Here is a 52,985-nt window from a genome sequence, read left to right as displayed (position 1 = left end):
TTTGACTCAATGGCAGTGAGTTTGGTTTGGTCTCGCTCCCTTAAATGCTGACAGCTTCAGCAGCCCACAGAGGCAATTCGACTCTGTGCTCTAGGGGCGCTGAGAGCCCGCATGGACTTCGTGACCTTGAGTGAATATTTAGTTTGGACTGCTTACCAGCTATGTGACTCCAGGCTAGGAGCTTCCCGTCTTTGAGCCTCAGTTTCCTCACCTACCTCATGGGAAGCGATGAAGGTTAAATAACCCATGGAAGGTGCATCCTCAGTAGATAGTAGATATTAAAAATTAATGAGCTTTTTATTGTTAATTTGGGGGCGTTACACAGTCTGAAGACGGTGTTTCTCTCCAGCTCTTGTCCCAAGTTCCGCACTCATTCTGCTATGGACACCGCGTCAACATGGCAATGGAGGCATGTTCTATGGTGTTCCCTTGACATGTGCTCAGCAGTCTGGGAAAGAAAAAGAAATCTGAAGGGCCTGCAGAGGGTGGTGTAAAGTTCGCCCAATGAAATTCTCTCACAATAGCCTTTACTACCTTCAAAATGAGCAGCATTGTCCTGATGGGGAAAATAAAATAATTTTTTTTTTTCCCTCCACACAACTTTCCCAGCCTGTTTCTCACCAAGGGCACTTTTCCGTTTCTTAAAACGTCTTCCTGTAAGGAGTCCATGCACTGACTGCCTCTCCTGTGTCCTTCATGAAAACCTATCGAGGTTACCCTTTGAGAATCCAAAAACAACCACCACCTTCAAGTTCTCAGCTTGCGATTCAGTTTAACCCTGCCTTGAACTTAACTGGCCCAGTAGATCCCCTCCAACGTTCCTGTTCTGATGGGATGTTTTCTTTGGGTTTTTTGTTTTTGTTTTTGTTTTTTGAGGGAGCACACACCCTAATGACACTGATACAAATGTATCACTGAGAACTTGTCTGCAGGTACCCATCTGTCACAGTTACAGGGCGTGTGCAAACCCAGGTTGTTCTGCATAAACCCGCGTGCATGCACTGGGACCCCACCAGTAATGCTTGGTGAGCAGCCTTTGTTTTGGGGTGAATTGGGGTGCAAGGAACATACAACAGCATCGAGTAGCTTGGGCAGAACCTTTTGCCATACATAAGACCTTTATTACATTTTGCATCTTTTCCATTTTGAGCAAGGGGAACATATTTTTCAAAACCAAACGCAAGTTTGGGGGAAATAGCCCAACCTTGAAGGAAGAAAGAAAAAAAAAAAAAAAAGAACTTTCTTCTAAAAAACTCAGGGAGGGTGGGGAACAAAATGAGATGGGAAAGCAAATGTCTTCCACTTAAAATGAGGGGTGGGCAAAGGAGGGTTACCTCTCCCACTACTCCCTCTGCAGTCTCCTCTTCCAGAAAAGGGCGGGGGGGGGGGGTACTAGGCTGCATTGAGGGGAAAGGCCTGGAGGAGACAGATCGGAGATTGGGGAGGGAGAGAAAAAGAGCTGAGACCAAACAGACAGGCAGTCAGTCAACACCCACCACTCCCTCCTTAAAAATATCTTAGGGCAATCTCTGTGTTTTGGGGTCAGCTTCCATCTCAGGAAGACACCTGAATTCCTAACAGCTTTGTAATGAGGACATACCTCTCGTGGCACTGTGACTTAGGCACCCCTCAAGGTTGGTGGTTCAAACTCACCAGCCATTCTGCAAGAGAAAGATGAGGCTCCCAAAAAGATCTACAGTCTCAGCAAACCAATAGACAGCGGGTTTGAGTTTGTGGGTTGTACTGACAGGAGCCAAGGACATGCTGGTCCTAGAGGGAGAGAAGAGTTTCCCCACACCAGGGTGTCCCAAACCAAAGGACCTCTAATCCATTTGCCCATACTTGTGCCCAGTCCTCAAGTGCAGCCACAGATGGGGTTGAAGCTAGGGAAAGGCAGGTATGGCCCATGGCCCTGGCATCACTTGAGGGAGGGGCCACGAATGAACAGTTTCTATTGGCCGTTAGGAAAAATCGTTCAGCAATTGAAAATTAGTTGCTATGAGCAGTGGTTTTTGTAGCTATGCCTCTGGGCACAGAACCTGCCCTTGTGTCAGCCTCAGATTCATGTGTCCCCATCGCTGCAGTCACCCAACCTAGGAGGTGCCCACGCTATGCTGAGCCTTCGTGAACTACTAATACTAATAGTGATAGGTAGGAAGATTAGGGACAGAGCGGGTCGTCTCCACAGAGTGTCTACGCTAAATAAAACTTAGCTGGCAAAGCCACAACAAAGGGGTTGGGAAAAAAATCAGGCACACCTATGAAATTAGACACCTATGGGAACAATCCAAAGCTGGGCATTCCCCAAACAAGGTCACCCCAAACAGGTGAAGGTCAACCTGGGCATAACGCTGGGCACCAGCAGCATTACATCACACATGTGCCTGAACTCAGCCACTAAGATGGGCCAATACCCTCAACCGCACTGCCCCCCCCAAAAAAAGTGGGGCTAGGGCTTGCACTCTTATTTTTATCGCGGGATTCCTCTTTTGGTCCTGTGGATTCTTCACGGCCATTTTTCCATGTGGTTTTCTGAGCTTCCCTGACGTGGCCATTTTCAGTCGGGAACTCTCCCACGGCCCCGCCACACAGCCTTGCGCACTTTGCAGGGAGAGCGTGAACTTTCTGAGCCTCTAATACCTGAAGCTTCCCTTGCCCTAATCAAAGCCACTTGGATTACAAAAGTCCTTCTGCCACATGAGTTCTTTCAGATGTTGAGAAGCGAGAACCGACGTCAACCAACCCAGAAACCTAACACTATTACTAAAACTCTTAAAGAAAAAATAATTTTTTTAATCCACTACCATCAAGTCTGTTCTGACTCACAGTAACCCTGCGACGGGGTAGAACTACATCTGTGGGATTCTGAGACTGTAACTCTTTTCAGGGGTAGAAAGCCTCCTCTTTCTCTCAAAGAGCAGCTTGTGGTTTCGAACTGCAGACCTTGCGATTAGCAGCCCAATGTGTAACCACTACTGGCCCCATGGGTCCTAAGAGTAGCCACTATTATTAAGCAATCAATCACTGTGTGCGTAGCACCATTCCAATTGTTCACTGGACCACATCCTCAATGCTCACATCAACCCCCTGGAGAGAGACCCTGAGGAAATCTAGGCCCAAGGAGAAGGGACTGGCCCAAGGTCATACAGTAGTGAGGACCCTTCCCAAGTCTTGTGCTCAACTAAAGCCACCACCCCAACCCCAGCCTGGCTGGACCCTCTTCCAGTGGCCTGCAGAAAGGGGCCACACCCCTGCCCCTTCGCAGGCCTCAAGATCTGCATTGGGCCCGAAGACCTCTTTGAACGAGTTAAAGAGCAAACAGATACCACTTTGAGATGAAGTGTGCCTGGCCCACACCATGGTGTTGCCAATCCTTTCATCGTATGCATGGGAAAGCTGGGTCGTGCATAAGGAAGACCCAAGCACTGATGTCTTTGAATTTGGGTCAGTGAAGAATATTGACTCTACCAGGGACCCTAGAAGAATGACCGAATTTGTCTTGGAAGAGGTACAGCCAGGATGCTCCTTAGATGCGAGGATGAGATGTCTCGTCTCATGTACTTTGGACATATTATCAGGAGACACCTGTCCCTGGAGACGGGCGCCCTGCTTGGTAACGCAGAGCATGAGCAAACCAGAGGATGGCGCTCAATGAAGCATGGGCTCAAACGTGGCAGCCAAGGTGAGGATGGTGCCATCCTGGGAGTGTCTCCTACCAGGAATGGGAACCCAATTGCACCTCACTGCAACCACTGATGTGCTTTTCAAAACCCAGTACCACCTCCCCCACCCACCGGCTGTTGTAAACCAATTTTGTTTGGATAGTTAACAACCATCTACCCACTTCAGTCTGGGTTCCTTCATTGCTTCCAAGACCCAGGCGACCTCTACTTTGTCATTTTAAGGCTGGCCAGGTGAGAGGAGCAGGCCATCTGCATGTGACAGCAGATCCCGCCTGCCTCTGGGCTGGGCTTTGGGATGGGCCCAGCTCTTTGCCCAGCTGGCTGTCCTTGGGACCTGCCCTGGGGCTGGGGGAAGGGACCCAGCTGGAGCACTGGCATTTAAGGTCTCCCTGGCTTGTTAAGCAGGTGCCCTCCCTTGCTGAGAGCGAGGCCTAGGAGAGAGCAGAGAAAGCACGTTCTACACACAGGGAAGCCATGTGACACCATCCTGGGTGAGGAGAGGGATCCCAGGGTCCTGAGGTGTGGAGTTGGGGGTGGGGGTAGGAGTGGGGGTGGGAGGAGCAGGTGACTCCCTTTCCACTTGACTGGTTCTCTGTCTCCGTGTGAAAGTGTCCTTCTGAGGATCTTGGGCTCTGAACTGCGTGTGGTTACCAGTAAGGACAGGACATTACGGTCCTGCCTGGGGCAGAGGCCTACAGCCACCTGCTTGTCTTTGGGAATGAATCTGAGTCTGTCTTGGTGTGTGTTCCGAAGTGTGGGTGTGTGTGGGTGTGTGTGCACGCACATGGGAGGGAGGAAGCTGGCTCAAGATGAACGTGTGTTGAGGACTGTGGGTGTGTGAAAGTCTGTTAGTGAGTGGCTTGCTAGAGGTGTGCTCCCAGAGGACGTGTCCCTGTGTGCCAGGCACGGGTTTGCCAGGCGTGACCTTAGGGGCAGGTGGGGATGGGAGATGGGGTGCGTTCCTTCCTCCTGGACTCTTGTGTGATTAAGACACAGGAAGGGAGAAAGTTAGATGGGGTCTGTGTGCTTTTATGCCTGGGTCTCCCGTCTCAACAGCTCCACCATCCTCCCCGCGTCTCATAGGAAAATTCCAGAAGTAGTCTCTGGAGTTAAGAGAAGCAGGCTTTGGAATCCTGCCTCTCACACTGGTCTGCTGTCCGGCCTTGCCCAACTGATTCAGAGGGTCGTTCCATCATCTGTGAAATGGGTTATGAACAGCAACCGCCCGGGGGAAGCCAGCGAGAAACCTGCAGGCACTGAAAAGCCGCCCGGCTGACACAGCACACCCGTCCTGTCTGACAGTGGGGCTTGGTGACTCCCTGGACTCCCCTCCTGAGTAAATCACGGTCTCAGACACCCTCGGGGGCAGTTCTCCCCTGTCCTAGAGGTGGCTGTGAGCTGGACCCGCTGGCGGTGAGTTTGGGTTTTCTCTGCTGCGGATCTTTGCCCAAACTCCCTCCTTCTTGTCTTGTCCAATCCGGCCAAACGGAGGCTGATGCCTTTGTTTGGGGTTTGTTTGTTTTTAAGCCTAAGACCATCCTGAGCCCCCTACCCGCCCCGCCCCTGATTTGCTTAGCAACTGATCGGTCCTCACCAGGACATACTTCATGTGAACAAGGGGCTTAGTGGGAGAGGAAGGCGGGGAGCAGGGAGGGGCGGGGGCGGGTTTAGCCAGGGAGTCTGGAAAGTGCTGCCACTTGGCATGTGCACAGGGAAAATCCCCCAGTGACAGGCCGCTGCCGCGATGGGAAAGTGGCAATTTAGAAAGGAAAAGGAAGAAAAAGTTCCTTTTCAAACGGTGTCTCTAAGGCCCACCGGATGGGGATGTCCTAAACTCAGCAGTTAAGCAGAGTGGAAGTCCCATGATCTGTTTTGGTTGCTGTTGCTGGTCCCTAAAGGGGCCCCTCAGGATTCCACAAGGATCCCTTCCCAGCCACTGTGTGGTCCCGGTCTGAGAACACAGCGCCCCTGGCCCCTAGGCACACGCCCACCCACCACCCACCCAGGCGCGGGCTTCCCAGGATTCACATGGTAATGAAGACATCCATCTTCTCCCAGACACACACTGGGCCCTCCCGACCCTCCCAGGACCTGCACAATGGCCCCCAGAGCTCATGTCCCACCACCTGTTGGATTTTCCCATGGAGGGAAGGAGAGAGAAGAGCCCCTCCTCCCAGCACCCTCAACCCCCCTTGCATCCCGGTCCTGGGAGCCAGACAGCTAGTGCACCCAGCCCCTCAGACTCCTGGTCAATCCTCAGCCCCTCTGTCCATGCCCTCCATCCCTTCATCTGCACCGCCCAGGTGATGGTACCTGTGACAGTGAGTGGCTGGGAGAATTCCCATGGGAAGGCCACAGCTGTGGGCTCAGTAAAAAAAAATGCTCAGGACCTGGCTGGCACCGGACCAGGCAGAGGGGCGCACATCGGCCCCTTGTCCAGGACTCCTTACCACAACCGTTAGGAGTGACACTGTGAGGGCCAACCGCAGGACACTGGGATCAGCTGTCTGCCCAAAGCATCACACACAGCCCCAAACAGGGAGCCTAGCCTTTGACCCCTGTTGTCCCACAAGGGCCTTCTTATCATGATTCTAACCCCTGGATTGGGTAAGGAAGCTAGGAACAGAATGGAAAAGGTTCCACACCTCTGTCTGCCCGGGGCTTGGTTGGAGCCTTGTACACAGGAAGGGTTTCCTACCTAGACTGAATAACTGAAACAACTCAGAATGAACTACTGAATGAGCGTCCATTACATTACGCACATGCCTTTATTCCTCCAGTTGCCAAGTTTGCTTCGTTCGCCATTGATTGCAGACTCCTAAGGTCTAGCATGCACCCAGCTCAGTGTAATGGGAGGTTTCACCACCACCACCTCCACCTCCACCACATTACTTGCTCTTAGCTGATTATTGCTGGGGTATTGCCATTTGGTTTATACATCCCCTACTCAGGAGCCACCATGCCCATAAACTAAATGATTCCCCGAACACATCCAGAAAGATGCCTTGTGATACGAGACAGTACAGGAATGGGAGGGGAGGCCATTCACTACAGACCTTTCCTTTGTGTTCTTCTTCGGTACCGCAGGTTGATTTCCGAGACTCTAACTGTTTACAGGAGTCGAAAGTCCCCTCTTTCTCCCTCAGAGCTGTTCATGGTTTCAAACTGCCGACCTTGCAGACGGCAGCCCAATGTGGAACCCCCAGCACCCCCCAGGGCTCTGACATATTCAAAAGCATCAATTCCTCTTCAGACGTCCTTATTCAATGTCCAGCTTTGGCTTCAAGGTGACATCTTTGTTTCTTAACATTTAAAAGAGGCCTTTTGCGCCAGACCTGCCTAACTGTGTTAGTCTGGGTACTTTAGAGAAACAAATCCACAGAAACTCATGTATAAGAAAGCGTTTTATATAAAGGCTAAGTGCACATCAAGAAAACATCCCAACCCAGTGCTGTCCAACCCCACAAGTCCAACATTAGCCCATATGTCCGACACCAATCCACAAAGTCCTCCTCCATCTCACAAAACACACACAATGATGCCGACTGCAGAAGGGAAGCCGAATCAGTGAGCATGTAAGCATCTCAGCACTGGCAGGAGTCTCCACATGGCTACTCCAGCACTCAGGGTTGCATCAGGGTAGGTCCATGTGGCTTCTCCTCGGCGATGTCTTGGAGGAAGTGTGCCTTGCCAGCTGAAGCAGGGAACTGGCTAAGGCAGCTGCACCCTCGTCCGACCATCAGAAAGCAAGAGACTCAAGAACTAGAAAGACAAGGCTCACGGAGCCATTTATCTCTCCGTCCTTCAATTAACCCCACATGTGTTTATGGGCCAGGTTGGCACAATAAACTTTAACTATATCACTAACGCTGTATGCCCTGGATTATATGAAAAAGAACTCATTCTGTATCAGGATTGGAGCAAGACTTATTAACTACCTGCAATATGCAGATGACACAACCTTGCTTGCTGAAAGTGAGGAGGACATGAATCACTTGCTGATGAAGATCAAGGACCGCTGCCTTCAGTATGGATCACAGCTCAATATAAAGAAAGCCCAAATCCTCACAACTGGCTCTGTAGGTAAGAGATAAACGGAGAAAAGATTGAAGTTGGCCAGCATTTTTTCTTGTTTGGATCCCCAATCAATGCTCATGGAAACAGCAGTCAAGAGATCAAAAGATGCGTTGCATCAGGGAAATCTGCTATCCAAGTCCTCTTCAAAGCGTTGTTGAAAGGCAAGGGTGTTACTTTGAGGACTAGGGCCCGTGACCCAAGCCAGGATACTTTCCATTGCCTCATCTGCACATGAAAGTCGGACATTGAAGAAGGCAGACCAAAGAAGAATGGATGCGCTTGAATTACAGTGTTAGTGAAGAATATTGAAAGTACCAAGGACTGCCAAGGCTAAAAAAAAACAGATCTGTCTTGGAAGAAGTACAACTAAAAATTCCTTGGAGGCAAGGGTGGCAAGGCTCCGCCTCCTGTTCTTTGGACATGTTGTCAGGAGAGACCAGTCCCTAGAGAAGGACATTCTGCTTTGGCAATGACAAAGAGGAAGGTCTTCCCCCAGCTGGAGTGACACCGTGGCTGCATGGCTGCCAGACTCAAACACAAGAGCAACGGTGAGGATGGCACAGGCAGAGCAGTGTCTCGTTCTGTGGTGCCCAGGGTCGCTATGAGTCAGTGAGCACCTCCTGGGAGCAGGAGAGGACTGCTATGCTGAGTTTCCAAAACTGGAACTGGTTACATGAGTAGAGAGCTGTTTCCCCAGCAGCAGCTGATGGTGTTGAACTGCCGACCTTGTGGGTCAAAGCCCAGTGTAGAACCACTACACTACCAGGTATCCCCAGCAACATACAACCTTTGATTTCTTGATGGCTGCTTCCATGTGTGTGGATGATGAATGAAAGCAAGATGAAACCCTTGAGTCAAGCCTCCCTGTTTCTCATGATGGTGTCTGGCAGCCCAGTTGAAAGGATTCTGCCTTTCTATCCGTTGAGCTGAAATTCATAATCCTTGATCTTCATTATCAAAGGCTCGTCCAGGTGTGAAGACTTTTGTGTTTGTTTACATCGAGGTATTATAAGACACTCTAAAGTCTTTGATCTTCAGCCGTAAAGGTCTCCAAGTCTTCTTCACTTTCAGCAAGCAAGGCTGTGTCATCTGCATATTGCAGGTTGTCAATAAGTTTTTCTATAGCCCAACTTATGGGATCTGCTCAGCGTACATGCGGTGAAAGAAAACAATTTGGAGACATACCTTTCCCGACTTTAAGCCACACGGTATCCCCTTCTTCGGACTGCCTCTTGGTCTAGGTACAGATTCTGCATCAACGGAATTAAAGGTTCTGGAATTCCCATTCTTCTCCCTGTTATCCATCGTTTGTTATGATTCACACCGTCCTATGCCTTTGGATCGTCAATAAAGCAGGCGCCCTCTGCTTTCAGCCCCAAGCTTTCTGATGTCACAGCAATGACCTCCCTCCGTCCCTGTCTTCTTCTCAATCCCTCCCCTCCCCCCCACCCCCCACCCCCTGCCATGATGTGCTGCCGCAACTGTGTTTCCATTCTCTTCAGCACGGTCTTCCTTGCATGGGACATTAGTGACACTGCTCAATAGTTCCTACATCCCATTGGATCGCCTTTTTGTAGACTAGGCACATATGACCGGGCTTCAAAACATTGGTGGAAAAATAGAATTAAAAGATAATGGACAGGGTGACCCTGAGGGTTACCGAGGACGCCAAGATGCTGACCAGTTTCCTGGACCCAAGCTACTGGGAGAAGTGGAAAACCGGATGCCCACAGCGGGCCTGTGGGGCAGGTGTTGTGAATTCTGTAGGGCTGGTGTGCCCTACATCAACACCATATTCAAGAAGGACCACCAAGGCTTCTGATTTGTGTCTGGTGGTGCTGGTTCTTCCCATCTCAGCCCCTGCTGCGTCTGAATCAGCCAATTACAGATCGGTAGATGCTGCTACCTAGATGAGGGTGGACACAGGAAACCCCCAGGCAACGGAATACGTTGCTCCTAAGAATGGTCCTGATGTATCCATAGCCTTAGTATTAAGGCACACTGTGAAATGGCCAACTCCCCCCACCACCACCACAAAAAAAAAATAGTTAATGGAATTTTTCCACGCATTTTTCGAAGCCCCTTCTTAGGTGGATCTCTTTAAGTTGGTGGGACAGGTAAGCTACCTTTCAAATTTCTTGGCATAAGCGAGTGAGGGCTCCCAGGATGGGGTCTGTTGGTTGAGTAATCTCTCTGGGTATTCCATCTGTGCCTGTAGCCTTGGCTTCAGTTCTAGATCATATGCTAACTCTTGACACTGCTGAATATCAGCTAATTCTTAGTAAGGTCACTCAGCGATTCTCTTCAATCTTTCGACTCTTCCTGCATCACATAATTAAAAAAAAAATTTTGCCCATGAAATCCTTTAATATTGCAACTCAGAGTGTTAACTTTTCCCCCTTAGTTCTTTTAGTTTGAGGGATGCCTTTTTGGTCTCCTAGCTCCATGTCTTTGTGCAAGTCATGATAACGCCTTGGCCTTCATGAACTGCATCCAACGTCTTCCCTTCAGCTTGTTGACATAATTTCTTTCTTTTGCTTTAGCAACTCTATGTCCTAGAGCAAGTTTCAGAGTGTCTTCCAACATCCAATTTGTTCTTTTCTTTCTTTGTTGTTCTCGATGAACTTTGGCTTTCTTCATGTATGACGTTGTTGGTAGTCTCACAAGTCCTCTGTTCTTTGGTCATTAGTGTTGAATGCATCAAGTCTATACTTGGGCTGGTCTCTAAATTCAGGTGGCATATACTCAAGGCCATACTTTGAATCTTCTGAATTTACCCTAATTTTCCTCAGCTTCAGCTTGAACTTGCCCATGAGCAGTTGATGATCTGTCCTGTATTTGACCTCTGATCTTATTCTGAATAATGGTATCGAGTTTCTCCACCATCTCTTCCCACAGATATAGTCGGTTGAACTCTTGTGGTTTCTATCCACGTGTTTAGGCACGATTTTTGTTATTGAAAAAGGTATTTATAGGTTGTTGGTCTGGCGGATTTCCATCATATGACCTCCAGAATCATTTCCATCACTGACATCATATCTCCCTATCTACCCTTCTTGTTCCCAATTTTCCCATTCCAATCACCATAATCATCAATGCATCTTGGGTGAATAATTGATCAATTTCAGACTGCAGAGGTTGTAAAAAAAATCTCTACGTTATCCATCTTTAGTGTGATTTGTGTGTGACTTTGGATAATAAATTAACTCATCTTCATCTTCCTTATAGGTATATGGATATTATCCTGACCATGTTGTACCTCAGAATAGATCTTGAAATGTTCTTGTGGACAATGAAGGTGACATCATTCTTCTTTGTCATTCACCATAGTAGATCATATGATTGTCAGATGCACAGTGACCAACCCCACTCTATTTTAGCTCATGAATGCCCAGGATATTAATGGTCAAACGTTCCATTTCATTTTTTTTACAGTTTCCAGTTGTGGTAATTACATAATTTCATGTCAACTTGATAAATCAGTGTAGGGCTGAAGTCTAGCCTGTCAATCATGTCACGCAGCCTGATGATGTCACCTGTGGGTGTGGCTGTCTCATGAGGATTCTGGGAACTTCCTTCTCTCCCTCCCTAGAGGCTGGACACACACACACACACTCTCTCTCTGCTTTGCCTTCCTGTTGACAAGCCACATGGAGCCACACTGATGGCAGCCAGAGCCCTGGAGATGCGTCCACCACCATTGGATCCACAAGACTTTGCACCCACCGGCCTGTGATCTTCCTGCATTTTGCATCATTGCATGTGACTGCGTGAGTCTGAAGAGTGATTCACAGACTAGTATCGGACTTAAAGGTTAATATCAGAATTATGGACTTGATCTGGACTGGGTTGGGATGTTTTCTCAATATCCAATTGCTCTTTGATGTAAAGCTCTCTCTTACACCAGTGTCTCTAAATTTGTTTCTCTGGTCAATCTGGTCTAACACAACAATTTTCCTTGATTCATACTCGGTACATTCTATGTTTCGATGTGTGTGGATGTTTCCAGCCATTTCTTCGCACTTGGAGCCATGCCTTATCAGCAAAAGACGGTCTCGAGGGCTGTACCCAAGCACATCAGTAAAGGCAACTCTTTCTTGAGGAAGCAGCTCTTCCTCGGTTGGTTTCTGAACACCTTCTAATTTGAGGGACTCATCTTCCAGCACCAGATGGACCAAAAAAACCCCAAAACAAAAAGCTCACTGCCATCACATCACTTCTAATTTATAGTGACTGTATCAGGACAGGACAGAAACCCCGTGGTTTTCTGAGACTGTAACTCTTTCCTGTTGTAGAAAGCCTTGTCTTTCTCCTGCAGAGTGGCTGTTAGTTTTAGACCACTGACCTTGCAGTTAGCAACTCAACTCATAACCCAAGGCACCACCAGGCTCCTTAGCTTAGACAATGGTCTGCTAATAGCCACGAGGTTTGCACCAGCCGATGCTTTCCGAAGCAGATCGCCATGTCCTTCTGCCCAACCTGTCTCAGTCTACAAACTCTGCTGAAACATGTCCATCAGGGTGACCCTGCCACGGCTACCTGGAATATTGGTGTCAAAGCTTTCAACATCACAGCAACGTGCAAGTCACCACAAAACAACCAATTAGCAAGCTGGTGACCTCTGGACAGAGGGGACATTTACCAATTACACAAAATAACAGGAAGTCAAATCACTGCCTCCCAAGTAGCATCATGGAAATCATTGGCTCCTCCACCCTTGCTGCTCGCCAGAGCAGATGCTCCCTCTCCTGCCCCTTTGCCCACACCCAGGCCTACTTTCTGCATGCGCACATTCAAATGTGCATTCACAAGTGCAGGAGGTGATGAAGAGTGATTTGTATCTTGTCTGAGGCTGTTCTGTATTTCCAAATGCTCCATAATGAATTTGTGTTACCATTTCAATCAACTTCAATACAAGAAACACCACCTTATTAAAAGACAATACAGACAGCCATACAACAAAAAGGGGAAGGTCCACCTTCAATCTGCGCCCCTCCAAGTAGTCCTACACCCCAATCCTAGAATTAACCCCTTCTAGGGGCTCTCTAGGGAGCCCTGGTGGCATAGCGGTTACGCACTGGGCCGCTAACCCCAAGGCCAGCAGTTTGAAACCGACAGTCGCCCTGCAGGAGATGGATGAGACTTTGCACTACCATCGAGAGTTAGTCTCGAAAACCCAACGGGGTAGTTCCACCCTGTCCTATGGGGTCACTATGAGTGAGGATGGCCGTGAGTGAGGGTCTTTGTGCATTGTACATGTAAATTTGAGGTGACCCTTGAAAACAGTGAAAGAAGCCAGTCATCAAAGACCACACAATGTATGACACCGTTTAGATGAAATTTCCAGAACAAGCAAATCTACATGGACAGAGGGTGTCAGACCAATGGCTTCCCAGTGCTCGTGTGAAAACGAGGGCAGCGGCTGATGGTCTGGGGCTGCAGGTGGAAGTGATGAAAATGTCCAAAAGTGGACTGTGACAACCCTCCGTAGGAGGTCATGATGGGAAGCAAAATGCGTCCACCAGCAGTCACCCAGGTCCTCTAGCCCAGCGGTTCTCAATCTGGGGGTCACGACCCCTTTGGAGGTCGAACAACCCTTTCACAGGGGTCACCGGATTCATAACAGTAGTAAAATGACAGTGATGAAGTAGCAACGAAAATAATATTCTGGGTGGGAGTCACCGCCACATGAGGACCTGTATGAAAGCGTTGCGGCACAAGGAAGGTTGAGAACCGCTGGTCTAGCCACATATGCTACGAAGACGCTTCCCCGGGAGAACTGACAACCCGGAGCCCCGTACATCGGAAGCGACAAGAGCTGGAGGAATGCCATCTCACTGTTGCGCAACGTCACAGCACCAGGCTTGCGGATCCATCCGGTCCACTAAATGCTGTAGAAATAGTAAAAACCGTAGCTTGGAAACACAGCTTTCAAGAAGAAACTGAACTTATCCAACATGGAGGTCCAAAATAATCACTGACAGTAGCTACTGTGTGTTATCAGACAAAAGGATTATCTTCCCAGTCAAGGACTTCCAAAATGACAAGTGAGAAATTTCACATTATGCAACTTTAATGGAGTATTATGTAAAAAAAGAAAGAACATTTAGATAGACATTCACCTAGACCAGTGGTTCTCAACCTTCCTAAGGCCGCGACCCTTTCATACAGTTCCTCATGTGGTGGTGACCCCCCAACCATAAAACTATTTTCATTGCTACTTCATCACTGTCATTTTGCTACTGTTATGAATCGGGCAACCCCTGTGAAAGGGTCATTCGATCCCCAAAAGGGTCACGACCCACAGGTTGAGAACCACTGACCTATACTAATTTAGGTCTCTGGGTCAGCTTCTCCACAAGCTCACCTAATTGTTTCTATACTTTATACTTGTTCAAGAATATACTTTTAAATGTTAGCCTACCAATTTACTCTGGATTAGCAAGGATCACCGGTATTGAACTATTGAAAGAACACAATGCCTGGTAAACTTCTTCAGAGGTTTCCTGTAATTTCACTTTTCTTCTGGTTTCTGTTCGAGAAGGAGAGAATTTAATCAAGCAGAATTGCTGCTCTTGGAAGTGATTTTTCTGAAATTAGATAAATATCCGTGAGATAAGGACTCCATTTGGGGTTTTCATTCACAGAGTCTCTAGGACACAGCTGGCTTAATAAGCCCATACCACTCTAAAGCATAAAAACAAAGACCAGGTGGGAGTGGGGGACTCTTTGATACTGGGCACTGAGATTACAAAAGATTATTCTTTGTAACTGGTGTGTGTGGGGGGGGGGGTATGCCAATGGGTATAAAATGGAAAATAAACTAAGAGACCAAAATGAATACAGCATAGGAACAAACGTTTGACTAGACATTACAGGTTGTTGTTGTTTCTATTTTGAAGGCTGTTTTAAAGATCCTCTTTTACAAAATAATAATTTATAAATTATCAAGGGTTCAGGGGGGGCAGGAGGGAGTGCAGAGGGAGGGGAAAAATAAGGAGCTGATACCAAGGGCTCAAGTAGAAAGCAGGTGTTTTGAGAATGATGATGGCAACATGTGTACAGGTGTGCTTGACACAATTGATGTATGGATGGATGGTGATAAGAGTTGTATGAGTCCCTAATAAAATAATAATAATTTTAAAAATCCTCTTTGGTTTGTTTTACCAGTTGGATGTGATCGTGTATGCAAACCTTGGTGCCCATAAACTTTCTCAGAAAGCCTCAGAACATCAACTTGAGTGCCTAACTTACGAAGTTTGTGAAAAACATTAAGATCTTCTTGAACCCAGAGTATGTGTTGTGAAAGTAAAGCCTTTAGAAATAAGAATAAAGCTTTAAACTTCAATTGATAGTGGTGATGGTTGCCCAGTTCTGCGAGTACAGTAAAAACCCAGTGGATTGTACATTTCAAATGGATGGCATGTCTAAGTCAAGTCTATCTCCACAATGGTTTTTTTTTAGACTAAACTTTTTTTTTCTCCACAGAATTCTTCAAGAAAAAAAAAGTCAATTCTAGAAATGCTTCTGTCTCCCATTCCCCAGCCAAATAACAGGAGCTCAAAGGATTCTGTCCTCCTTCCAGGAGTCTCAGGCCCGCCATACGTCCAGGTGAGTGTGGGCCACTCATGGTTGCCAGCCGGACATCTCCCAAGTCCACAATCTCAGCATGGCAGGCGTGTCCAGGGAGGTAGCACTCCCCTTTCATTTTTTGGGGGGAGGGGTGTCCAGAGCCCTCCTAGTCCTCATCTAATGAAATTTCCCTGTTTACTAGACAATATATACTCATAGTACAAGATTCAGAAGGTGATAAAGGCTCCTTTCTTCCCATTGTGACCAGTTTCCTGGGCAGATATAAGCATCGTGTGTACAGTATCTGTTTTATCTTCTCCCTCTTTCGAACACAGAAGGTGGTCGACGCCACCTGTACCTCTGTGATTTCTTCCACACGCCGTGGGGATCTTAGCAAGGGTCCATGATTGACACTTGGATCCAGGTAGCTTCCTCAGGAGCTTTTTACAGCGGCTGAGTATTTCCTTCCTCATGTGGCTCCAACTCACTGTCACTCCAGCCCACTCCTTCTCAGTGCACGTCTGCAGACAGTAGACCTGGCCCTGGGAATTTCCGGGCCGGAACTCTTGATGGGAACAGGAAAATCTACTCTTTCACTCACAGAACAGTGGGTTCAAACTTCTGATCTTGGGGTACTGGGCAGCTCACTACCCCACCAGGGCTTCCTCCTCCCTCCCTCTTGTGGATATAATGTTTTATCAACCCCGCACCACCCCCTCTCCGCCCAGTAATGGATCCAGGTTGCTTCTCAGGGGCTGCTGGTCCATTGCATGCATCACCTCCCGCAGGATTTGAGGAGATCAAATCCTAGGGCTAGGTCCCTGCAGGTTTCATCAATGGCTCCTGAGTTCCCAGGGCCACATGGTATTTCAGAGTTTATTCAGCCGTTCTCCTGCAGGAGGACATGCAGGCTGTTCCCCGTGGTTTGAGTTTACAATCCCAGCTGCTGAGCGCACCTTGGATTGGATACCCTGCCCAGGCCCCTTTGGCAATCTGTTAGTCACTGTGGACGCCCCTCCCAGAAAAATACATCCTATTCACCCAGCTTTGAAGCCCACCCAGGAGACTCCCCGGTTCAGAAGCAGTGATCTCCACCAACCTCTGTCATTGTTCTAATGGAGAAGCACGAGGTCTGAGGTAGGGAGGCGCATCCGTTGGGTCAGGGTAACCCAGAGAGTCGGTGCCGTGAGTCAGCTCACAACCTTCCTTGGCTCAAAACCATCCCATGGCTCCTGTCCCATCCAGAGTGGAGGGAAGGAAGAAGATGGGGTTAGCGCCCAGGAAGCTAAAAGAAGACTGGAGGACAGGAACCTGCAGGCTCCAAGCCCGGCACTGCCACCCATGCACGTACTTGCTGGGGAACCAACGACCCATCCAGGGCCCTGCTGTTGGAGGTGACACCTCTGATTCTGCACAGGGTTGGCTGTGAGGATTCAGGGAGATCCTAGTTTAAAGCCTTGGTAAAAGCTTACTAAGGCTCAACTAGCTTTGCTGGGGATGAGGCTGACAGCGAGCTATGACTTCAGAAGGGAAGGGCTGGGTTGGCTGCCACCAGAGATGTCTCTAGCCCCTGACCTCAGGGTCCCTCTCCTCAGTTGTCCCCGCTGGTGACCACACCGCCCTGCCCTCACCTTTCTCGCAGCCCCTCCTCCCCGGGGGGTGGCAGGGAAGCGAGCTGGCTTTTCCCAGGCTCCACCCCCACTCCCTGGAACATCTGGCCAGGAACATCTGCCCGCCGCCTTTGTCTTCGGACCCCGATCCGGCCTCGCACCCATCTGCTGCCGCCCCCGGCCCCCCAGCCCCCGCCCCATCTGTGCGCGGGTCCCCCGGGGCGGCTCCCGGCGCCCCCCGCCCCCGCCCGCCGGGCTCCGTTCCCACGGGTCGAGCGCGGGAAGCAGAGGCTGTCCATCTGCCGCGGGCAGGGGCGGGCGGAGCCCCTAGCTCAGGAATGCTTTTCAGGCGAGTAAGGACCCCCGAACAAAGCCCGGGTTCCGGGGCCTCTCCCACCCGGCTGGGCCCAAAGTCACAGCCCGAGGCTGCAGGGGCAAAGGGCGGCATTGTCGCTCTTCCTGGCTCCCCGCTGAAGGAGCCCCTTGGCCAACCTGCCCTCTCCGACTTCCTCCTCCAAAACTGAACACTCAGGGGTGTCCCTGCGCACCCCTCCATCTCAGCCCACTAAGCCTTTCCCCCCCACCCCCCGACGGTCCCTATGCCTGGATGCCCCTTTGTGCTTTCCAGCTTGATATTTTGTGCGCTTTAAAAATCAGGGATCGCATAAATCTTTCGCCTTTTACTAAAAATCATGGAGACATAAGCGATTCGGGTTACAAATACCACACCTGGCCACCCAGAGCGAACACGTCCGAGCTGCTGGCTGTTTGCGGGCGCCCTGCTCACAGACTGCACAGAGTACCACTTAGAGACTTGAGCGAACCTTTTCCTTTTGGCCAAAGCCCCTGGATCTTCTCCGAGCCTCCCACCACCCCCACTCCCGCTGGGATACACACTATCACTGCTTGGATTTGGGTGTGCTCTCTTCCAGGCCCTGTTTGGTTTCGTGCCTTACACCTTTGCTACAGATCAGTGTATTCATTCATGAACGATGGAGAGTGCAGGTTTGTGTGCTTGGGGACAAAATGCACACCTTTAAAAGAAATGCATCCTGTGTTGGGGCAGACGATGCGTTGGCCTCGTTCATTCCAATGAAATATGGTCGCTTGCACCACACCAATTCTGTTAGTTTGTCCCTGTGGTTTGACAGGTCAGAGAGTTCTCAATGTACTGTCCTTGGACACACAGCGGCCACATTCTTGCCTGGTCCTTCTGCAGCTGGTGTGCAGGACTTTCAGGGGACGGCCTGTGGGAGGGAATTACTAGGTCAGAGGATGGTCCAATGTTCATTTTGGCTCAATATTGCCAAATTAAGCTCCTAAGTAACCATACCAGTTTACCCACCCCTCCACCGTGGATGGAAGTTTCTGCTTTGCCCACATCCTCTCCAACCTATCATAGTATTAGACTTCAAGGGTTTTTGCAGGTTACTGAGAGTCTCCTGCATACATCTCCTCCACCTCTCCATCCCCCCTCCTAAGGTGAGAAAGCTTGGGGAGCAGGAGCCTGTGCCCTGCCCTTCCTGGTCCAGGATGATGGCCTCTTCCTGCAGGAAGACTTCCCTTCCGCAGTCTTCCCCTGGGGCCACTTCTCTCACAGGGCCGTGTGCCCTGGTCATAGCACCAGAACTCCACTCAGGAGTCACTGCCCGATTACCTTAATCCCTTTCCCTCCCCAGGCTGAACTCCCCAGGCTCAGACCAACTTGGCTGGGAGCACAAAGGTACCACGGATAGTGTTAGAGAGGACTGCCTTCACCCAGAGTAAGGGGCTCCTCTTTGTAAATGAGTTCAAAATGCCTTGGGCTGGCAGCCACCCACATGTAGCATCCCTGGGTCCCCAGAACGCAGAGTCAGCACTAGGAACAGTGAGGCTGCTGTGTTTAGGTTCATTGAGTTGGCCCCAGCTAACAGGTCATGCCCTGGGTTTCCGTGTCTTGTACATATGATTCGAATTTTTCTCAGCAGCACCTAACAACACCAATACAGGCAGCCAAGGGTCTGAGAGCCTAGAGGCACTTCCTGTTCCTCTTCAGCACCCCCTTGGAGTGCTTGGCACAAAGTAGGTGGGGCAGTACTTGTTTATGGGACTTTGCTGCTATTTCATCCACCTAAAGCTCTGTAATTCGGGGCTGGAACAGCGACTTAGTTATTTACAGAGAGCTCAGGAGTCCTGGTGGTGGTTGTGCATTAGGCTGCTAACTGCAAGGTCAGCAGTTTGAAACCAGCAGTTGGCTCCTCAGACAAAGACCGGACTTTCTCCTCCTGTAGGCAGCTACTGTCTTAAAAACCCACCGGGTCAGTCCTACCCTGTCCGATAGGGTCTCTATTCATCAGCATCCAGGCAGTGAGTGTGGTTTTTTTTTTTTAGTTTGAGGCTGGTGGCACAATGGTTAAGTGCTCAGCTACTTATGGAAAAGTTAGTGGTTCGATCCAACCAGCTGCTCCACCGGAGAAAAGGCCTGGCGATGGGCTCCCGTAAAGACTTTAGAAACCAACAACAACCCACTGTTATTGAGGTAGTTCCAACTCACGGAGACCCTGCACTGGGTTTCTGAGGATATACATCTTTTTTTTTTTTTTTTTTGAGGATATACATCTTTATGGGAGCAGACAGCTTCATCATTCTCCTGCAGAGCAGCTGGTGGGTTTGAACCACCAACCTTGCGATTAGCAACCCAACACTTACCCAACAAGGCCTCCAGGGCTCCTGAAAGAATCCATAAAGAGTTTTAAAAAAATCAACTCACTGCCACCTTTCAATTTTGACTCATAGCGACTCTACGGCCATTCCAGTCTAGAGAATCCCATGGGGCAGTTCTGCTTTGACCCATGAGGGTCCAGATGTGCTCTGAGGGCAATGATCTCACAACTTTGAACCAGCACCTTCTGGGCTGCTTAGGAAAGGCTAGAGGTTCAAGTCCATACAGTGTGCCAGGCTGTGTGGCGGGGGCGTGGGAAAGAGTGCAGACCGAGAGGAGGCACTGGTGGAGGAACCAAAAGGGCACACGTGCATGCCTAGGAGAGGTCCCACCCTCTGACCTGAAAGAGAGAGGCCTGTCCTCAGTCTGTGCCATTTAGCCCCTCCGATCCCCACTGGGCAGGGAACATTGGTCAATCTTTTTTTTTAAGTAGGTAATTTTAAAAAAATCATTTTATTGTGGCTCATACAACTCTTATCACAATCCATATATACATCAATTGTGTCAAGCACATTTGTACATTCATTGCCATCATAATTCTCAAAATCATTTGCTCTCCACTTAAGTCCCTGGCATCAGCTCCTCATTTTTAAAATCATTTTATTGGGGGCTCATACAACTCTTATCACAATCCATACATACACCCATTGTGTCAAGCACATTTGTACATTTGTTGCCATCATCGTTCTCAAAACATTTGCTTTCTCTTTGAGCCCTTGGTATCAGGAATCAGCTCCTCATTTTTCTCCCCCCCCCACCCCACCTTCCTCATGAACCCTTGATAATTTATAAATTATTATTATTTTGTTATGTCTTACACTGTCCAATGTCTCCCTTCACTCAGTTTTAGGCTGTCCACCCCCCAGGGAGGGGGTTATATATAGATCCTTGTAATCAGTTCCCCCTTTCTTCCCCTTACCCTCTGGTATCTCGCTACTCTCATTATTGGTCCTGACGGGTTTATCTGTACTGGATTCCCTGTGTTTCCAGTTCTTATCTGTACCCATGTACAGTCTCTGGTCTGGCCAGATTTGTAAGGTAGAATTGGGATCATGAGAGTGGGGAGGTGGGGGAAGCATTAAAGAACTAGAGGAAAGTTGTATATTTCATTGTTGCTATATTGCACCCTGACTTGCTCGTCTCCTCCCGGAGACCCTTCTGTAAGGGGATGTCCAGTTGTCTACAAATGGGCTTTGGGTCTCCACTCCGCACTCCCACTCATTCACCATGAAAAGATTTTTTGTTCTGTTGATGCCTGATACCTGATCCCATCGACACCTCATGATCACAACAGGTTGGTTGCCTTGTCCATGTGGGCTTTGTTGCTGCTGAGCTAGATGGCCGCTTGTTTATCTTCAAGCTTTTAAGACCCCAGATGAAGTATCTTTTGATAGCTGGGCACCATCAGCTTTCTTCCCCACATTTCCTTATGCACCCGCTTTGTCTTCAGTGATCGTGTCAGGAAGGTGAGCATCATGGAATGCCAGGTTAATAGAACAAAGTGTTCTTGTATTGAGGGAGTACTTAAGTAGAGGCCCAACGTCCATCTGCTACCTTAATACTAAACAAATCTATAAATATATGCACATAGATCTATTTCCCCATCGTCATATATAAATAGATTTATATATGTACATACCTGTATTTAGACCTCTATAAATGCCCTTTTACTTTCCTCTTGTCCCACTATCATGCTCAGCCTTCATTTGGGTTTCAGTAATTCTTCTTGGTGACATTGTCCTTGATCAAGCCCTACCAGGCCTCCTACACCCTCCTCACCATTGATTTTGGATCACTTGTTGTTCCCTTGTCCCTGAGTTTGTAAACATCCACTGCTTTTCCCCCTCCTCCCCCTCTCCCACGTCCCCCTACCCCCACCCCAACCTTAGGTCCAGTTGTTTTCTCCTCCAGATTGTTTATCCGCCTATCTTATCTAGATAGACCTGCAGAGATAGTAGTATGCACAAAAAGCCATACAAAGCAAAACAAAGCAACAAAAGAAAACAAAATGACAAAAAAATACAAAAATCCTGTAAATAATTCAAGGTCTGTTTGTTGACCTTTAGGAGTGTTTTCCGGTTGAATCTGATGGGATGCCATACCCAGGCCCCAAAGTCTATTTTTGGTATTTCCTCAGCACTTCCTTACTCTGCTCCCCTTGCTATTCTGTTGCATGCCCCTAGTGTTTTGCCTCCATGTGGTAGGGTCAGATTGGGTGCAATTTCACCACTGTGTCTCCAGTGTTGTCCCCCATAGGGCTATGGGTCAGTGAGGAATGTCATGTCTCATAGTGGGGCCGGCCATATAATCCTCTCTGTGCATTGGCTGCTCTGAACAGGGATATGGTGGGCCAGGATGTGCTCCATTCTCTTCCTCCCCCTTCATTTGTTCCTGGGTGCTCTGATCAGACATGTCCCTCTCCCTGAGCTGTAGCTTCAGTGCTGTCCTCTGAAGTGAATTCTTCTGCTGGGAGGGCATTGGCAGATCTTAGTGGCTGAGTTCATGGCCATGTGTGATGTAATGTTGCTGGTGCCTAGTGTCCATGCTCAGTTTGACCTTCACCTGTGTCTAAGTAACTTTGGTCTGTGCATGCCCCTCTTTGGATGCTCCCCATGGGTGTCTGATGTGTGCCTGATTTATTTCCAACCCCTTTATTGTGGCATGCCATTTAATTTTTGTTTTCTGTAGACATTTGGGGAGGTAACCCCCTTTACCTCTAATCTTCCTCCCTGTCAATTCTACTCTGCCCTAAGGGTGACTATGAGTCAGGAAGGGCTCACTGGCAGTCGCTTTGGAGAATATGACCCAGCTCCTTGAATCTTCCCAGAGATGGAGACCCCTGGGGAAATGGAGACAAGAAAATGTGACCTGCCTTCACACAGCGCTGAGCTGTGGAACCTGGAAACCAACTGGGGACTCTTCAGCCCTCTGCAAATCCTCTCTGTGGTTTCTCAGGAGCCACCCCCTTTATTCCTTAAGTGTTGCTAGGATATGTACACTTCCTTTTCACGAGCAGCTCACCGCTCCTGCATTAGCAGAAGAGAGGATAATGCTTCAAAAAAGATGTGAGAAGAGATTTTCGTGAGTCATAAGATTTGAGAAGTGTGGACCTGCCTGCGGCCTGAGGTCAGGGTGCTGCAGCTGGAGGTGCCGCCCCCTGGTGACGGGATGCTCAGGATTGGGATGAGCCAAGCCCTGAAAGAAAGGCCTTCAGCCTGTTCCCAGGTTCAGGGCCCCTGGGGCAGGAGGGAGTAGCCAGGTGTGCATCAGGCAGGTGAGTCAGGTAAATTGAAAGTGTGGGTGGGGCGACTCAGAGTGGGGTGGGGGCTGCTTTTGGTGGGGGGTGGGGCAGGGTAGTCTCTGGATCTCCCATCCATCTCCCAGGAGCTATGGAGAAATCAAAGCTCCTTACCTAGAGGCCTCTTGTCCTGAAGTCCCTGCCTCTCGCCTCTTGTCCTGGGAGGAGGGGGAGGGGGCAGCTGGCAGCAGGGACTTGGCATGATTTGGTCAGGGGTGTGGCTGGCCCAGCTGGGGTGTTCTGTCTTCACCAGAGGCCAAGGTCAGAGCAGCTGCAGGGCCTCCACCAGACTCTTGGTCCCCTAAAGAGCCCCTGGGTGGGCTTGAGAGGTCAGGGTTCTGGGCTGTGTGTCTGTGGGACTCTGGGTTGTGTATCTGTGGGACTAGGGATGGGGCTCTGTAGGAGGTGGGTTGTCTAAATCTAAACAGACTTTGGAGGAGTGGGAGGCAGGCTGGAGTTTTTGAACCCATGGGCAGTGGGTGTCTGCTGCGAGTGTGCAGAGAAAACTGGTTGTGTCCCATTATCTCTAAGTTGTGGCCACTGTGTCAGCATCTTGCCCCAGCAGGTGTCTGGGTGTAAGCAGCGCTGAGCCAGGGGCAGGGTGTGCTGTGTTTGGTGAGCGCATGAGTGTTACCGGGTAGAGTGTACGTCCCTGGGTGTTGTTTGCTGGTTCCTGCATGGTGGCCGAGGTCTCCTTCTTGTTGTGGGTGGACTGATGGTGCAGATCTGGGGTTCGGTGTTGGTTGTGTGCATTGAAGTCAGTGTGTTGACTGTGTGTGTGGATGGGATGTGCGCTGGGACCTGCTGCCCTGTTGGCTGTGTGTGTTCACACGTGGCTGTCAGTTGGCTCTGATTTTTGTGTCGCTGGGTCAGTTGGATGTATGGGAGCTTTGTTGGCAGTGTGGATCCCGCCATGTGTGCATCTATCGCTGTGTGTTGTTGCCTTGCAGGTGGAGTGGCCGCCCCAAGTGCCTGTGGCCAGAGCTCTTGGGGCATGGACTCTGCCCCTCCTTTGGCCCCTGTGGACAGCAGCGGCCCATTGTGAGGGCACAGGAAGCAACCCTCCAGCTGGATCTGCAGGGGACTCAGGGAGGAGCCCAGACTGGACGGCGACTGGGCTGTAGCCTCCGTCCATTGTTCTGAGGCTTCTCGGGAAACAGGATGGGAGGAGAAAGATGGGCCTAGGCCTGGGCCCCCACGCCCCTCAGTCAACCCAGGAGCCCAGCACAGATGCTGGGATGGCAGGCCAGCAAGAGTTCTCATTTTGCCGATGGGGAAACTGACGTCCATCCCGGGAAAGCAACTTGGCAGAGGTTTGACAGCCTGTGAGGAGCAGACTTGCAGTCCTGGCCCCTCTCTGAGCTCCTCCACCTCTCTCTGAGCCCTTCTCCCCTCTCTTAGCCCCTCCCCCTCTCTTAGCCCCTCCCCCTCTCTTAGCCCCTCCCCCCTGCTGGGCTCAGGAGTTGGGAGGATGAGATACTGGAAGCAGGCAAGGCTATCTCTTTTGGCTTTCATTTCTGAACATTTACCCTGGTTATACCTTGGCTTCTAACCACAAGGTCAGCAGTTCAAAACCACCAGAGAACGTCGAGGCTTTCCACTCTTTGTAAAGAGTTATAGTCTCAGAAACCCACGGGGGCAGTCCTACCCTGTCCTATAGGGTCCCCGCTATGGGTCAGAATCAACTCGATGGCAGTGAGTTCGTTTGGGGTGTAGGTACTGAGGTCTCATAACTCTGTGCCTTAAGCTCACATTTGTCCCATGTGGCACATGGGACACTGAAGCCAGTAAGGCAGAAAAGGAATGAATTCAACAGCTCTTCTTCTGAATCGTGCTATTTCTTCTACTACTCTGACATTGGGCAAGTCGCTTACTGTCTCTGGGCCAGGCCTGTGGTCAGCGCTAGAGTCACAATAGTAAGCAAGAGAGGTGATTCCTGCCCTTCCAGAAGGCATCGCGTGGGAGACAGACAAGGTCTGATCATTCAACTGGCAAGACATTCACCAAATAATTCAGACCAGAGGTGGGTGTGACAAAGTAAGTGGCCAAGGTCTGAGAAGGTCTCCAAAAAGGTCACAGCTGGCCATCTGGCCAAGGTCTAGAATGTAGATAAGTGTTCTAGGTGAGGGAGGAGCCAGGCAAAGGCCCTGAGGCAGAACTATGCTGTTTAGTAACAGGCCAAGCGCAGGTGAAGGAAAGGGAGAGAGGGAGGAGCTGGCGGTGCAGTTGACGGTGGGCAGGGGCCACCAGCGAGGGGAGGACCTTGGAGATGATTCTGTGTGCAGCGTGCTGGCCGGGCCAAGAGCAGGCTGGGCCCTGCAGTGCTGGGGGGCAAGAGTGTGCAAGGGGAGGTGTTTGCGGGCTCCAGTTACAAGGAGGAAGGAGGGGACGGCCAGAGCCAAAGGTCTCTCCCCCGCAGCTCCCGCGGCCCCAGCCCAGAGGCGCCGGCCTGGCGGCTGGAAGACCGCTCTGCGGGCACATCTGGGGAACAGCTGCCGGCCCAGGGCCAGAGAAGGTCACGTGGCGTGGGGGGGCGGGGCGGGGAGCGGGAGTGAACAAGGCCAAGACTGGGCAGTGGAGCCGTGCCGGACATGAACACGCCCTGACAAGGATGTACCCTGTGGTGTGCACACAAGCCCTTCACCCCCGCCCCACACAGCCACTGCTGCAGAAGCCAGACTGCCTGGGTTCAAGGCCACCTACCTCCCAGCTGTCTGATGAGCTAGGGAGGGAAGTCACTAAATGTGTCTGGCCTCAGTTATAAAAGAAATATAACAGTACTTACTTCATGGTGCCTCTCCTCCACGCCGTCTCTCTTTCCGCAAATGTTTACTGAGCCTCTGGTGGGGCTGGACCTGGGTTACCGTGCCGAACAAGGTGGCTGTGGCCTCTGGTCCCTGACACACACCTTTCAAGTTCATACTTGGAGGCCTGCCTAACAGAGTAAGCACTTAAAGTGAACCTTTTGCCTGGAGCCCTGGGGGCAGAAAAACAGTGAGAAGGTGTCCCCAGGTGCTGCAGTCCCACCTGTCTGCTCTCATGCACTGCCGTCAAATCCAGTCCAATTCAGAGGACAGAGTGGGACTGTCCCCACGGGGTTTCGAGACTGTAACTCTTTACAGCAGTGGAAAGCCTCCGCTTTCTCCCGGTTGGCCTGGCTATTTCCTTCCGTAAATTATCCTACGAAGGAGGAGGGGCATCAGCTCTGGCTTATAGGAAAGGAAACTGAGGCACAGCGTGTCAGTAGTTGAGCCAAGATTTAAAGGGGTAAAGGGGCCAGCCCCATCTCTCTGGCCCCAGCAGCCGCTGCATCTGTGAAGTGGGCATTAATGTCGTACAGCTGTGGCCAGTTCAGGAGCAGCTGGGAAAACCCCACAGGTACGCAGGTGAAAAGAGCGTCCTAAGAGATTGTCCGGGGTAGACGTTTTTGTTTGTTTGGGTTTTGTTTTTAGGATGTTTGTTTAAGGAGCCCCTCCAACTTCCTGGGCATCAAAAGGAGGGATCTGTTTTCCTGGGCAGGCAAAAAATGCTCACCCTACTGGCACTACAAGGAGAGGGCTGGGCACGTGCCCCGTTGGCAACACCTACAGGCTGTCTTTAGTTAAACTCTTTGTCAGGCCTTAAACATGTGCGAGATAAAAACCAGCGCCTGGGAGTCCAAAACAGTTCTGCATAGAAATAAGGCCAACCTGTTCCCACAGGCTTGAGATGGGGAGGTGGGGTGCTGGGGGCGGGGACGGGCGTGTCTTATTTCACTTGGGAAGTTTGAAGGGACCATAAGACAGGGAATTTCTTTTCCCGGAGTCTTGTCAGCTCACGCACACCCTCCTCCAATTCACTAAAAACTTCTGGAAGGTAAAACTACAGCACATTGGGTCCTTCTGGCCCGGACTCCAACAGTTTGCCCACTATCTTTGTGAGCACCTACTAGGTGCCGAGGTTCTTCCATGTTCCCAGTGAGGAAGCAGAGGCTCAGAGAGGTGGAAGGTTTTGCTTCAGGTTGTACAGCATTTGATGAGTCCTGAGCAGCCAGACCCCCAGGCCCAGCTCTTTCCAGGAGTTCATAAGCAATGGTTCCTCCCCACACAGTCAGAGCTTTGTTTGCCCAGCGCCCATGCCTACCACACACATGACTGCAGGCATTCATCTTCGTGCCTGTCCCACACACAGTGCCTAGAGGAATAACTCCTAAAACCGAGCCCGCCCGCGGAGAGCGTTGCCTCTCTGTGACCCGGGCACCAAACCTGACAAGAAGTGAATGCTCACAGAGGCTTGATAAACAATCTCAGCCTCTCACCATGTGGGACTCGATTTGTCTCTCGACTTGCTCTCTCCCTGGTATGTCTGTCTGCAAAGCGTCCTTGGCTGTCTGTCTCATCCCAACAAGCAATCAAGTCCCTAGGGTGGTCTGATAAAAACACGGAGCTGGCTGTTTCTTAGGGGAGTAGTAGATGAAGCTTTCTACTGCCATGAAGAGTGATAGTCTGAGAAACTATATGTATGTAGGGTCACTATCAATCAGAATCGCCTCCATGGCAGTGAGTTTGGTTTTTCTGGTTTTCAAGTGGTATATGAATAAACTTCTGTATAAAAAGATATTAGATTTAAATGTAAAGCCCCAAAAACAGGTGAAGCTCTTTGTGATCAGGAATTGGGCAAAGATTTCTTTGCAACAACAAAAGGCTAAGTCCATAAAGACTGATCAATTGAGATCATCAAAGTGAAAAACTTCTGCTTTTTGTTAAGGCGAACGAAAAGACTGGGTACAGACTAGGAAAAAATGTGTATTTTTAATCAGATCTCCGATAAAGTTCTTCTATTCAGAAGATGTCAAAAAGTCTCCAAAATGCAAAAAGCAGCAGCCATCTAATGATGAAAGTGGGCAAAAGATGGAGCGGTTCCGTACTGCTCCAGCATGGTGGTCACACAGGCCCACACGTGATAAAATGACATCAGACTGGGTATCCAGTGGCCAGCCACCAAGTCGATTCTGACTCATGGCGACCCCCTGTGTGACAGAAGAGAACCGGGCTCCCTACGTGTTCCTTTTCAAAATAGTGGCTTTGTTGTGTGTGCAGCAAAGTTGACACAGCAAGCTAGGTCCTCCTTTAATTAACAATCTGTGCAACATTAGTTACAGTTTTCAAAACCTGTCAACACTCCCTGTTGTTGCACTCAGGTTGTTCCATTCCCAGTACTCTAGTTTTCCCGCCCCACCCCCTTTTCTTCTCATTTTGCCTTAGATTCACTGTTGATCTCATCTTGGCCTCAGGTGTTGTTGCTTTTAGATCCCATGGAGTCCGTTCAGACACACAGCGGCCCTACATACAACGGAGCGAAATACTGCCTGGTCCGGTCCTGTACCCGCCTCACAGTTGTGCGATGCATGTGCCTATGGGTGCAGCTTTGGCCTGATTGAGATGGCTTTGAAATGAAGCTCCACGCCCTTGGATCAATTCAAACGCAGACTCACTGCCAGAGGGCCAATTCTGATAGGGTAGAACTGCCCCTGTGGGTTTCAAAGACTGGAACTCTTCATGGGAATAGAAAGCCTCCTCTTCTCCCACAGAGCGCCAGGTGGTTTCAAACTGCTGATCTGATGCGTAGCAGCCCAGTGCATAAGCCACTCCGCCACCAGGGCTGTCCACACTCGTGGATCATTGATTTTATGTCCCATTCTGTTATTTCACTACAAGGTGACCTCAGAGGACAGTTTCTATTTAAGGATTAAAGAGTATCTCAGGGAGTCCCAACTGGTCCAGTAATGTGAACTTCTTAAAGGCTTTGAGTCCTGCTCTGTACCTTTCTACCATCTGCCAGTGTCTGTCTCTTGTGGCCCCCAGTGGAATGGTCGCTCATGGCGGCCGGCACCACTCTGTGATTCTGATGTTCCACAATGTTTTCATGGCTGCTCTTTCGGCAGTAGCTCACCAAGCATTTCTTCTGAGGCACCTCTGGTGTACTTGAACCTCTAACCTTTCACCTAGCAGCTAAGCATGGTCACCATTTGTATTACCCAGAGACACCAAAGTTCAGGAAACACCTGGGGACCCAGTCATCCCATAAAGTTTTCGAAGCCCCTTTGTACATGCCATTTATTCTATATCAACTAGACCTGCTAGAGCAGCGGTTCTCAACCTGTGGGTCGCAACCCTTTGGAGGTTGAACGACCCTTTTACAGGGGTCGCCTGATTCATAACAGTAGTAAAGTGACCATTATAAAGTAGCAACAAAAATAATGTTATGGTTGGGGGGGGGTTCACCACAATGTGAGGAACTGTATTAAAGGGCTGCGGCATTAGGAAGGTTGAGAACCACTGTTGTAGAGTTTGGGGTGTTTTTTTTTAAGCAAGAATGTGAAGATGCAAATGAAATTCTTATCCCACATCACTCTCCTTTCCACTCCCAACCCTCTTTCCAGCTGTCACCCCTGTTAGTAATTTGGCAATTACCCTCCACTTGTATTTTTTTAAAATCATTTCATTGGGGGCTCTTACAGCTCTTATCACAAACCATGCATGTATCCATTGTGTCAAGCACATTTGTACATTTGTTGCCAGCATCATTTTCAAAACATTTTCTTTCTGAGTGAGCCCTTGGTATCAGCTCCTCTTTTCCCCCCTCCCACCTTGTTTCTTCTTCTTTGCCTCCTCCTAGACATTTTTTTGAGGTGCAGGTGACATACAAGGGCATGCATAAAAACATGTAAGACAATGAATTCAAACAAATGCATCTCAACACCAAACTCACTGCCTTGAGTCAATTTTAACCAATAGTGACCCTATCCGGAGGAGAGGCCAATGGCTCCTGGGTGTTTCCAAGACAGCCACTTTTTATTGGTGTGAAAAGCCTCTTCTTCCTCCAGAGGAGCAACTGGTGGTCCCAAACTGCTGACCTGGCAGTTAGCAGCCCAATGTGTAACCAATACACCACCAGGGCTCAAACTACCACACCTCCACAAACTACCAAACTACCACACCTCATCATGACCTGGAACATTTCCATCACTTCCTAAAGTCACCTTCACTCTCCTTCACCACAGCAACTCCCACCTTCCACGCCCAGAGGCAGCCGCCATTCTGACTGCTGTCACCCATCATTCCTCTGTCCCACTCCAGAAGGTGAAGGTCCTCCAAGAGGAGGCCCACCCCCAAAGTCACTGCTGCATTGGGGTCCTTATCTGCACCCTAATTCTCTCGTCATTTAAACTTTCAATTCCACACACGCTTTTTAGCATCTAAGAGGCTCTACTGTGTGCCCCCCCCCACCCCCTGCTCCCATCCCAGTCTCTTTTTACAAACAGTAGGCTGTAGGCATCTCTCCAAGCCACACTTCCCAGCTGAGACACAGCTATGCACAACACTGGTATTCCATTCAGAGTTGACCAGTGTGACCTGAATTTAGGTGTCTAGCTTCCTCTCTTGCAACTAGAACCACCAGGAACCTCCTTGAGCGCCCATCTTTGGGGCTGCCTTTGGTGGTTTCTCTGGAATCTATTAAAAGAAGTAGAATCTCTGGGTGAATTCATCCGCCTTGGTAATTCATTAATATTCTCATTTCCTCTAGCAGGACCAGGGTCCTTCCAAATCCTTCCCAGTTCTTTTGCACCGCAAACTGTTTGTCACCCCCATGAAAGGGTGGAAAAACAGGCCTGTGGCGGTGGGGGAGTTTGAGGTGGAGTGTGATAAGGGAGTGTGTGTAGGGGGTGCAGCTCATTCACCAATGATGGTTCTCTCCTTTGAAACTGGTCTCAAGGTTCCTGTGGTGGAGTCCCTGGGTAGTGCAAATGGCTGCGTAGGGTACTCAGCCGCTAGTCTGAAGGTTGCAGATTTGAGGCTTCCCAGAGGCTCAGAAGAAAGGCCTGCCGATCAATCTCCTCCTGTCAAATCAGCCTTTGAAGACCTGGCACACACAGGTTGCCAGGAGATGGAATATCCTCTAGACAGCAACTGGTTTTACTGGTTTGAGGTTGAGGTAGGGGCTGGGTTATTTATTCTCTCTCCCAAACTACTGTGGGAAAATAGAACCTGCTAACATCCAGCGTATTCATTCCTTGGGGTACAGCAGGAGGGGGGGTTAAACTTACTGCTATCTAGCCAGACTCATCGTGACCCTCAAAGAGGGAGTGGACCTGCCCCTTGTTCGTTTCTGAAACAGTAACACTTTATGGGAGTAAAGCCTCTCCGTTGGGGGGGGGGGATGTTCTAAAATCAATATGGTAATAATTGTATAATTCTCCCTGATATGATTGAACGATTGAACTACTGAAATGTATGCTGTGTAAATTATGTGTGAATAAGACTGTTAAAAAAAAAAGCCTCATCTTTCTCCTGAGGAGCAGCTGGTGGTTTTAAACTGCTGACCTTTCAGTTAGCAGCCCAACACATAACCACCATGCCACCAGGGCTCCTCAGCTGGGGAAGGAGGACCACAATGCCACTCTCATATGCAAGCAGGGTCGGAGTTGGAATCAGTTGGATAGCAGTGGACTTGGTTTTGATGAATGCTGTGTGGCTGTGTCTACCTGCTCAGAGTCGGTCACCTGCCTGTGGCAGGACTTGAGCTGGAGTCAGACCACCTGCCCTCCTTCAGTTACTTTCAGGGTCTTGTTGCAATAAGGGAGTCGCTGGGTGGTCCAAATAAATGTTCAGCTAACCAGAAGGGAGGTGGTAAGGAAGAAAGGCCTGACTCTAAAAAAAAAAAAAATCAGCCACCAAAAACCTTATGGTCACAGGTCTTCTCTGGCATGCATGGGGTTACCATCTGCTTGAATGGACACAACAGCCACTGGCTTGGTTTGGCTCCCACAACCTAGCCAATGCAGCTATGGCTATTTTTGAGCCTCGCTTTCCTCCAGGTAGACCAAACAACTAGACAGTTACTAGAGGCACGCACATATGGGGTGGAGTGGGGGATAGGCGGTGGGGGATTACAGGAGATCGTGAAGACCAACTCTTCACACTCAGGAAACAATCCCTTTTCGGAGTATTGTTAGCTAAGCACCTAGTAGAAGAAGATTGTTGGGCTCAGAGAGGGTCCTTAATTCACCTAGACTCACCCCGTGGTGGAACTGCTGGAATGTTACTTGGGACCCCTCATTCCAGGTCCCAGGGGGAACTTAAGAGGGGGCTCTGCAGAAACTTGCCAGGCAGCCCACATTGTGGGGCGGTGAGGTGGGGCAGGCAGCGGGGGAAGCTCGCAGGTGTGGGGTGGGGAGGTGAAATGACCCCTGCCTGGGGGCCCAGCTCCGGAGGAGCGCATTCCCAGGCCCTCGGCCCGGGGTCCTCAGGTGACGAGAAAGGGGCGGAGGGACTGGAGAGCCCAGTTTGCCGTCTCCACGGCAACCGCCCGCGCGGCGCCAGTCTGACAGCCCTCCGGGTTTTATGAATGGGTGACGTCACGGGCCTGGCGTCTAACGGTCTGAGCCGCTTGTTTAGACGCTGACACAGGCCGGCCCGGGAAACTGGGGGGAGGCTGGAGCTCCGCAGCTGCCTCGCCGTGGGAGGGAGACCCTGCTCCGAGGTCTTGGGGGGAGGGGGGCAATGGGGGGGGGGAAAGAGGTTGGAATCTTAGGCAAAAATGGAATCCGAGGACTAAAAGTGACTTGTTACTGCAGATTTAAGAGTTTTGTTTCCGCCAGGAGATGCAAATTCAAGATAGCATCCCGAAGCTGCTGCAGTCTGACTGCACTTGAGCGCTGTCTTCCACCGAGTTCAGGTCCTCAAGGCCCAGCCCCAACCCCAGACAAAGACGTTCCTGAATTGCTTCCCACCTCGAAAGAGCCGAGTAGACGCTGTTGCCCCAGGACCTCTGTCCCGCGGCATTCTCTGGGAATTGCGCAAGAAAGGCCAGCCCCCGGGGCAGGATAGGAGGGGGATTCGCTTTAAACCTCCGGTTGTTCTGGGGAGATCAGGGTCCCAGAGAAGTAATCTTCCAACGGGGTCCAGAAGCCGGGGGCCTCCCCCAATTCGTTAGACGAACTAGAGCCAGCTGTTTTTCAATCCAAGCCTCAGTTTCCCTCGTGTGTAAAATGGAGCTGGAGAAGTGAAAGAAATGAACTCATATATATATATAGGCTCTTTATCGTATCATACATATATGATATATCTTATATATATATATATATAGGCTCTTTATCGTTACCAACAATACAGGCTTGACTTGCTTCTTTGAGGGACCCAAGACAGCTTTCACCTCCGTGAAGCCACTGCCCTATCCACGAATTTAAGGCTCCGGTCCCTTTAACACGCGCGGGAGGGTGCCCTCATTTGGCAGGAGGCGGGACCCTGGAGCCGGGGGAGGCCCGCCTCCGACTTCTCATTGGCTGCTTTTGAACATGAGAAGCCCGCCCCTCGGGGGGGGGCCGCGGCGTCTGGATAAAAGCTCGGTGGTGGGGTCAAGTCTTGCATTTTACAACCTCTCCTAACTCCCGGTGAGTGGGCTTCCCTCACTTAACCCCGCTCGCTTCTCCCCGCTCGCTTCGTCCCTTCGCCAGAACCATGAAGGTCGCCAGTGCCAGCGCCACGGCTGCCGCGGGCCCCAGCTGCACGCTGAAGGCGAGCAAGACGGCGGGCGGCGCGGGCGAGGTGGTGCGCTGCCTGTCCGAGCAGAGCGTGGCCATCTCGCGCTGCGCCGGCGGCGCTGGGGGGCGGCTGCCCGCCCTGCTGGACGAGCAGCAGGTGAACGTGCTGCTCTACGACATGAACGGCTGCTACTCGCGTCTCAAGGAGCTGGTGCCCACCCTGCCGCAGAATCGCAAGGTGAGCAAGGTGGAGATCCTCCAGCACGTCATCGACTACATCTGGGACCTGCAGTTGGAGCTGGACTCGCAGTCCGCAGTCGGCGCCCCCGGAAGCCGCGGGCTGCCAGCCCGGGCCCCGCTCAGCACTCTCAACGGCGAGATCAGCGCCCTGGCGGCCGAGGTGAGCCCCCGGAGACGCTCAGCAGATGGGGTGGGGGGCGGGGAGCGCCATCGAGTGGGAGAGGGCGCCACTCTTCGTCCCGAAACCTAACGGCCTGCATGCAGGGTCCCCTGGGCGACCACCAGCCCCTGTCCCCTCCAACCCGCTCTTCTAATCGCCCCTCTCTCTCGCAGGCGGCCTGTGTCTCGGCGGACGATCGGATCTTGTGTCGCTGAAGCACGGACTCCGGGAGTGACGAAGCCCAGCCCTGGCGAAGGGCGAGAGGGAAGGTGCTCTCCGGGCCTCCCACGAGCGCCTCGCCGGAGCTGGAGAGGACGCGACTGAGACGGCGGCCCCTACGGGCCCGGGCCGGGGGACTGGAGAGCGGAAAGCCAACCTTGCTGCCTGCCCGCCAGAGACTCGGAACTTGTTGGGGGGAAAAGGGAGTGTCCTGCCCCCGTGTTTCTATTTTTTGAAAAGCAGACGTTTTAAAAAAAATGGTCACGTTTGGCGCTTCTCAGATTTCTGAGGAAATTTATTATTTGTATTGTATATTACAATGATCACCGACTGAGAATATTGTTTTACAATATTTCTGTGGGGGGTGTGTGTGTCTTTTTTTGTTATTAAACAAACTAGATGGTGGTAGAGTTGCAGTTGTTTTCTTGGGTTGGGGGGAGGGCACTGGGCTGGGGGTTGACCCCTGACCACCTTTGCAGCTGGTGCCTGGGAGGGGGTGTGAAGGGCCACATCTGGGTGGTTTCTTAAAAACTTCCGGTGTCTTAAAGGTCTTTTCTTCCCCCATGCTTAGCCATCCCCCTGCCTCCCCTTTGTCACACAATTAAATCCTATAGACCCCTAGTAGTTTTCTCAAAGTACTCATGGAGCTATCTGGGGAAGTTGTTAACATGCAGATGAGCCTGCCCAGACTCCCTTTGGAGTGGGATTGTTCAAGGAGCCGGTTTCTGTTGGAAAACTGGGTCAGTGGACCACCTGCCACCTTGCCAAGAATTAGGGAAATGGAGACCCAGGGGCTTTTTCAGAGTCACAGTCCCCAGAAGGAGGTGCTTCCTCCACAAGCCACCTCTCCCCCTCCCCCCCAGTTGCCCTGGGCTTTCCCAGCTTGTCCAAGTGGGTGAGCAAGCTGGCAGGGCCACACAGCACAGCTGCTGAGCCACCTGCTCTGGGTCCAGGCTCAGCCCCCTCACCCCAGCCTAGCTTTGCCAGCCGCTCAGGATCCTCCTCTCCCCAGGGCTCCTGTGTGGGCCCAGCCGAGGGGTGGGTAGGTAATGTCCCCAGCTCTTCTGAAGGAAAAAGTGGTTGGCAAGGTCCCATTTGCCTGGGCGCGTGCGTGCGTGCGTGCGTGCGTGTGTGTGTGTGTGTGTGTGTGAAGCATCCACCCGGTGTGCGTGTGGATGTCTGGGCCTGTGTATCACAAGGGAGCTGGCAAACACCCCTCTATGGTTGTGGCATAAGTTTATGGACAGCCTTGGGGGTGTAGATATGAGGATACTCTGGTGGGGGTACAGAGGGCATTCAGAGTGAGCCTATCTTGTGTGCTGCAGAGAACTGTGTAACCCCAGAAGTTTGGGCTTGTGTGTTGCCTAAATGCATTGTGGGCATCTCAGATCTAGCACCATGGAATCCCATATGTGGGCTTTTCTGTAGCTGCCCCCCTTGGGGGAGGGAAGAGTCAGAGGCAGCTTGTGTTCAGGCAAACCCTTGCTCAAAAGCTGGAAATAATATGGGCAAATGTTAGGCCCCGGTGACACCCAAGTATCCCTGCCATTGTCAACTTCCATTGAATTACCCGTGGGGAAACTGAGTCCTGGAGGCAAGAACTTGCTCCCCCCAGAAAGGGCAGGGACGACGACGTTTTGAAAAATACCAGAAAAAAGCAACTGAGCGCCATGAGCCTGGCCTGCCACACAGGACCTGAATGGCGTCAAAGGGCAAAGGCCAGGTGAGGACGCCCCGTTCCGTTTTACAACACGGACCAGGCACAAGGAAGGCAAGGGTCAACACTGAAAAACGCAAAGACTGGTGAACAATAACATCAGGCCCCCTCACCACCAACCTGCCCCAGCAATTTATGGACGTTGTCCAGGAGCCCGGTGTTACAGGCCAACGACGGCCAGCCAAGCCCTGCTCCCGCCCTAAAAGAAAAGGAAGCGCTAACACGGAATGTTAGGTCGTTATAAATTATTATTACAGCTCTTCCTTGCTGCCTGCGTGTCCTTGGAGCGTTCTCCGAGGCACGCGTGCGCGCCTCCCCCGCCTGCCTCCCTCTCTCTCGTGGGCCCCGTGTCTGCGCGCCCACCCACGGGGACGAGGGCGTGCCCCCCGCGGGGACTCTCCCACACTGCGGGGGAGGAAGGGGCTGCAGCGGGGTCCCGGGCCGCCTCCCCCGCCGGGCAGTCGCATGCTGGGTTCCACGTTTCCCTCTTTTCCCCTTTGGCCCGGGCCCAGCCCATCTGGAGGCCGGCTCGGCGGCGGCCTGGGAGCTTTTCCATCAGCTGGGCCCGAGGAATGCAGGGCTCTTTAACCTGAGCATCCCCAGGTGTACGGAGGCGCCGCGCTGTCTGGGGCCCGCCGCCTTTGGCACGGCCGCGCGAGACAAACAGCGGGCCGCCCCCGCCCTGCCCCGCCGCCCGCAGCTGCAGCCGGGCCTGGGAACGGGCGGGCGCCCGCGGCTTGCACAAGAGGCTCCGGGACGCTCGGAGGGAGGGCAGACTGTGTGTTTTGCGTGTGTGTGTGTGTGTGTGTGTGTGTACAGAGGGGTGTCAGTGTGTACAGATGGGGGGGTGTGTGTGTGCACACGCTCGCTTCTTTCAACTGCTGAAGCCTTAACCCCTGCTGGGACCCACATTTCCTGAGCTCTGGACTCTGCCTCTTGTGGGGGCTATGGACCAGAAAGCTGAGTTTTGGGGAACATTTATACAGCACTTTCATGTGCCGCACACCGTACTCAGCTCTTTTCAGTATCGCTCATCTACTCCTCAGCTTTATGGGGACATAGGACATCCGATCATACACCATTCGAAGGGAGCGCTGGTGGGAACGTGGTTACATTTTGAGCTGCTGACTGTGAGGTGGGCAGTTTGAAACCGCCGGCTGTTCCTCGGGAGAGAGATGAGGCTCTCCACACCTTGAAACGTTTGCAGTCTTGGAAACCCACAGGGGCAGTTCTTTCAGCTGTGAGTCGGAGTGGCGGAGTTTGGTGTGGGGGGAAGAGGGTGACGTTGCAGCAGGGAGGCAGGGCAGAAGACAGTTTCTGAATTTGTTTTGACCTTGGTTGTGTCCCCTTTCAGAGCCTCCGTTTTCTCAGCTGGGAAATGGGCTTCAGAATAAACCAGCCTCCGTCTGCAGGATCAGTGAGACCTGTGCCGGCTCCCAGTAGACATTGCTGAGCTCTCCTCAGGTGGATGTCTCAACAGCCTTGGAGGTGGGTGGGCCTCCTCGCTTCTCCCACTGAGCAGAGGACAAGAGGGAGGCATGAAGGTAAGGTGACCCGTCTAAGGCCGTGCTGGGCCTAGGAGAGACCCCGTGTACCCATAGTGGCCAGTGCTGCCCTTTGCTCTATCTCTGGTTGAAAGCATACCTGACATGTTTGTGGTGGCTGCTAAGTGCCCTTGAGTTCTAACTCACAGTGACCCCTGCACAAGAGAAGGAAGCACCTTTACCAGACGAATGGTGAGCAGGTTTCATGGAAACTTCTAGACCAAGGCAGATTAGGATGAAAGGTCTGGTGACTTCATTCCGAAAATTGCTATTGAAAATCATATGGGTTCCAGCAGAGCAGTGGAGGGGTCGGTGACTAGAGGAGGACATCATGGGGAAAAGAGGGCTGTCAAGGCCAAGAGGACAGACCCTCAGTCAGGTGGACTGACACCATCTCACTCTCTCTGCCTCTGCCATCACAGTGACTTTCTAGGACAGGGTAGAACTGCCCCAGGTCTTTACTAGAGTAGAAAGCCTCATCTTTCTCCCACAAAGCAGATGGTGGTTTTGAACTACCGACCTTGTAGATCATAGCCCAATGCCTAACTACTACACCAACATGCTAGCAATTATGAGAATGATGTAAGACCAGATAGCATTTCTTCCTGCCATACAGGACAGCATGGGTTGGAATCAATTTGACAGTGGCTATGAAGTGGACTTGACTCATAGTGACCTTATATGGGGTTTCTGAAACTCTTTACAGAGCAGATGGACTCATCATTCTCCCTAGGAGTGGCTGGTGGGTGTGAACCACCAACCTTAGGATTTGCAGCCCAATACCTGACCACAGCACCGTTAGAGCCCCTTTATCCACACACACACACACGTAAACTGATTGTATACCAGGATACATATGACAATTTTTGCAGCCCATGTGTTGGCATTACATTTTTAATATTTTTATATCTATCTAGAGTCTCAAAGAGGACCTCTGGTGGCACCGTGGTTAAGCACTTGGGGTCCCTTTCCCCTCCAAAGGTCAAGCATGCTATACACTATACCCACCACCATCACCATCACCACCACTACCACTACCCCTTAACATCAGCCAATTTGTTTCCTCAGACTTTAAAGTTGGCTTGATAGGGAGGCAGCAAAGGGAGCCCAGCTGCCAGTGGTCGCACATGGCATGCCTTTCCAGTGACAGGCAGGGATTTGGCTTGCGGCCATGCTGCTAGGACGGAGAGGAGGTGAGTCACACTCTCAGGCTGGGCGAGGCTGGGACCGGGGTCGGGCAGCACAGTCCGGGAAAGGGAAGGGAAGGGAAGGGGAAGCCAGAAGGCCAGGCAGAGCTTCGGGGGTGGGTTCACCCTTATCTTTCCGGGAACTGCCCCGGCTGGCGCTTCCTGCCCTGGACTCTTGCAAAATCTCCTGCAACACCTCTTTCCTGGCGCTGCCTGCCGCCAGAGAGAGGGGCGCCCGGGCCGGCTGGGCAGGGTTGCATCAGGGTCTTGTGCAAGGGGAGTAGTCGGGTGGGGGTGGGTTGGAGAAGAGGCAGCTGTGAGCCAAGAAGGGATGAGAGGCAGCAGTTCAAGTTTAGATCAGGGTACTTAACTTCAGCACCTTGGCCCTCCGCATCCCCAGCTTTAAACTGGGGGTCAATGACTAACACCAACCCCCCAGCCACTGGACAGACTCTCTCCGTATAGGAGCAGATAGCCTCATTTTCCTCCTTCAGAGTGGCTGGTGAGCTCGAACTGCTAACTTCGTGGTTGCCAGCCCAACACCTAATCCACAGTGTCACTAGGGCATCTCTAGCTTTGGTCATATCCTGAATCCATCCTTAAGCCCCAACTGGTTCCCTAGCAGCCTAGTTATAAAGCCCCTATACCGTGCTGGGGTCCAGCTGCCAGAATGGGTCCATTCTTCCAATGAGCCTTGTCTCTGGAGCTCCCAATCTAGTGGAAGAACACAGGCAAGCAATGCATAAATATGCATATGCAAAATCAGTAACCTCCCTTGGTTACTGAAATGTTTTTTTCCCCGTTTTCTTGACACATAAGTCACAAATACCATACAATTCAAAGGTTTCAATATATTTGAAAAGAATTTGTGCAGTCATCACCACTATCAATTTTAGAACATTTTCTTCATTCTTGTACCCTGGTAACTGGAACTTCAGTTTCAAGGCTCCTCGCCTGGAAAGGGTCCTGGTAATATGTTTGAATATGGTCATTTTGGGGTAAAATTTGCAAAAATGTACAGTTTTGTTGTTTGTTTTGTTTTTCTTACAAGGCCCTACAAAATCTAGATTCGCTCCCAGAATACACAGAGGGGCACAAGTTTGAAGGCGCTGCTACAGGAAGCAGAGAAGAGCCCTGTGTTGAGCTTGCCTGCTTCTAGCACGGGAGCTGGATGGGCTGGCATGCTGCTGAGTGGTGGGGCCTGGCCAAGCTCGGCCTTTGCTAGTCACTGGCGCCCTCTGTCTGGGTCCAACTGCAACTGCGACCAGTGGTGAGAACTGGAGCCCAAACCCTCCTGGCGATGAAGACTGATGCCCTGGCGCCCTCTTGAGGGAACATCTGGAAGTGCAGCGTAGCTGTGTGTTTTAGGAGTGTATCTTTGGGAGTCCGGTCTCCATGAGTGTGTGTTTGTGTACAAGTGCACAGCAAGCAACGAATCCCAAAACCTCCACCGTCAGCCCTGCTCTGGTCAGGAACTCTTATTTTTAAAATAATTTTTATAGACATTTTTTTAAAAAAATCATTTTATTAAGGACTCATACAACTCGTTTAACGGTCCATACATACATCAGTTGTGTCAAGCACATTTGTACATTTGTTGCCACCATCATTCTCAAAACATTTGATTTCCACTTGAGCCCCTGGCATCAGCTCCTCATTTTTCCCCTCCCTTCCCACTCCCCCCTCCCTCATGAACCCTTGATAATTTATCAATAATTTTATCAAATCTTGTACTGTCCAACGTCTCCCTTTACCCACCTTTCTGTTGTCCATACCCCAGGGAGGAGATCACATGTAGATCCTTGTAATCAGTTCCCCCTTTCCAGCCTACCCTCCCTCCCTCCACCCTCCCAGTATCACCACTCACACCCCTGGTCCTGAAGGGATCATCCACCCTGGATTCCCTGAGTTTCCAGTTGCTATCTGTACCAGTGTACATCCTCTGGTCTAGCCAGATTTGTAAGGTAGAATAGGGATCATGACAGTGGTGGGGAGGAGGAAGCATTTAGGAGCCAGAGGAAAGTTGTATGTTTTATGGGTGCTACACTCGTACCCTGACTGGTTCGCCTACCCCCCACCCCCGACCCTTCTGCAAGGGGAAGTCCAGTTGCCTACAAATGGGCTTTGGGTCTCCACCCCACACTCCCCCTCATTCACTATGGTAAGATTTTTTTGTTCTGATGATGCCTGATACCTGATCCCTTCGATACCTCGTGATCACACAGGCTGGTGTGCTTCTTCCATGTGGGCTTTGTTGCTTCTGAGCTAGATGGCCACTTGCTTACCTTCACAGGAACTCTTTCGGCTACCTTTCCCCCATTTGGTGTCCTCTTTCCTTCTCAAGAAGCGCCCTCCCCCACAAATCTACATCCGTAAAATATCTTGGGCTAAATTAACAATTTTTATATTGTGAAATGTATGCTACCTAAAAGAGAGTATATGTAATTATCTAGATAGCGTCTATGGAGTGATCACTTTAAAGGTACTAATAGGATGGATACCCATCTACCCTGCTTAAGAAATAAGAGTAATCGCTCTCTCTCTCTCTCTCTCTCTCTCTCTCTCCTACTCCTCACACAAAAAAAGAAATAAGAGCAATCACTTATTTTGCTAATTATTTAAAATTCATAACATAATAATATGATTTATTAATTCTCTTTTGAGACGCCTCGGTACCTCTCCCTGGTCCAATCATGTTCCGTCCTGCAAGAAGTAACCAGTCTCCAGAACACTGTGTTGAATGCTTCTTTCATTTCTCCACATAGGACACTCGTATGCTGCCAATACAGCCTATTGATCAGTTTTACCATTTATAGAAAGGAAAACTTTCCTTCTCATCTGCCTTTTTCATGCAGTAAAAACGGCAGTGGTGTTGCTGTGTGGAGCCTTGGTCCCCTTATTTGCACCAACATGTAATATCAGTGGAGCCCCAGGGAGCAGCCAGGCACTGGGCTGTTTCTCACAAGGTCAGCTAGCTCCCTGGGAGTTACAGCCTTGGAAACTCACAGGGCAGTTCCAATCTGCCCTGTGGGGTGCTGTGGGTAGTAATGGGCTGGGTGGCAGTGACCTTTTTTTGTTTTGAGAGTATTCCACTGTGTGAGGGGTTGCTCCACGCTCCCCTGGGTAGATCTCTGGGCTGCCTTGTGGTTTATGTTCGTATAGACCACACGGTGCTGAAGCCTTACACCTGCCTCTTGGTGAACATGGGTGAGAAGGAGTGGTGGAGCTGCCCACGAGCAATGCCCATTTTAAAGTTTACTGGGTTGGCCTCGAGTGACCCTGGTGGTGCTGAGGGTCAGGACAAATCCACCAGCTGCCTCTTGAGAGAAAGATGAGCCTATCGGCTCCTGTTAAAAATCCACAACTTCAGAAATTCTATATATGATTGCTGGGAGTTAGATTTGACTCCGTGGCAGTGAGTTTCAGAGGTTGACTCACCAAAGCAAACAAACAAAACGAACAGAAAAACAAACCTTACTTTCACTGAGTCGATTCTGACTCACAGTGGTCCAGCTCAAAACCCCACTACACTCTCGGGGCTCCTGGGAGTGGGGATGGGGGTGGGTGGGGGATGGTGGACCAGAGACTTAAAATTAAACTGAAGGATTGGACTGTGAGGTCTCGCGTTGCTCTTGTGTGCTGCAGTCAGCTGATTCTGACTCCGATCCCGACCCTGCTTAACAGAGTAGAACTGCCCAGAGAGTTTCCTGGGCTGCGGCCTTTACAAAGGCAGACTGCCACGTCTTTCCCCTGGGTGTGGCCAGTCGCTGGACTAGAAGCATTGACTTTCAGTTAGCTGGCAAGCGCGTCACCACTGTGCTACCAGGACTCCTTGGGAGGCCCCTGAGATGCCACTTTTCTCAACCTTCTCATTGTCCAAATGAGAAAAGGAAGCCCTGCCCACAGTCCCTCAGCCCTTGTCTCTTTGGTTACATCCGTTGCCCAGGAGGCGATTCTGAGGGGCGAGTGAGAGCATGTTTCCTCAGTGGTACCTTTGCCTGTGCTGTGTCTGCTGCCTGAAACTCTATGCCCCTCCACACCCCATAAACCTCGTCACTGACCACGTCACCTCCTTTCTATAACGTTCAACCTGCCTTTTTCTTTTTCTTTTTTTGGTCTCTGTTAACATCTTTAATTGTTTGGGGGCAAGTAACTTCACCTCTGTGAGCCCACTGCACTTACGGCAGCACCTGACTAGGTGAGTATGCTTGTGACATTCCTCCCATCAGAAGATGGGTCCACGTCCCTCCTCATGAAACAGGGTTGGCTTTTGTGGCCAACAGACGATAAGGCCACGTGTCTGCCAAGCCTAGCTCATAAAAGCCTGGTCTTGGGGTGCTTGCTCTGGGAAGGCCACGCACGTGTAGGCACTCCGGACGATAGCTCGGCCTTCGAGTCACACGCGTGTGAGTGAAGCTGTCATGGACCCCCGAGACCCCCTCCCTTTGCCCTTGGAGTCCCATGAGTGACTGCAGTAGAAGCCACAGGCAGCAGAAGAATCACCCAACCCATCCCTGCCCAGATTTCCCGTCCACAGAATCCATGAGGTCGGCTGCGGTTTTAAGCCACTCTGGGTTTTTTGTTTTGCTTCTGCTTATGAGTTCTCCATCACCAGAACAGCCCTGGTTCTTTGTGTGCTTGTTCGTGTCTCCTTTGCTAGCATGGGGGCTCCCTGAGCTACTCTATTCTTTGTTGCACCCCCGCTGCTGCCTGGCACAGAGCCGGATCCACAGCTGGTGCTAAGTCAGTATTTGTTGAATCAATGAGTGAAAAAAAAAAAAGATGTGTGTCTAATACACTCGAGAGATCTGCTCAACCCACCCTACTGGGTGGGGTTTCTGGAACCATCCTGCAGACACCTTTGCATTAGGAAGAGGGGTGTCTAGAGCCCTTTCATCCCCCAGGAACCTGGTCCCCAGGCCTGGAATCAGGGCTGGCTTGTCAAAGTCAACCACGGCATTAAGGCTCCTCTAGGAAGTGCCTACCTGAATGAAGGCTCCTTTGTCACTTCCCCAGACAGTCAGGACAACTGAGATTTTTCTGGACTCTCTTCCTGACCTCCAGGGATAATGTCTCCCCTAGCTTCTTAATGACCAACAGTTACAGGGAATCTCCTAAGGCCACGCCTCCCAGAGTCCCCAGGCTGCCGTCTCACCCTATCTTGCTGCCTATCACACTGCCCTGCACACAGAACCCTCTGTTCCCCAAATTCAGCCTCACGTGACAGCACCCTCCCAAGACTCCGACTGCCAGCATTCCTCATCCCGAAACCTCCACAACCCAATGAAGGCCTAACTGTATCCACCCCATTGTGTGGATAATGTAGGCGAGCGCGCTGTGAGAAGATAACTAGCCCCGGTCCCTGGCTGGCAAGGGCTCTTCTGGAATCCAGTTTGTTGCCATCATCAGCCTTAGAGCTATAATCGATTGAGCACAGAGCCAGACATGACGGTCCACTAACAGGCTAGATCCAGTGGGTTGAACCTTAAACCTGAAGCAGAGACACCGTCTTTTTTGATGGTTCCAGAGTAGCTAGCAGTAGCAACACAGGGGAGCAGGGGAGCAGGGTGGTGAGAAACACAGCCGCCAACACCTTACTCAAATTAGCATCGCCATCCACGGACATCACGTGTGCCTGACAAGATGTGCTGAGAAAGGCCTGGCCCCATTCTGGACAACTTCCCCAACAATCTCCCTCAGCTCACATGAAAGCCCAGGTACATCTGCACAGCGGAGTGGTGCGGAAAACAAGGGGAGATTCAGGACCTGTTACAGATCGGAGGAGATTAAAGGGAACTGAGAAATACATGCAGGGCGAGGTCCCGGATTGGATCCCAGAATAGAAAAGGGACCGCGCTGGGAGGCTGGTGACATCCCAGTTGCATGGGCACTTAGGGTCACGGTGTCTTGGGGCTGGTGTCGTGGTTTGGGTAAGTGCTCCCGCGTTTGCAAACAAGGAAGCAGGATGCAGGGCGCACAGGAACTCTGTGCTATTTTAGCAATTCTTCTGCAAGTCTAAAGTTATCTAAAAAAAAGGCATTTAATAAAGATCACGGGAACCAAGCTGGAGTCAGGCCAGTGTCTCCTTCTTGCTAGTGATTAGGATGGAAAACTTTGGGCAAAGAGCAAAAAGCAGCGGTCTAAGGACTGCGGAATGTAAACGAGAGCTGGCAGATTGAGGTGGGAAATCACAACGTGAAGAAGAACAAGGGCAGTGGGAAATTTCCTGGTAAGTTTCTTTTTCTTTAGCTTCGGCACAGTGGGAACCAGAAAACTCCACAGTGACTGTGGGCAGATCCCCAAGAGAGACAGAAGATTCCTTAACAAAGATGTACCAGATTTCCATCAGACGGAGGGAGCTCTCTGGTCACAAGTGAATGCACCTGGAAATCAAGAACGGTCAGGGAGCGGAGAAACTCCCCCAGATGTTTGTCAGCAAAATAGACCTTTCAGTCCCCACCCCCAGCCAGTCCTGGGGCTTTGGGGCTTGGCTCAAGGGGAGTCCCTCTGGGACATGGGGGTACAGTGAATGGTATGACTCTTTGCTGGGCATGCCTACACAGTAGGGTATGCTGGGCCTCCCTAGGGTTTCCCATATGGGCTCCAATAAATTTCTTCCCTTTTGCTTAAAAAAAAAATAGACCTTTCTAAATAACCCAGCGGTTGGTGAAGAAGTCTCAAGGTCCATTAGACCATGGACGGTGAATGCACCCTTTAGCAAATATTCCTGGAGGGTGGCAGAGGCAGAGCAACATGACAGCAGGAAGGCTTATGTTAGAAATACAGGCCTCACCGCAACCGTGTAAGCTCCCCCAGGAGGGCAGGGGAAAGTGGGGAGGGGGGGACTGATCACAGTGATCTACATATAGCCCCCTCCCCGCAGGGCAGATGGCAAAAAAGTGGGTGAAGTGAGACATCGGTCAGTATGGGATGTGAAAAGACAATAACTTATGAATTATCAAGGGTTCATGAGGGAGGGAGGGTTGGGGAGGGAGGGAAAAAATGAGCTGATGCCAGGGGTTCAGGTAGTGGGAGAATGTTTTGAAGCTGATGATGGCAACAGATGGATAAATGTGCTTGGCACAGTGGATATATATATGGATTGTGATAAGAGCTGTATGAGCCCCCAATAACATGATTCAAAACAAAACAGTGTAAGCCTCCATCTTCAGAAATTAGAAAAAGGAGAGCAAAGCAAGAAGGAACAGAGGTGATGAATAACAGAAATCAATGCTCTTGAAAGCAGAACATTCTAGATAGAAAAAAAAGTTGCTTCTTTGAAACAAAAACAAAGTTTAAGTGCATAAACCTCTAGTCAGATTGCCCGAGAGCAAAGCGTGATAAGACACGATTCACCAGTGTTAGGAAGGAGATCCCCTCGGCCCATGGCCTCTAGAAACACCACTGTGCTGTCCAGTGGGTTTTGACTCGACCTTTGACCTTCTGTACAAGCCTGATCCCGGGCCATCCTCACAAGTGCTGTGTGTGAACCCATTGTTGGAATTGCTGTCAGTCCATCTCCTCGAGAGTGGGCCTCTCTTTCACTGACCCTCTCCTCTACCGGCCACCAGGGACCGGTCTCTCCCGACAGCATGTCTCACCGTGCTTGGCTCTCGGAACGCTCTGGCTGTACTTATTCCAAGACAGCTCTGTTTGATCGGGCACTTCTCCAGACAGCACCTCCCTCGCCGTCCAGCATATGGGGTGATTGAAAACACCCTGGCTCGGGTCCGGGGCCTTCAGCGACCGCCTTCCTTTTCCATCATGTAAAGAGATCTTTCTCCTGCAGCAGGTCTATCGAAGGCAATCCGTTGTTTCATTTCTTAGCTGCTGCTTCCAAGAGCACTGCCTGTGGCATCCAAGCAAGGCGGATCCTGGACCACCTCCTCTCCGTGTTCCCGCTGGGAAGGTTTCAGCCTTCTTTATATCGAGTTGAAATCCACACTGAAATCTGCGATCTTGGAGCTTTCGCAGCAAGTGCTTCAAGGCCACCTCCCTTTCAACAAGCAGCGTTGCTGATAAAGCTGTTAGCAAACCTTCCCTCAACCCTGGAGCCACGTTCTCCTTCAGAGAATCCAGCTGCTCAAACGATTCGCGCAGCATACAGAGTGAGGAGGCCTGGCAAAAGGCTGCCACCCTGAGGACACCTCCCCAGATCTCCAACCAGGCAGATTCCCTTGTTCTGGCTGGATAATTCCTCGTGGTCCTTACAGGTTCCACACGAGCACACGGAAGTGTTCTGGAAACCCCTTTCTTCCCAATGTGACCAAGAGTTTCTTAGGGGGCACAAAGTCAAATGCCTTCTCAGCTTGAGACTTAAGAGGGAAGGGGTGGAGTCTAGCCTGTCAATCAGGTCGTACTTGACCTCATTTGGAGGCGCTATGGGGATCAATAGCTCGCTGGAGGCGGGACACGCGCTCCCTCCCTGCAAGACATGCTTGCTGAGAAGACACATGAAGCTACTGCAGCCAGAGCCCTGGAGGTGAAGGAGCCACGTGGGGACCCTGCCAGCGCTGAGATGCTTCCCCTGCCACTGGATCCACGAGACTTCCCACCCACTGCTCTGTGAGTGTCCTGTCATTGTCGTTGCATGTGTCGCGTGAGTCTGAAGAGGAATTTATAGACTGGTATCAGACATATGAGCTAATATCAGACTTATAAACTTGACCTAGACTGGGCTGGGATGTTTTTTCAATATTCAACTGCTCTTTTATATAAAGCTCCTTTCTTTTTTTTCAAAGCTCTTTTTTATACACGAGTGTATATGAATTTGTTTCTCTAGTCCACCCAGACGAACACAGATGCACACAGTCATATGCCTTTGCATAGGTAATAAAATGCAAGTAACCCCCTTTTTTGGTGTTCTTTGCTTGCGGCCAAGACTCATCTGAACTAGGAATGATGTCCCTGGTGCGACGCCCTCTTCTGAATCTTGCTTGAATTTCTGGCACCACCAGTCAGCAGGCTCCCGCAACTGTTATTATTATCTTTAGTAACTGTCTGCCTGCGTGCGGTATTAATGCCTTTGCTTGATAATGTCTGCGTTGTTGGATCCCTTGATCAGGATCGCGTCCAGTCCGTTGGCCTCAGAAAATGAGCCAGGAAGTGTTTCCGGCTGATTGTGTAACATTGGCATGACACCTACTCCCCTCAGACACTTCCCATTGACCCCGACAGGGAAAACCCGGCTGCCTGTTTGTGCATTGGTGAGGGAGTGGGCACGGTGATGTCCGTGGAGCATCCCCACACTCAGGCAGCCTCTGGGAAGTGGGGCTGAGTTTCCCCATACTCTTGGAGCCAGAAAAAAAGCCATTGCAAAACAAGAAAATTCCCAACGAATAACCCTGAAAAACACAGATCGAAAGCAGAACCCAAAACCCCCCCCCAAGCCCTCCCAAAACCCCATAAAATAAAAGCACATAGATTACAGCAATGCAGAAAAGAATTACCACCACCAGGTGGGGTTAATTTGAAGGGTACATGGCTGATTCTGCATTTACAAATCAATGGATGTAATTCACCATCCAAACAGACGAAAGCAGAAAATCAATCCACACGATCACCTCATAAGCAGAAAACTCATTGGACAGAACCGCCTGAAACACAAACGAAAGCCCAACCTTGCTTTAACCTGACACATGCTATCTACCTAAACCCGTAGCCGGCCTAAGATACAACGATGGGTCCCTATTTGCTCTGAGCAGGAGAGAGAAGGAAACGAAAGTCTCAGAGGAGATGAAGCTGGTCCACAGGGATAATCCCCTGCACCAGCTATGGCCTCCTCTGCTTTGAGACCAGAAGACACCAGGCCAGTGGTTCTCAACCTTCCTCCTGCCAAGTGGACCCTTGGATACATAGTTCCTCATGTGGTGGTGACCCCCAACCATAAATTATTTTTGTTGCTACTTCATCACTGTCATTTTCTACTGTTATGAAACAGAGTATCCTTGTGAAAGGGTCGTTCGACCCCAAAGGGGTCATGACCCACAGGTTGAGAACCACTGCACTAGATGGTACCTACCATTCTGATCAGGGCCTCTGATAGAGCGAGAACAAGACAGAACAAAACTAAAATTCCGCAGAAGCAGTCCAGAGTGACTGGCCTCGTTGGAGCTACAGAACTCCCTGAGGCAACCGTCCTGAAATACTCCTTAAACTTCCAGCAGACACGCTCCTGAGGTCCTGTTAGCAGATCCGAACACGAAACAAATGGCATAATCCAGGAGTACCGTGCTCCGTTAAGAAAAACAATCCTGAGGAGCTGATGCCAGGGGCTCAAGCAGAAAGCAAGTGTTTTGAGAAGGATGATGGTAACAAGTGTACAGATGTGCTTGACGCAATGGATGGATGGAGTTGTATGAGCCCCCAGTAAAATGGTTTATTAAAAAATCGTTATTACCAGGGCAGGAGGAAGAGGACGTGGGGGTGGGGGTGCACTGCTATGGAGTACTCGTACTGAGCTTCGGTTTAAGGTGATGGGAAAAGCTCGCAGATTAAGGGCAGGTTTGCAGAGCTGTCTGTCAAAGGTTCAATTGGCAGAAGTTGTCTGCTGGGCGTACTGACAACCAAGACACAGGGCGGGCGTGGGGGGAGGAGCGGCTGAGGCTGCTCTTGTACAATCCTGGGCTTTGCTGCTTTGGATTGGAGGTTTAGGGTCCTGGTTTCGTGAGGCACCTCGGTTAATTGGTCTGATAATGAGGTTAGTGCTTCTGTTCTCCCTGCTAGTTAATTGCATTGTGTAATTTCCGGGCATCTTAGAAGCTTGTAAGCAGCCATCCAAGGCACAGTTGGTCTCCATTCTCCTGGAGCAAGAGAAAGAGGAGCGTAGGGATAGACCAGGAGGATACGGAGTGTGGCGGTACCTCCCTAGGGAACTGCTGCTTCCTCTGCCAAGAGACCCAGAAGCTAGAAGACACCTGGCACCGAGACTGAGCGTGTGGATCAAGAATCCTCATCAGAAGGGGAAACAGCCCAGGATCTCAAATCTTCAGCTTACTGGGGCCCATGAAGGTTGGATGATCTCTAAAACTATTGCCCTGAAATAATCCTTAAACTAACAACCAAAAATAGTAGCCCCTGAAGTCTAGAAAATGCTGATGAAAAAAGACTTAAATAGAGAGATCAGCCATGTTCATGGATTGGTAGACTCAATCGTGCCCATTCTTCCCGAATTGGTCTATACATCCAATGCAATCACAAGGCAAACCACAAACCAGTCCATCGTATGCTACTGTGCAAGGCTGCCACGGGGACACGGGGACACAGCTCCCACCCCTTGGCGGGAGTAGTGTCAACACCACACTGCACAGCGAGCATGTCGGATGGGTGATGTTGAGAGCTTCTTTGAAAATGCAGCCAGATACACCGACTGACGGTATTTTGTGGGACACAGATTAGCTCTAGGGGCCGCAGGCCTGATGTGTTGCCCCGGCAAAGTCTCTCACATGAAAACTGGGATGTGGGAATGAATGGGGCTTGGCCCTTCGGGAGGAGCACTGCAGCTGGGGGACGAAAGCATGCGTGCACAGGAACGGGGTGTGTGTGCTAAGGTGTGCAGGGCAGCGGGAGCCAACGAGGGCTCAGGTAGACCATGAGGCTGTCCCCACCAGGGACGGAACCTGGGCTACATCTGGGTGCCATCTCCCCATACCCACCCCAGTTGTGTCCCAGAGTGTCTGTGTTCAAACCTGAGGGCTTAGCTAGGATCCAGGAGAGGTGGTGATTCTCACCTGTAGCCTTGGGTGCCCTCGTTGGGCCTGCAGGTGCAGAAGGCCTTGGAAGACCTGAGGCAGCAACTGCAGACCATCCCAGAGCGGAGTCTCAAGAGGCCATTGCTGGCCACAGGACTGAATTCTGCCTCCACGCTCCAGTCCCCAGTCTCCACCCCCTTACCAGTTAGATTCCTCCTTAGAAGACACAGCTAGTCAGAGCAGAGCAGAGCATTGGGGGCACCTCAGGTCGGCACCCACGCTGTAGCCTTGTGCCCAATTCCAACCGTCGCACTCACCCTGCGGGCCTCCAAGCAGAGCTTGGCTGGGTGATAGAAATGCAGAAACAGAAGCCATGGAGTTGGGGTGGGTGAGGGGAGTGTGGTAAGAGTGCCTGGCATGTTGAAAATGTGGGTTAGGATCCGGGACGTGAGCCTGGGACCGGTGGGAAACGGGGACGGAGCTTCACCGGCACCAATGCTAGCTGCGGGCGCCAGGAGGGGTGGGAAGGAGTGCTGTGGGTGCCATACAAATGGCATATTTACCCAGATGGGTCCCCAAGCAGGGGTTATGATGACTGTTCACCCAGAGGACGTTGCCCGAGGGCACAGGCCAGCGATTGCAACAGTGGCCAATGCTGAGCAATCCCCCTCCCACTTTCGTCCCTTCTCCCGACTCAGGACCTAGTTCCAGCCCCACTGGGCTCTGCTCCACCCCTTCTGGTGGCCTACTGTGTGGGACACAGCTGTGGTCCCCCTCCCCTGCAATAGTGGTCATCACGGACTGCGGCGTGGGAGTGGGGTCTGCACGGGGCTCCAGGAGCCAGGTGCTGGGACAAGGCTGGTCCATGGGCATAGGGGCTAGGCCTGCGGTGGACCTGGGGTGAGGCGGAAGCCAGGTCAAGAGGCTAGCGTGGCCCACTGGGTGGCACCAGAGTCTGGTGGGCCATTAGAAGTGACAGTAGGGGCAGGGGGCCGGGCTGGCCCGAGAAGGGTACAGCATAAGAGGATCAGCAAGTGTAATGGACAAGCCTTGCACCCACGGGAAACACATGGTTGCTGGACTCTAGCAAGCACTGGGATGCAGAGCCAGATGGCGGACAAGAGTGTGACTGTGAAAATGCAGACCTCGAGGACAAGGCATGAGAGTGACCTGCGAAGGGACATCTGGAAGGAGTCTAGAAAAAGGGAGTTGTGCCCTGCGGGGAAGAGTGCTGGTGGCGTAATGTGTGGTTTGAGTTGGGGGTGCCAGCCCCCCATCACTAATCACGGGTTCAGTAAGCACAATCGTATGGTTGAGATATATAAATATTATATTAAAGTCATCGAGAGCATGAGCTAGAAGAGATATTGCAATAATGGGGTCAGACATATTTCATGGTAGCATTGTTCACCTCAGCCCCGCTTGGTGGTTCACGTGGAGAGAGGGGGAAGGGAAGGAGGGCAAAGGGAAAGGAAAACAGGGGAGGAGAGGGAGCTGAGGAGAGAGTGGGGGGAGAGACCAGTGAGAGAGGCCTCTATTGCTAACCCAGGCTTATATACCTTTGGGGGAGTGCAAGCCCACTAATTACAGGCAAAGACATACGTCACAGGAAGGGGTTGCACTATAGGTTATACAGCAACGAGAGGGGGTGGTCTAGGGACATACACACAATAAGAGGAGGAGGGATTGGGGGTGTGCATGTGACAAGATGGGCAGATCCTAGATTAGGATGGCAGTTTAGCTTTGACCTGCTCTCTGGATCTCAGGTCAACAGTTCAAAACCACCAGTCACAGACTCTGCAGGAGCAAGTGACTATCTAGTTACAGTCTTAGAAACACAGAGGCAGTTCTACCCTGTCAGAAAGGGTCACTAGGAGTCCACATCGGCTCCCTCGATGGCAGTGAGTTTTGAGTGAGTCCTGCCCCGGCAGCCTCCAGTGACTGACTGGGTGGGGCGCCTCTGCTGTGCCAGGCAGTGGGGCTGGAGCCGGGGTTGAGTGACAGTGAGGCCACGCGGCTGCGATGTGAACTACAGGCGCTGATCTGCTAATCACAAGTCCAGTGATCAAATCCACGTGCCACTCTGCAGGAGAAAGATGAGGCTGTCTGCTCCCATAAAGATCTAAAGCCTCAGAAACCCCGAAGGTTCTACTCCAGTGGTTCTCCACCTGCCTCATGCGGCGACCCTTTAAGAGATGTTGTGGTGACCCCCCCAACCGTAAAATTATTTTCGTTGCTATTTCATCACTGTCATTTTGCTACTGTTATGAATCAGGTGACCCCTGTGAAAGGGTCGTTTGACCCCCATAGGGGTCGCGACCCACAGGTTGGGAACCACTGCTCTACTGTCTTGATGGGTCAGAATCCACTAGAGACAGATAAAGGTTTGTGGGTGGGGTGAGAGGACTGACTTCTCAGGGCGGGACTGGAGGCTCAAGACAGGCAGGCGGCCAGAGAGGCAGGCTGTCCCAAAGCTGGCAGGCCTGGGCAGGCCTGAAGGCTTCCGCAGCAGCCAGCATTTGCTGAAACGGTTGCCGGTTGCCCAGACTGCTGCTGCCCCGCCCCCAGCGTGCCCTCCTCCCTGGATGTCTGCTCTGAGCGTGGCCAAGAGACCAGATCCATCCCAAGGCTTCCATCTGCCAAGTCACCCTCCCTGTCCAGTCCCAGTGAAATTCAGCCACAGGCCTCCACCGGTAGCATTGTGAAATCTGTCTTCTTGGCGGGATCGGCGTTAGCAGCTCTTGGACGGCGCGGGCCCACCGAGG

General features: G+C 51.0%; 1 protein-coding gene across 1 annotated transcript; it reads left to right on the top strand.

The window, feature by feature from the left end:
• Positions 1–33,332: 33,332 nt before the first annotated feature.
• Positions 33,333–34,487, top strand: ID1 (inhibitor of DNA binding 1). The gene is made up of 2 exons (XM_075563825.1): positions 33,333–33,863; positions 34,037–34,487. Exons 1-2 carry the CDS (start codon positions 33,441–33,443, stop codon positions 34,076–34,078), a joined length of 465 nt encoding a protein of 154 aa, XP_075419940.1. The 5' UTR covers positions 33,333–33,440; the 3' UTR covers positions 34,079–34,487.
• Positions 34,488–52,985: the final 18,498 nt, after the last annotated feature.

This window comes from Tenrec ecaudatus, chromosome 12, assembly GCF_050624435.1.
Source record: "Tenrec ecaudatus isolate mTenEca1 chromosome 12, mTenEca1.hap1, whole genome shotgun sequence".
In the NCBI taxonomy this organism is placed as follows: Eukaryota; Metazoa; Chordata; class Mammalia; order Afrosoricida; family Tenrecidae; genus Tenrec; species Tenrec ecaudatus.
Note: the sequence above shows the minus strand (reverse complement) of the source record. Positions and strands in the feature narration are given on the sequence as shown.

Bases quoted from the DNA above. Each gene is read 5' to 3' on its own strand.
- ID1 (XM_075563825.1), top strand. From the start codon at position 33,441: ATGAAGGTCGCCAGTGCCAGCGCCACGGCTGCCGCGGGCCCCAGCTGC. The intron at 33,864-34,036 runs GTGAGCCCCCGG...TCTCTCTCGCAG, and splicing joins TCAGCGCCCTGGCGGCCGAG to GCGGCCTGTGTCTCGGCGGA.